Here is a 72,089-nt window from a genome sequence, read left to right as displayed (position 1 = left end):
AAACTTCCTGACAGTTAGAACAATTAACCAGTGGAACAACCTGCCTCCAGAAGCGGTGAATGCTCCAACACTGGAAGTTTTTAAGAAGAGANTTGTTGTTGTTGTTGTTGTTGTTGTTGTTGTTGTTGTTGTTGTTGTTGTTATTTCTTGGAAATGAATCTCTTTTCTCTAACACAATTATAAAATCGCAGTTGTAAACCTGCTTTGCTAGTCCTTGCCCAGGTAAAACACCCCCTCTCAGGAACGTTCAGAAGCACACACAGAATGCTTCAGCCTCTAACAAAAGCACAGCAAGTCTGCCAGAAAGAAATGTCATTAGGCTGGAAAGAAAACCTGTCAAAGGAGAAGGAACTGTTGGGTTATTCAGTTTGCTTGATTGCCAAAAGGTAAAAATTAACTTTAGTAACTCATTTGTGAATGCACATGATGGATCCTATTAATTTCAGAAATAAATGGAGTTCAAAATAACTGTATATTAGGACAGGTAGGTCCTAAAGGTATGATTATCAGTCCTTTGATGATGCTCTCTAGATCTCCCTTGCTGCTTCTTGGATGGGCATCAGTGCTTGGAAATGCTTGAGTTCATTTAATCTACTCACAGTATCATATCTCATTTTAATTATCAGAGATGGTGGCAGCCAAAGAGTAGGCTTTTATTCCTAACAGATGTAATTATATAAGATATTGTGGATTTTCCTTATATTAAAGACAGCATTTCCCACTTGTTTTTATTTATTTATATTTGTAAGAGTTTGTTCTTTTTTCCATCTTAAGTTATGTCCTTTTTGTTTGATTTCCGTGTTAACCTTCAAACTCTCCTGTTTCTGCTTTCAGTTGTATACTCATACCTGCTCATGCTATGAAAACTAGCAATTTACTCAAGGTCAAGACATAACAGCAGATAAGGAATATAAACCAAATCAGAGTCTCTGAAGGAAGCTTGCTTGAGTAGCTTGAACTGGAGCACCCAGAATAATAGTCCACATCCAGTCCAGAGTTCCAAGATCCAGTTCAGGGTTGTCAGCCAGTCCAGATGTCAAAATTTCAAAGACAGAATCAATATGAACATCACACATCAGCCAGAGACCATACGGTCGATTCCAGTGAGGGTGTCATGGTTCAGGGCTGCTTCTTAAATCAGGCTGCAGCTAACTGCTATTAATCAAGGGATTTACTCCCTTATTTGGCAAGTAGTCTCACAGAATGTCTTTGCTCTGCTTTTCACTCTATTCAGCAGGTGTGTGTGTGTGTGTGTGGGTGGGGGGTTGGTAGATCTGACTTCATCATCATCTGACCACACCAACTGTTCAGATAGTGCCTCTGTTTGATCAGCCTCAGGTGATTCATGATTTTGTGTCCTCAGTCTGATATTTCTCAGGTTTTGTTGGAGCCTCTAACGTAGCATCTGAGTTGTCTGAGTCCTAGCCCATGACACAAACTGTCTCTGTACTTAACAAAACCTTTCTTTGCATCACTTGAAACCTCCTAATCTCACTTCTCCTGGATTATCTAACTCCTTGGTAATCCCGACTCTTCTATTGTTTTACAACTCAGCCGTTAGACCTTTTCAGTTCTACAATCTCTCTTCTTTATCTTTCCTTTCCTTAGGACAGGGCTTTTCAACCTTTTCACCCATTGTACCACTTTTAGGATATGGCAACATCCGAGTACCACCAGTCGCCTAGCAAGGTGTCAAAAACTTGATGACTAAAAAAAAAAAAAAGGAAAAAAGTGATAAAGTACAGGTAGTCCTCGACTTACAACAGTTCGCTTAGTGACTGTTCGAAGTTACAATGGCACTGAAAAAAGTGCCCCCCAAGCCACAGCCGAGCAAGACACCTGCCTGCCCGCCCGGTAGCGCTCTTCCTCCTGTCCGAGGTTTTCATTGTTGTGAGCATTTCCGTTGAGGATTGGCAGCGGGGGTGGGGTGGGGGTGTGTTTGGTTTTTATTCCCCCCGTCTGCTGAGTGGTTGCAGCAGGTTTTGGTCACTTCACATGACCCTGGGACACTGTGACCATCATAAATATGAATCAATTGACAAGCATCTGAATGTAAATCACAAGACCCTGGAGATGCTGCAACATTCCAGCTGATTGGCGCTTCTTCTGGGCTCAGCAGAAGCGCCAGGATCAGTGCTGCTTTCCAGCTGGAGCCTGGCGCTGATCCTGGCGCTTCCACTGAGCCCTGACAGCCCCGAAGAAGCACCGATCACCTGGAAAGCAGCACTGATCCTGGCGCTTCCACTGAGGCCCTGACAGCCTTGCAGCTCCAGCCGTCTCTCGGTCAGGCTTGTGCAGTGCTGCCACTAGGTCAGTTCATTCCCCTCCCCTGCTACCACTTTTCTAGGATGGTCGTGTACCACTTGCCAGGTGCCAATGTACCACAGATGGTACCCGTACCACTAGTTGAAAAGCCCTGTTCTAGTTTATGCATCTGAACATTTGGCATTAGCATCTACAGGCAATATGGAAAGAAAGAGGTTGAAAACTTCACTCAACCACCAAGTCTTGCTAGATGGACCTCAAGGCAATCACACGTTCTCAGTTTTATCTCTTTCCCTGTTTTTTACGAGAACAAAAATAGGGGCAATGGGAACAATTATATTCCCTCTGGCTTCCTGGAGGTAACTCAAGATGTAAATTAAAATTAGACTCTGCATATTTACAGCACCTATCAACTGCACAGAGGACAATGGGGTTGACTTCTGAGTAATCACCCATGTGGTTTGGCTGAGAGCATCTCGATACCATAAAACAAAATTCCTTCCCAAATCTATAATGTCTCTGTCGCTTGTCTCGCACAAAATTCAATTCCTTTGCTGATCTTACTTGTCATAGATCACAATTTGTGGATGCTCCAGAGCATGCCATGTTAGAATTAAGGATGATTCATGCCACCCTTTTAGTCTGTCAGGATGAGGTAGATTCGATCTGTGCTGCAGCTGTGCCCACGCCAAAGCCCTTGCTAGTCAACAGTTCCCAGCTTTATTTACATTAGTCTTCTGTACTTTCAGCCAGCTGACATGGATTGAACTGTCTAATGTTTGAGCTTACCTGCCAGCTGTGCACGGTATCAACAGTCTTATTTTCCTCTGTAAGATTGATTGTTTAGCAAACAGCCTTTATAATGAATTGTCTGCCTTGGCAGCTTGCCTCTTCTGACTGGGCCAAAGACCCATCTGGCCACCCATTATGGGTGGGGTTTTTTTTTTTTAAAAAAGAAGCATGATAAATAGACCCACACATTATCCAATCAATGATATTTGCATGTCACAGTGCCCACTTCTGAATTGGGGGAACAAACACATTTTGAGCAATATTGCAAACATTTTTTTTTTGTCATCAAAGCACAAAAGAAGCAGAGTGCAGGATCTGATGAAGACTCTTTAGCCTACTGTTTTGTGTTCACAAAGACCAATGAGATGCTTCTGACTTATTCTTTATTCATGTCCTGTGTGTCCTCCAAATGTTTATGGCAGGACCCCTAAGTCTCCCGCTTTAATTTCCACTGACAGTAACAATTCTGTGAAGTAAGTTGGGCTGAAATATAATGAACGATCCAAGTCACTCAGTAAACTTTTATGTCAAAAGCTGGACTTGATTGTGGGTCTTCCAAATTCTAATCCAGAATGCTGTGAGTAACTTTCAGTGAAAAGAAGGGTGGCATGATAGCAGTGTCCCAATATTTGAGGGGCTGCCTCAAGGAAAAGAGGGTTAACCAATTCTCCAAAGCACCTGAAGGCAGGACAAGAAGCAATGGATGGAAGCTAATCAAGGAGAGAAGCAACTAGAACTAAAGAGATAGTGAGAACAATAGAGCAGTGGAATGGCTTGCCTTCAGAAGTTGTGGGTGCTCCATCCCTGGAGATTTTTTAAGAAGAGACAGGACAACCATTTGTCTGAAATGATATAGGGTCTCCTGCTTGAGCAGGGGTTTGGACTAGAAGACCTCCAAGTCCCTTCCAATTCTGTTATTCAGTTACAATTTGTATTGAGGGACATATTCATTGCCTCTGATCCTGGAAGTCAGAGCTCCCTTTGACTAGTGGCCATAGATAGTTTTATCTTGTGTTTGTCTAGTGTCCTGTTAAAGCCATCTTTGTTCATCAGGGTCAACATATTAAATTGTAGAAGAGAGCTCCATAGCTTGTGTGGGCGTGTGAAGTTATACGTCTTATTGCCTCTCTTAAATCTCTTTTCATTCAGCTTCTTTAAATAATCTCATTAGATTCCATTAATATGAAAGAGAAAACCCCCAGCCCCACTTCCACACTACACACAGACAGGCAGGCACACACATATTCACACACCCACAGACTGTTTCATTTTTATTTATTTGTTACATGAATTCACCGGCGATATTCTACAAGGATTTCACTACTCAGAGTATCTGGATCCATCCCAATTCATTTCTTATCTACAAAGACGAGATATTTTTTTTTTTAGTAAAGCCATTAAATCTGGAAGAGTTGATTCAAAGTTAGAGAGAATCAATAGCACACAATAAAATCTTCAGATCCTACTCTCGGTGAAGACTTTGCCCTCAGTAGTTCTGCTTGACCTCATTCAAAGGCAGACTGCTTTTCATTGAAATAAGGAAAGACACCATAGGACAGCCTTGCTTGATGCCCTCAGCTTATCAAATGAGCTCTGAAAATATTATTCATACTCTGCTACTTATGTTCATGGTTGTTCTCAGCCAGACGTGTTCTGACTACCAATCAGGTTGTATTCAAATTCTGCGGCTAGAGTGTGTTGTTGTTGTGTGAAGTATTTGTAGCCTAATTCAAGGCATCTTCATCTGATATTATTGCCTGAGTCAATCCATAATGATAAATCATGCTTTGGTTTCTTGAGCAAAGTTCAGCCTCCTGATTCACGTTGGCTGGTTTTGGCTTATTGGAACCTGATTCTTGTTGCTTGTAAATCAGGTGTGAATTATGAATCCTATCAGTCATGGTTTAATATTGAGGAAACCTTGATTTACTGAATGCACAACTCCACTCACACCATGTTAAGCCACAAACCACGGGGAATGAATAATAGCAATTGGATTCATATTTCCAACTAAGTTACAACTAAAATAGCATGACTTAGTTTCACAAACCAGTCAATAGATGAAGTGGGGCTATTCCCCAATTTAATTTTATGTCCATTGTTTTATAGCTTCTCAGGTTTTTCTTCATTGCTATTGTATATCTGGCCCAGAATGGAGAACAAGCTGTCACTGTCATATCTCCACTTCATATCTCTCGTTCTGTCTCCTACCAATCAAATGAAGAAGACCAGAAAGATTGTATCTCATCTTTTGTTCAAGGTGATGTACCTGTGGCTCCCCCCATTTTTCCCATAACAACAATCCTGCAAGGTAGGTTGGGTTAAGAATGGCTGGCCCTAAATTACCTTTTTTAAAAAAAACAACAAATTTTTATTGATTTTTAAAATAAACAGAAATACAATTATGGCATAGAATAATAATAATAATAATAATAATAATAATAATAATAATAATAATAATAATAATAATAATAATAATAATAATAATAATAATAATAATAATAATAAAAACAAAAACAAACTGAAAAACCTCCTATTACATTATATCTCACTACCATTCTAATATACCAAAATACATAAGAAATCCCTTTCCCCCCATCCCCCCCGGACATCCCAGAACTAAATACAGGAGTAAATACACAACTCCCATCTAACTAAAACAATCCAGTTATAATACATACCAATATTAATTTATTTTAACTCCAAAACTCAAAATATAATTATCCATCTTTCATTACCAGACTAGGCAACGTGATCAGCAGAATTTTTTTGTCCTATTGCTCTATACACAAGAAACCAGACCATTTGAATAACCAATCAACAAGAGAACCAATCAGCTGCTCAAAATTTAAATATAGCTCCACACAAACAACCAAGACATATATAAGCTAAAGAGGAATAGGACAAGAAAATCCTGTGGATGTTACCTAATCTGGTAATGAAACGTTCAGAAACTAAATTGAAACAAGCTTGGACAGCAAACCACTGGCAAAATATGACACCCAAGCTACAAATATTTTCTATCATTATTTCAAAGTAAAAGTGATTGCTCAGACAGGTGCTGTGTCCTTCCTTTCCTAAGCAAACATCCACATGTTTTTCCAACTCTTTCAAATAAAAATCTCAAAGGCAAGTTCCATTTTGCAATTACACCCTGAACGTAACAGATGTGGATTTTGAATTAAGATTAATGTCCTTCACTGAGTTCAGAGGAAATTCAGCTCAGAAATTGCTCCATAGTCAGTAATTCCAGTTTGTGTGTGGAACGTGTACGTTAAAAGTAAATTTTCTCCGGTTAAATTTGTATTACTCTGAGTGCTCAACTGGAGATAATAAAAATGAATGGGCGCTATGTTTAGTAGGATCTGTTTGGGGAGCTGCAGTTACAAAGGTCATGGAAATGTCCCTTATTAGGGTGGTGAAATTCTAAAATGCATTGCAATGTGCAGGAATGCATACTAAACACTTCTTTATGAATAATTCAAGCAGCCATGTCCTTTAGCAGCTCATATAACTTATTTAGGTGTTGCCCTCAGCTGTCTCTGCATGTGGGTATGCGCACCACCTTCACCTCAACGCATATGCATGCGGCAACAAACACGTATAAGCCAAAATCTCCTATGTTTAATATTTAAAGTACAGCACAAAGATTTAAGTAGTGGCTGGTGATGGGGGGTGGGGAGAAATCAAAGTAAAGAGGTCAGTTATTTATTTTCCAAAGCACCTGAGGGCAGGACAAGAAGTAATTGGATGGAAGCTCATTAAAGAAAGATTCAACCTGGAACTAAGGAGAAATTTTCTAACAGTGAGAACAATTAATTAATTGAATAGCTTGTCTCCCAGAGTTGTGGGTGCTCCATCACTGGAGGACTTCAAGAAAAGATTGGATAACTATTTGTCTGGGATGATATAAGGTCTCCTGCCTTGGGCAGAGGCTTGGATCAAAAGATCTCCAAGTTTCCTTCAGGGCCTATAATTCTAGGTGAATACATCACCAAAATTTCTTCAGAATGTTTCCCCCCCCCGCTATGATCTATTTTTCTCTTTGCCTTTTATGTTTTGATTCTGTACTTTTTTTGACCTCTTTAAGCTTATGCAGTTATTTACTTATTCAATTTCTATAGCTACCTATCTCAATGGCTCTCCAAAACTATAAAAAGAATGAAAACAAGCATTTTAAAAAGAGTAAAAATATCCAAAATAAATGTATACAGCAGTTGAGATACTTGGCCATAAAGCCAAGTAAAGTGGCCCTTACCACATTCAGCACTCCAAGCTTGGAAACACAGCCAGGTTTTTAAAAGCTTTACAAAAGGCCAACAAGGGTTGGGGTCATTCCACTCTCCAAGGGAAGGATATTCCACAGAGAAAGGGCTTCTGCAGAAAAGGCCCATCCTTCAATCTCCACTAACTGACTCTCTGGCTGACAGGATCTGCAGCATGTCCAATCTGCTGGACTGAACTGGACGAGTAGAAACTCTTGGAAATGAAAAAAAAAAGTAAAAAAAATGAAGACGGTGGCATTGATCACATGGTTGTAGCTAGTATTTTGACTTTTTGGACCCCTCTATCCAGTGGGGGGATTCAGCCAGTTTGCACCACTTCGGCAGAACCGGTAGCTAATTTTTTGTTGCCCAGGCCCAGAACGGACTTCTGGAAGCGGCATCCACACAGAGAACCGGTTGTTCACATATTTGAATCCTACCACTGCCTCCATCCTTAACTTCTTGATAAATGTTACGAAAGCCATGGTATTCTCGTAGTTACGGAAATAAAATGAAGGTTGTTTCTGTGGTGCTCACATTAAACATGTTAGTTGAGAATAAGCACAGCTTTGTTGTAGAAAAGATATGTTTTAAAAACTGTCGAAACAAATATTAGTAAGCCTACAAAAAACTAACTGGCTGCACCCATTTTTTTTAAATAAGGGATGCTGGGGTTACTGAATCATCCCCATTTGTAGAAGACCCTGAGATGTTCACGATGGCCCAAATATTGTTAGAAGTTCTTCTTGTCAATGTCCGCTGATTTCAAGGTGTTATTTTACAACCTTTCTGAATTACTGAGGTCCAAGCATTTCTAGTTACACTATCAGATATACTGTACAGAATCCTTAGGAGGTGTCACAAGTTGTCTAACGTACATTTAGGTTACTGGGGTCCAACACCTTCCCAAGTCAACACAACCCCACCTGGCCTCTAGCCCAGAGGTCCCCAACGTTTTGGGCACCAGGGATCGGTTCCATGGAGACCGATTTTTCTGTGGACCAGAGGGTGCATGATTTGCACTCTGCGGCCCGGTACTGGTCCACAGACCGGGGGTTGGGGACCCCTGCTCTAGGCAACACACCCACAAGTACTCAAAGGCTATACATACTGTTTACTATACCACTCAATTCTCAATTCTCAGTTCTCAATTTCTTAATTCTACTCCAATGACTACTTTTCCACTACTTCTCTTTGTGAATTCTGGCAAACAAGTAAGACTCCATTTGCCTTGGGTTTCTTTTAGTTTCCCAAACAAACACAACTCAGCTTTTATAGCTATCAGTTGCTGGATTGGCCAGGGAGACAGAGGTAACAGCAACAGAAGTTTTTAAGAAGAAACTGGACAGCCATTTGTCCGAAATGGTATAGGTCTCCTGCATGAGGGAGTTGAACTAGATGACCTCCGAGATCCCTTCCAACTTTATCATTATTATTATAGTTGGAAGGGACCTTGGAAGTCATCTAGTTCAACTCCCTCATGCAGGAGACCTATACTATTTCTGACAAATGGCTGTCCAGTCTCTTCTTAAAAGCTTCCAGTGATGAAGCACCCACAACTTCCGAAGGCAATTTGTTCCACTGATTAATTGTTCTCACTGTCAGGAAAATTCTCCTTAGTTCTAGGTTGATTTTCTCTTTGATTACTTTCCATCCATTGTTTCTTGTCTTGCCTTCTGGTGCTTTGCAGAAGAGATTCACCCCCTCTTCCTTGTGGCAGCAGGTCTTAAGAGGAAAGGGCACCAGCATCTGAGGTGTGGCCATTTTGCAAGCAGGAGGGAAAATGAAGGTGGTGGTTTCTAGATTCTGTTGCTCACTGCTTGTTGGAATACTGAGAAGAAAAAGTTATGGCATATCAGGGATAATTTGTGGGCCTAGTCTGGACACTAGGTCTTGAATGGAAGCTATGGCAACTGAAGAGGTTCATGTGAGCCCTCTGTCAAATTCTCATTCATGATCTGCAGAAGTGTTTGTTGAGGAAAAAAGAAAGAATTTCAGTCAGAATGCAAGAAAGGAATTTGTCTCCTCGGGGTACCTTTGAGTGTGTACTCAATTGTTTCCAAAACAACTGAAATTTTTGTTGGGTTTTTTTATTGTTTAGAAGCCATCCAGAATCACTTGAGAGTGAGTGGGCATCCATCTAAATCCAATAAACCTAGTGAATGCCATGGTCCCCTCTAGCGAGTAAATGCATTTGAACTGAACTAGATCAGTTTGGTCTAGAGAAAATTAAGCGTGCTTAACTCTCTGTGAATTAATAGAACGAGTTTACTCTGATTCGTTTCATTGATTATCAATTAGACCTGAACATGGCTGTGCCAGGAATTTAGTCTTTCAGTGTAATGTAAGAAATTTGAATCTGACAGCTGCAACTGTATACTTCTCAAAAGTCAAGAAATTAAATATCCAATGCTTACAATTTCATTCACTTAATCTATGTGTGACATGCTTATTTATATTCAATGCATCTTTAGGCCAACGGATGGCTATAAAAACCAAATGAAGGCAGGGAAAAATTTACTAAATTTTGAGATACAAGATTTTTTTCTCTCTCTCATTTGTTCCTAAGATAACTAGCAGGTCCACTTTTAATGTTGTCTCTTTCTCTTCCATAACTTTTTTTTGTTGACTGTACTATCACCAATGTTTATATTTCCATAAAGGAATATTTTTGTGTCACTTCTAGAACTGCATGAAATTAGTATTGAACTTGGCAAAAGGAGAGACTTTTATAATTTAAGATCAGCTATTTGTGCTGATCTTTAAAGAATACCTTTGTTTCTCTTAAAATAAAGCCGCTACTCTCACCTCATCACACACTAGTATAATGTAATTGTCATTCAAGCTATGTTGTTAAAAAGAAACTACAGTTTCCTATAATGGGGATAATGAGACATGCTTAAACAAGGATAATGAAAATTTCTGGGGTTAGCTCTGAAAATCAGGTAGGAGGTCCTTGCAGAGGACAAAGAAAAGGAAGTTCATAATGAGAAAAGGAATAACCCATTGTTTTTATAGAGCAGTGATGGCGAACCTTTTAGAGACCGAGTGCCCAAACTGCAACCCAAAACCCATTTATTTATCGCCGGGTGCCAGGTGGGCGTGGCCCACTGGGTGGGCGTGGTTGTGGTGGTCATGGCAGATTGAGTGCGTGTGGCCAAGGTGGGCGTGGTCACCTTGAGGTTGCTCATGGGGAGGGACGCCTATGGGGGCCGGGCAGGGTTGGGGGAGATCCAGGGGGTCTCTGGCAGGTGGGGTGGTGGGCAGGAGGCTCGTCCTTCAGGGTGAGGTGAGGCAAGGCGAGGCAGGGCGGGGGTGCCATTGTCACAGGGCAAGGTGAGGCAGGGGCCGGGGCGCCTGCTGCCTGACATCATCAGTCCCTGCACACAGAGGCCAGCGAGCACATGGGTGCTGGGATGCATCTGGCCATGTGGGACCTCAGTGAGTTAGCAGGCAGCTGGTTGAAGAGGGATGGTTGCCATCTCTGGGGCATGGCGCATGTGCCCACAGAGAGGGCTCTGAGTGCCGCCTCTGGCACGCATGCCATAGGTTCACCCCCACTGTTATAGAGTCTTGAAAGTATTTTTAAATTACTTTATGGAGAATCCAGATCTTCTCATCAAGTAGACACATTTTACAATTTTCATATGCTGCCTTCCCACATTTTTTGACTTGATTTGTTTTTAATTTATTGAATTTATTCGCTGCTCATCTCATAGAGAACTATTCTGGGCATTTATGTTGGGAGTTTTTTTTGGTAAAAAGGCAGTTGCAGGACCACTCACTCTGCTGTGAACAGGCAATGTGTAACACTGACGGTTTTAAAGCATCTTGTTTGGAGGTTTCTTTTCTTTTTCTGCATATTGAAGAGATGCCTCTTATTCCATTACCTCAGGGGTGTCAAACTGCTGGCCCTTGGGCTGGTTGCATCATACAGAGGCCATGCCCACCCCAGCTCCGGCAATGCAAAAAAAGTCACAATACGTTGTGACACATCACGTGACGCGACGAGTTTGACACCCATGCATTAGCTAGTTTTCCAGGATTTTCTATCTTTTTTTTTTCAGAAAGAACACCAAAGATTTAATGTAAAGGCAAGCAAGGAAAGAAAAGACTAAATATCTACTGTAAATCGGAAACCTCTTTGGTTCCTCTTGTTGACAACTTGGGATTCAGTCAGCAGTGGTAAACATTGAAAATGAGGTTATTCCTTCTAATTCAGTATTTCTCAACCTTAGCAATTTTAAGAATAGATTTCAACGCCTGTAGAATTCCCAGCCAGCCATGGATGGCTGTGGAATTCTGGGAGTTGAAGTTCACACTCCGTAGAGTTTGCAAAGTTGAGAAACACTGTTTTACTTAGATGATGGAAAATTCCAGGGCTGACTACGAACAGAGTCTGCTTTATTTTGAACAATCTTTTAGGATAAACAATTTGTTTACAGGTGACAATATTTGGATGAGCTTGTCTGGACTCAGAAACTAAATTAAACATTCCTTCAAGCAATTCTCCATTTAAGTCCATCTCAAATCATTTCATCACTTTGATTTTTAATTCCATTCACATGGCTGGAAGTACTTTAAGCCCTGTTCACCAACTTCCAAATTTCTATCAAAATCAGTGTACCTTTTCTTATGAATGAATGAATGAATGAATGAATGAATGAATGCATAAATAGAGCAAAGAACATTAAGTTGTTTACTACTTTTTGTGCAACTCTCTTCTCTGTATACACATTTTTCAATAACTTTCACAGATGCTCCTTTTTTCCCCAGCAATGCCTTTTGTAGGCATTTTTCTGTTATTTATTATCCCACAATGCATTCTATTTTGTGATGCCATTAACATAATTCTGCATTCTTTTATACTATAACATTATTCTTATCACTCTGTTGCAAGCATCTCTACAACTTTTTTTTTCTTGCATCCATTTTCTGTTTGTTCCGTTGGGAATTGTTGCAATCATTGCACTTTTAAGAAAACTGACAACAGAAAAAGACCTAGTTGTCCATCGAGTCTGCCCTTTGAAGCTTTTTGTTGTTTTCTTTTTAATTTATGTATTTGTTATTTTTTAATTATTATTGTTATTTATGTATTTATTTCAGATGAGAGAGATGTGTTTATCCCAATTAAGTTTAAACTCCGTTATTGACGGTTGACTCACTACCTACGCTGGAAGTTGGTTCCAAGCTCCCAATACTCTTTCTGTGAAGTCATACTTTCTAACATTACCTTTTGAACATCCCTCTTGTCAGTTTAAGGTTAGGAGTTTTGCTTAATATTGAAAATACTACCTTATTTACATACTTAATACATTTAAAGGTCAGAGTCATGTCCCCCTTTCTCTTCCATCCCCCAGGCTGTACATATTCAGTTCCTTGAATATCTCCTGATATGTCCCTCAGACCTTACACCATTTTTGTTGCCTGTCTCTGGACTTGCTCAGTCTTATCCATATCTATAAGTGAGGTCTCCAGAATTGGACACAGTATTCCAAATGGGATCTGGCTAACACCCTATATATAGTGGGCACTATAGTGAGATTAGGACCTTCTTTTCCTGCTGGTGATCCTTATAGTGATGCATCCCTTTTATTCTTGCTTCTTTTGCTTCTTTCATGGTCCTACATGTCTATTCTCCTCCAATATTCACTTTTGACATTACCCCAAACCAGTCATCTTGTTTATTCAGTTTTTGGCTCTCTGAATAGCGCCATCATTGTTTGTACTCTTCTACCTCTTCATGCTAAGTACAAGAATACTTTGATATCATTAAGAAAATTATCAAATAATCAGACCTGATTTTATGACCATTAAAATCATGATCAAAATCATTAAAATCAGTCATTAAGTAAATTCGGCTTCCCCAGCTGATAGCTGGGAAAGTTGCAAATTGCTGTCCCTTAACCACAAGACACTACACCCATCATAAAGTGGAATCAGTGGCCAAGTGCTCAAATTGTGATCACATGATTGTGGGGTTCATAACTTTGAGAAAGGGTCATGCCACTTTTTCCAAAGTCATCATAATGTCCAACTGTTGTTAAAGTTGACCGGTCTTTGTTATGTTATATTCGTCATTCTCTGCTAATAATAAGGATAATACCAATTTGGTCCAGATTCCACATGCACAATCAAAGCCCAGTTTACCCCATGCATGCTTGAACACTTATGTACACACTTGGATCTTTAATCTAGACTAGAGACTATCTTGCAAGCCAACATACTGTTGGCTGCATGCCATCAACTAGTGTAATATTCTAATGCCTACTCAGGATGCTCAATCACTCATCTGAATTAAGCATCAAGAATTTCTACTAGGAAGTTTAGTAACACAAGAAGTTTCAATCCAGTTCTAGAAAGCTTGAACCTTTGACCTAAACGGTGCCTATCCATTGATTAAATTCCCAAGACACAATAACCCATACCCTAGCCAAACTCATCTCATCTATTTTGTGAACCCACGTTTTACATTTTTATTTTACACTAGCTGTACCCGGCCACGCGTTGCTGTGGCTCAGACAGGTTAAATGTTTTTACCTGTCACAGGTGTGACATCTATATAATAGTAGGTATATAAAAACACGTGCGTATTCAAATGCAACATTGTGTCAAAATTTCAAAGCAACATCGGTGAAGAACTTTCAGAGATTTAAGATTTTGAACAAACGAACATTTACATTTTTATTTATATAGATAGATTTCACTGTATTACAAGCGCTCACACAACTGGCTGAATTCAGTAAACCAGGGTACGGGTTCATATTGTATGGAAGGAAACATTGTTCTCTCGGGGTTTGCCTCTAGATGGCTGGGACTAAACTTCTCCACCCTGAAATAGTTAATTTGAATGGAAGCTGGGATATTTATTTTAAGAAAAGCATAAAAAGCTGTCAGAGAGTAATTGCAGCCTTTGATATAACAGAGGAAGGATGTTTGATTTTTTCCCCCCCAAGATCACATGATGTCCCAGCTACAGCTGTGCTTTTAATTTCGCTGCTGTTTGCTTTACATAATGTGTGTGTGTGCCTTGGTTATCTTAGAAGGCAAGGCTGCCTCCCCCCTAAAAATTCAATAGAGTGTGGGGTGGACGAAAAGATACTTTCCGTCACCACTGAAAAAAACATTTGCTCAGAGACCATGCAGTCACCTTGACTGTGGCTAGAATTTGAGAATGACATTTCTGTTATTACACTGGTAAGCTGAGGGAATCAGGGAGTAAGTAAATGAATGTCCCTTTTATTCCCCCCCTCTCTCCCCCCCCTTTTTTAAAAAAAATCTCCCCCTCCTCCTTTGGCAAGGCAACTGACAGGCGAAGATTCAGGAAATAAAAACCACAATTTTGCAGTTTGGCCTTATTCTGCTTTCTCTCTCAAACCTCTTTCTGAAGGACATCCAAGGCTGGAGAGTTTTTGTAAAGGAAATGAAGAATCAACTGTAGGTGACAAAGATATCGATAGTGATACTACTATTACTATTATTACTACTACTACTACTAGTAGTAATAATATGCTATGCCAAACCCAGTCTAAATTTCTTCGCTGACTGTGCAAAGAACTATAATAATAATAATAATAATAATAATAATAATAATAATAATAATAATAATAATAATAATACAAAAGGCCAAATCCAGTTTGAACATCTGGCTGAATGTGCGATGATCAATAATAATAATAATAATAATAATAATAATAATAATAATAATAATAATAATAATAATAATAATAATAATAATAATAATAATAAAGTTGGAAGGGATCTTGGAGGTCATCTAGTCCAACCCCCTGCTCAGGCAGGAAACCCTATACCATTTCAGAGAAATGGCTGTCCAGTCTCTTCTTAAAAACTTCCAGTGTTGGAGCATTCACCTCTTCTGGAGGCAGGTTGTTCCACTGGTTAATTGTTCTAACTGTCAGGAAGTTTCTCCTTAGTTCTAGGTTGCTTCTCTCCTTGATTAGTTTCCATCCGTTGCTTCTTGTCCTGTCTTCAGGTGCTTTGGAGAATAGCTTGACACCCTCTTCTTTGTGGCAGCCCCTGAGATATTGGAAGGCTGCTATCATGTCCCCCCTCGTCCTTCTCTTCATTAAACTAGACATACCCAATTCTAGCAGCCGTTCCTTATATGTTTTAGCCTCCAGTCCCCTGATCTTTGTTGCTCTTCTCTGTACTCTTTCTAGAGTCTCAACATTTTAATGAGAAGGAGGAGAAGGAACAATACATTGCACTGGTGAGGTGTCCAGTCCATGTGGTAAACACAACAAAACGGACAATGAAAACAGAGCACCCAATAGATGGCAGGAGGAAACACTCCTTCAGTGGATCAATTGGAGCTCTTTAGGTCACTAACCTCAGAACACTTCTCCATGTGATCTACAAGGTTGCGAAGGAGGCCTTCTGTCCAGATGGCTGGAAAATACTACATTGAAGCAAGAACACTTTGAGCACTCAACTGCCGATGAGGTGAATAATAGAATAACAGAGTTGGAAGACAGTGTGACCAATTAACCAGTGGAACTGGACACCCAGTGTGACCAATTAACCAGTGGAACTGGACACCCTGGTCTCCAAGGTCTCAGAATAACAGAGTTGGAAGGGTCTTCTAGTCAACCCCTGCTCAAGCAGGACAAGAAGCAATGACAGATACTAATCAAGGAGAGAACCAACCTAGAACTAAGGAGAAATTTCCTGACAGTTAGAACAATTAACCAGTAGAACAACTTGCCTCCAGAAGTTGTGAATGCTCCAACCTGGAAGTTTTTGAAGAATAGACTGGATAACCATTTGTCTGAAATGGTATAGGGCTTCCTGCCTGACCAGGAGGTTGGACTAGAAGACCTCCACAATCCCTTCCAACTCTGTTGTTTTGTTATTCTGTTATCTTGCCTCTTTGTTCTGGATAACTCAGGGCTGTAGGGTGAACAGCACTTCCACACTCCAATAAAAAGTTCTCAAGTCAAGGGGGATTTTGCCTTCTATCATTTTTCCACATTTTTTAAAATGGGGAGTTGAAAACTCATGATAGCCCACATTGCCATGAACTTCAGGAGAGCCTGTCTTTGTAACTCCCCTTGCTTTGTAATGAATGAAACATTTAAGCACATTTGGAGAACTTGCCCGAGGAGCACTGATTTCATTTTCTCCATGAAGGACTTTGTGCTGGTGTGCAGTGACGCAGCTAATCTATTGCTGGTTGCATACTGCAGCAAAAGATGAGGCTACAGGAAGAGAGAAAGATGTTTCTTATACACACACATACACACACACACACACACACACACACACACTATAGCCAGGCCCTTTCCCCAGAAGCAGCCAGCACTTTCTTTTATTCACCATACCCAGATGAGCCATTGAGAATATTGTCAGAACAGAGGAATTTCTAATCGTATTTTAGCATCAGGCTAAATAAGCTCATATGCTGCTCTGGAATGATTTGTTATTATCATTCTGATTTACCTTCTCAGGTGGCACTGCCTAGAAGAAATGAGGTGGTGATGTAGGATACTTCCCCTTAGGAGGGTGCGCAGAAAAAGGTGAGAAGGTCTCCAATTCCTTCTATGGTTCAGAACACAGAACAATGATTTTAAGCTAAAGGAAGATAAATCTAAATGGAACATTATAAAGACTTCCTAAAAGTTGCAGTATTCTGCATGTGGAACCCATAGAATTAAAAGCTAATTGATGTGAACTATAGTATATAATATTTGGCAGTATTTTGCCCATTTAATTTGACAAATATTGGCAAATGTTATGTATTGTCTATTGTCTATTATCTGAAAATCTTTTAACAGATTAATCATGTGGCCAGGGTTTTTGGATAGGTATGCTGTATGACAGGGAAGCATGGCGGCTCAGGGGTTAAGACGCTGGGTTTGTCAGCTGGAAAGTTCGCAGCCCAGGTTTGAGACCTGAGCACCACGCGATGGGGTGAGCTCCCGTCCTCACCCCAACTCCTGCCAACCCAGCAGTTCGAAAGCATGCAATGTGAGTAGATAAATAGGTACCACTTCAGTGGGAAGGTAACAGCTCTCCGTGATGTCAGGCTGCCCACCTGACTGCAGAAATATCTTTGGACAGTGCTGGCTCAATGGCCTTGAAATGGAGATGAGCACCGTAAAGTAAAAAAAAAAAAGGAGTAATAACGGAGTAAAATCCACAGAGAGTCCTTTTTATATGTTGTATGACATGTATGTTTTCTTGTGATTTATAATATTTGAGAAGTATGTGAACCAGCAAGTTTAACACGTCTCACTCTTCATTTATTTATTTATTAGATTTTTATCCCATCTTTATTACTTTATAAATAATTCAAGATGGTGAACATACATAATATTCCTTCTTCCTCCTACTTTTTCCACAATGTCATGGGTTGGACTGAGACAGAGTGACTGGCTCAAAGGCATCTAGCCAGCTTTGATGCCTAAGGCGGGACCAGAACTCACAGTTTCCTAGTGATTGGCCAAAAGTTCTCCAGCCAGCTTTCATGCTAAAGCAAGACTAGAACTCATAGTCTCCTAGTTTCTATGCCAGTGCTTTAACCACCACACCATACTGGCTTAATTTGTAACAGTTACAATAACAGTATTAACAGTAACAGTTATTCTATAAGCCTCCCCCCCCCAATATTGAATCACTCTTAATCAAGTTTTCAAGATTCCATTTTGGGTACATTTGTAGTGGTAAGGATTACTCTGATCCATCATAATCTAGTTTTGGAAAGGATTGATGATCAGAAGTTATGTTAACCATCTTGATGGATATTCTGTGTCAGAAATGGGACAGGCAGAATGTGACTGTATTAATTTTGCTGGACATCTGAACAGCTTTTGACGCTATGAGCCAAGCTAAACTTCGGGACCTCTTGTCTGGAATGGCATGACGTTCCGGAGGTTTTGACTCTTTTTGGAGAGATTGACATTTAGCAATTTAGGTTTTGAATGTCCATCCCCAACATTAATTTAAAACTACATGGAATTCACTGGAGAGATTATTTGAGGATTTATTGGAAAGGCCATAAGCACAGGGATAGTGTTTGGAGTTGAATAACAATGATCAAAAAGGCGTTGAGGAATCTAGAAAAAAACATGAGGCTGAGACATTTCAACAAAATTGAAGATAAAAAATTAGAATAATAAGCTCAGTAGTATTTTATGTAGTGATCTACTGACATAAGGAATGGTCTCTATACAAAAGTGACTGCAAAAATATTGACTTCTCTGAGCTATGGTGTAGGAGAAGGCTGTTCCACATTTCTTGGCTCAATATTGCAGGAAATCAAATCAGAATGGTCACTAGAAGCAAGGATCATGATATTAACAACAACAACAACAACAACAATAACAACAACAAGCTGGAAGGGACCTTGGAGATCATCTAGTCCAGGGATGTCAAACTTCCGGCCCATGGGCCGGACGCGTCACAAGGAAACCACGTCCACCCCATTGCCGGCAATGGGAGAAAACCTCCGATACGTTGTGCAACGTCACATGACGTTGCGAGTTTGACATGTCTGATCTAATCCAACCCCCTGCTCAGGCAACTTGCTCAGGCAAGTTGTCCCATGGTAAGTTGGTTATGGTGAGTTGTTCCATGGTGAGTTGGCCATGCCAGTTGGCCAGGAAGAGTTGTCATAGACCCTGTAAGAATGCTGTAATGTTATGATAGAATAGCTTGGAGAACTTTGATCCATGGATCACAAGGAGTTGGCTATGACTCGACAGAGCACATAGTAACATAATGCAGTGATCACTGCATAGGAGGCATTGAAAGACTGGAATCCTTGCATAGTATGGGGGAATATTGAAGCCCTTCAGATAATTGCAGGATGACTCAGATACTTAATGGCACAACAAGAGTTGCAATCTCAGCTTATTCAGATATCTAGAAACACTCAGAATTCCCCAAAGAAAAATTCCTTTGTTCCTGGAAAAGAAACATTTGCTATAAGTACTTGCAGGATCAGTTAAATCAATTCCTCTCCAGAATTCTCTTGCGGCATGGATTGATCAAGAGGGAAGCATTTGTTCCAGGTCCCCATCACTTTAAATGATCATGGTTACAATGGTGGGGGATTGGAAATGTGTCTTTGTGAGCAGGGCAGCCCCCATGTTATAGAATTTCATGTCATGTCCTTCCTTTACCCTGGAATTAGATCCTGTATTTCACTTTTGATTTGTTTTTTTTTGATCTGGTCAAAAGATTAATCAATTACTAAACTACCTATTTTTATCCCCTCAGGTAAATACGAGTCCTCACCTTGCTTGCATTTGTAAAGCTATAGAAACCATTTTGTTCCAATCGGCTTTTAGATTGGAAAAAATTGTGTTAATGATGTTTCATTTTTATAACATAAACTGCCTGGAGTCCTAAGAAGGAGGAAGTTGTGAAAATATAATGGATGGATGGATACAGAAATAGATGAGTTGGTGATAGGTACAACGGGGCATTAAGATAGCATGCAGATTTTCCAAATTGAAAATAGTTTTTGGATTTTGAGTGGCAGGTCAGGAGACACACTCCAGAAAATAATGGTGGAACCAGAAGGAGAGAAAAAATGATTTCAGTTCTTTAATATTGAATTATAATTCAATATAGCTAATATACTTATTCTCTGGTTACATATTTAATTTTCTCTCCTTTTGAGGGAATATTTAATGTAATATCTACATTAAAAAGTAGATATTTTTGTATCAGGGGTGCTTTTAGGAAAGCATGAGGTCCTGGAGCTTTGGGATGTCTACTTCGATTTATTTATGTATTCAATTTGGGTGCCACCCAACTTCAGACCACCTCTGGGCAGCTCACAGTACAAGAACAAGATAAAAATGTACAATCTAAATAGAAAACATTAAACAATCTAGGGAACTTGGCCAAGAACACAAATATTATTCCACAAAGCCATCCGAGTCTAGAGCTTGGGAGAGAAGCCATGTATTTAAGGCCCTCTGAACACCATCAGGGTAGGAGACATCTGAACTTCAGGAGGAGCCTAATTCTAGAGGGCAGGTGACACAACAGAGAAGGTGTATTTTTAGGGTCCAGATAGAACACATTCTTTGAAGGCACCTGGAGCATGCTAACTTTGTTAGTTCATATCAGCCAGGTAGATGCAATAGTCCCTCAATGTGATGATAAAGTTTCTCAATGATCCAAATAGAGTTGACTGGAAGTTGAGTCATGGCAACTGGACTTCTTTTGGGTTTAAAATGTTTTGCTGCATATCCAAGTAGCTTGTCCCAAAGATGCTTTTTCAAAAGGCAACTGAACTTTGTTTTTCCTTGAAGACATTTTGCTTCTCATCCAAGAAGCTTCTTCAGTTCTTGGATGAGAAGTGAAATGTCTTCAAGGAAAAACAACATACAGTTGCCTTTTGAAAAAGCACCTTTAGGACAACCATGACCTGGAGGACTGAGAATCTCCATAGACATCCAAGTAGCTTCTTCAATCTGAGAGTGTTGGTCAGGGAGACCACATGGATGTCCTTCAGGGTGATTTCATTTCTCACCTAATCTGAATAGGCTCATTAGGTGAGTAGGTGGAAAGTTTGTTAAGAGTTGTTGCTCCTAAATCCTTCTTTTAGGTCAGGGGTCTTCAAACTTGGCCCTTTTATGACTTGTGGACTTCAACTCCCAGGATTCCTCAGCCAGCTGAGGAATTCTGGGAGTTGAAGTCCACAAGTCATAAAAGGGCCAAGTTTGAAGACTCCTGTTTTAGGTGGATCATTAAGTTAGTGAATCTGTGAAGTGGTTTTTATCTTCCTGGGGACCAATGCAACAGCAGCATAAAAAATGGGGACAGGTTGTGTCTGAGGCATCCACCTCTATTGAGGAAAGGATTTCCCATTTTAGCATAAAGGGATTCCTTCCCTCCTTTCTCAAATCATCTGCCAACTTGCTCAGATTGAAGAAGCTGCTTGGATAAACAGTGAAACATTTCAAACCAAAAAGAAAAGAAGTCCAATTACCTTGACTCAACTTCCAGACAACAGTCCCTCAAGTACTATAAGCAGGATCTCTGCCATGAAGGCTGTCTATTTCTTCAGAATCGCCAGTTCAAACTCATCCTAGACATATCACAAGACCCGGCCCAGGTAGCTCAGCTGGACCTGCCCAGTTGAAGTTCAATTTGGAATGGATCTGAGTGACTTTATCTACTGGCTAACCAGAATATTCCTCATAGTGGTACCACAGATGAACCTGGGGGCACTTCCTGTTTAGCGGGGATACTGTCACCTGACGTGGGGCTGCTGGACAGCAACATATTTTTTTAATATAGTTTTTAAATAATGGCTTTTGATTAAGATTTTGTACATTTTTTGTTTTTATTTGTATTTTGTTCACTGTGATTTAAACTGTGGCCCTATGCATTGTGTTTTAACTGTTGCGACCCTCCCAGAATCACATATGTGAGATGGGAGACTGTACACCCTGAACAAACAAGTAAACAGCTAAGTAAATAAAAATAAAACCAACGGATGCAGTAAGGGAAGAGAAAAAATAATGTTTCTGCCTCCTTATTGCCACAATTTAATCCTTACTATGGGCTCTCCCCCATATTTGACTAGACTCACTGAATCTTCTAATAGTAGTCAAGGTATTTATGGTGGAACATATGCTTTATTTATTAATTTAAACAATGCTTCATTAGAAGTGCATAAGGTTATTTTATGATCTCTTCAAGATGGCTATTTTATGAACCCTCCGCTGTATTCTTCTCATTAATATATATGGCAGCATCTATGGGGGTGTGGAGGTATCAGAATATGAGCCAGATGGTGAATGTGGTATTGCAGTGCCAACTGTAACTCTTTTATAACGTGCCTAAGTAAAGTTTATGATCAGCAAAACATCAGGCTGAGATGAAGCCTAGTCATAGAAAGCAAGTTAGAAGCAAATTAGCAATGGCTAATTTGGGAAATTAACGTGGTCTTCTCTCTCTTTCCTGGAGAACTTGATGATCTGTAATTTCATAATGTGTGGCACATCATTAGTTAACAGTGGCTAGACCATAAAGAAGTTATGTAGGTGTAACATAGGAAGAGGTATGGACTGGTTGAATGTATAATTGGTGCTCTCTGAGCTTGGTAGTTCTCTTGCAGATGTTTCATTACCAAACTAGGTAACACCATTACTCATAGAATGGAGTGGTCTTTGCTCTTATTTTTATGTACCAGTGGCTTGCCCTGTCAGCTTTGGTGGGAATGTTCTTGGTGGTTCCTTGATTAGGCTGTTGTGTACTGTTAGCTTGTTTGCCTGCGTTGGTAGTTCCTTGACTGGGTTATTGTTTATTTTTTGATTGTAGGTCTAGTGCTAATCTTGATGCTACTCTCTGCTCATAGGGATGTTGCTTCCTGGAGAGGAGGTGTTTTGGTCTTTTTGTTTCCTTTTGAGCTTTTTGATTGTCTCCTCTAGTGGTATGTAGACATTCTTTATCTCTATGTGACTGTTGAATGTCTACTTATTGATTGACTGCAGGTGTTATTTCCTATTATATCTTATCCACTGCAGAACCTATAGGGCAGTGTTTCTCAATTTCGGCAACTTTAAGATGCATGAACCTTAACTCCCAGAATTCTCAAAGCCAGTCAGCCAAATTCCCAGCTAGTCCCACCTAGCCAACATCAACTTGGTTCCTTTTCATGATAACATGGGATTCAATCAGCAATAGTAAATATTAAAGATGATGTGACACCTTCTAGTTCAGCGTTTCCCAGCCATGACAACTCTAATATATCTGGACATGGCTGTCTGAGGAATTCTAGAAGTTGAAGTCCACACATCTTAAAGTTGTCAAGGTTGAGAAACACTGCAATAGGGCAATGCAGAGACAGATGCCTCAATGACAGCAGTTTCAACAATGGTTCAGGGATTGCATTTTATCATGTTTACAAGGACCAGATAGGTATTTTTCGTGGAAATGTTGTATACTCTTCTCCAAGAACACTGATTTCAGTAACGTTTTGTAGTTTCACAAAAGTAAGGCACCATTGCAGATTACATCCACATTCCACAAAGCAGGGCTGCCAATGAAGGTTTCCAGCAACTACACATCATAAACAAGGTTACAAAAAAAACCCCATCTGCTGCATTAGTAAATCCTAGAATGAATGCAATCCTTTTCTCTCCACAGTGTAACCAGCTGGATTTGGACAGCGTGTAGCAGAGGCGTTTGGACGTAGTATAACAGTGTATTAGAGCATCAAATTCACTTTTGCAGATTTCCCAATGGAATTCTTTAGCATTCGTCTGGAATTCTTATCAGATTTCTACAATCCATTAAGAAAGAAAAGCAAGCAGGGAACCGTACTAATCAGATTCAACCCTCCAGGAACTGATTGACAAAATTGCTGCCCAATTGCTCAAGGATTTATGGGGCTGACAAAAATGCAGCTTTTAAAGCCCCGTAAATGACATTTTAGTGGCTGCATATTTTTCCATTCTTTGCTGGCTAGTGACAGGAGAGCTGATTATGTTTGACATTTACACATCAAATGTTGTTTTCAATATGTTGGCCCATAAACATTTTGAGCAGTGTGCTTTTGTGGGTGAAGCATCTAGATGCAGTTACAAAATGTGATCATTTCCCCCATTAATGGAAAGAATGGAGGGACATCAAAATAACTTGGATTAATTCAAGCTGGAGCAATTTAAATTGATTTTCCAAGTTGACGGGAAACGTTAACTCTTCCATTTCATTCACTCCATCAATCCTGACTAGAATTTCAGCTTCTGCTGAGATGGAAGGAAGTCTTGTGACCTTGTGGAAAACTCATTACTTCTGGTAAGAAAAACAGGTGAGTTATTTTTCATTATAAACATTGTTTTCTCCTTCCCTCCAAATATATCACTTTTTGCACTTTTAGGCAAACAAGTACTTGGGCAAACCTCCAAGAATTCAAGAAAAACAACTATAGGCGATAGGTTTTCTTGCTTTATAATAATAATAATGATAAAGTTGGAAGGTACCTTAGAGGTCATCTAGTCCAACCCCCTGCTCAGGCAGGAAACCCTATACCATTTTGGACAAATGGCTGTCCAGTCGCTTCTTAAAAACTTCCAGTGTTGGAGCATTCACTGCTTCTGGAGGCAGGTTGTTCCACTGGTTAATTGATCTAACCATCAGGAAGTTTCTCCTTAGTTCTAGGTTGCTTCTCTCTTTGGTTAGTTTCCACCCGTTGCTCCTTGTCCTGCCTTCAGGCGCTTTGGAAAATAGCTTGACTCCCTCTTCTTTGTGGCAGCCCCTGAGATATTGGAACACTGCTATCATGTCCCCCCTCGTCCTTCTCTTCGTTAAACTAGACATACCCAATTCCAGCAACCGTTCCTTATGTGTTTTAGCCTCCAGTCCCCTAATCATCTTTTTTGCTCTTCTCTGTACTCTTTCTAGAGTCTCAACATCTTTTTTACATCTTGGTGACCGAAACTGGATGCAGTATTCCAAGTGTGGCCTTACCAAGGCATTGTAAATTGGTATTAATATTAATATTAATATTTATTTCCAGTAAAGTTGAAATGGGATTGAACCATTGTCTTCACTTTTCTGTTACCAAATCATTTATAACAGAGATGTAACTACATTTAATTATTGTCTATAAGCAAGGATGGCAACAAAGAGTTAAAAAAAAATGATAAAGTCTTGATAAACAGCAGCCAAACATATGCAAGACTTATTTCCTAGAATGTTTTGTGCTTCCTCACGTGAGGAGACCTAAGAATGCAATTGATTAGATAGACTTCTCTCTTACGGTTCTCGTCCTCTCTCTTGAAGATCTGGGAGATGAAACAATTTTTTTTAAGAATTAAAATTATAATAACAGAGTTGGAATGGACCTTGTAGGTCATCTAGTCCACCACCACCCTGCCCAAGCAGGAGACCCTACACCATTTCTGACAGACGGCAATCCAGTCTCAACACTCCCGAGAACTGCAACACTTTACCAGAAAATTAAGGTTTTCCAGATTGCAGAGAAAGTGTGTGTTGTTGTTGCTTAAAGCAAGCAAGCAAGCAACTAACCCTGAGGTATGAATTAATTAAGTTTAAATGCCTTCCCTTTCAACAGGCCTTCGGTCCCTAATGAACAGTTCTGGGCAACCATCTAGCTATTGTTCCTTTTCACTGAGGAACAATAGAATCTTTACCAAATGAGGTGGTATATAATTACTGCTCCCCTAAATCAATAAATATTGTTATTGTACAGTAAAATCAATAAATATTGTTATATACACTCATGCTCACATACATTTAACAAACATTATTAGCTTCCTCCCCTTCAACCCAAAGAAATAGCTTCAACAGCAGAGATGAGATTAGGTTTTTAATGCTTTCTCTATCCATTGTTGTTCCAACTCATAAAACAATTGTGCCAACTCTCTTCTCTCTCCTGCACCTTCTTCCCTCTTCAGCTATTTGCTCAGTTCTCTACTTGGAACCAAGCCTGAGCAGTAAGTGTTTATTATTATTTCCATTCTGCTCCCTTTCTCTGTCACTTTTTTTTTAAATTTGAAACTGCTGACCCTGAAAATGTTTGCAGGAGGAAATTAAGGTGTTCAGATGTTTGCAGAAGGAGATTAAGAATTCCCTTTGGAAAAGAAAAGAGGAAAAATGATGATATATAGATCCCTATCCTGGCCTTAATGAAAGGGAGGACACAATAAGAATTTTTAGAATAAGTCTTCTGTTTTGCTAAAAAAATGTTCGTTTGAAGTTCCTTATGCTGGAAGTGTAAATTTAATGGCTTTGACTTTTCAACAACCTCATAACCTACAAACCGCAAGGAGCAATGGGCTTTAGGGAAAGAATTATGGATTCTTTTCTCTATCATCTCTTTTTTTAAAGAGACTACTAATCTGAAACCACTTCCTTCTGCTTTTCTTCCAGAGCATGAATATAATCTCATTTCCCTGTGACAGAGCCGAATGAAGTTCTAAAAGTTCAGAAATGTGGTCAGGAGAGTGATAGCAATCTTCTACTTGGTTTGTATAGTACTTTGGTTACCACTAGATAGCACACAAGAGACACAGCTTTAGCTAATTCCTGCATCTAGTGGTTGTCTGGATATTTGTAGCCTAGATATAATAATCCACATTTCTAATAGCTGTTTCAAGTCTTAGCAACCATCATCAAGAGTAAGAGCCTTTGATAACCCACAGTCCTCCATGAAATTGCTGTCTAGGGCTATCTCCAAGGACAACAAATTCCATAATTGTATGGAACTGTTGAATAAGGACTGGAGGAAGCAATTTCCTTATTTTGTCTCCTTCTCTGTGTAGGTATCCACAAAAGTTTATTCATCTGAGTCCTGTTAGCGAAAGTGTTTAATAGGTAAGTGTGCTGAATCTTCTGGTCATCTCTTGCTGAAGTCTCTTTAATGAAGCCATCTGTTGTTACAAGCACCCATTTACTGAATATGACTGCCTGGGGCTGGAGAAGCAATATCTTTATGTGTATGGCTTCCACACAACACTGCATCTTTCTGTTTGGAGAGACGTACACTGTGATTCTACACCAGCCAACAACCTTTGAACCGTCATGTATTGAACTTTCCATACAAGAAACAGGAAGGGACTATAGTTGCTGCATCCAGGTGTGAGAATGGAGAAGATATGGCCTTGGGACCAACTTGGGTTATGAGTGAAAATGGGAAGAGGGTTGTATGTACCTCCAAAATTCTATAGAATTCATTGGCATGCTATGTTCAATAATCAATAGTTTAAAAGACTCAATTTTTGTTTTTCAAGGGTGAGTTTCTCACCTTTATTATATATTGACAACAAGCATGAGAATACTATGCCCAGAGCCATCATATTTCTCTTTAAAAGATCATGCTGTTAGGGTTGATAGTGAAGGACCATTTCATGTCCAGGTTTAGATCTTTGGGGCGGCTTTTGGAGACAAAATGCTTATCAATACTCAACCTGATATTTGGAGGAAATAAAAGAAGGGAGATACGTAATGCCCCTAGGAGCCCTGATGGATCAATGGTTCGAATGCAGTATTGCAGGCTAATTCTGCTGACTGCCAGGAGTTCAGTCCCAACCGGTTCAAGGTTGACTCAGCTTTCTGTCTTTCTGAGGTTGGTAAAATGGGGACCCAGATTGTTTGGGGCCATATGCTGACTCTGTAAACCTGCTTAGAGAGGACTGTAAACCACTGTGAAGCAGTGTATAAGTCTAAGTGCTATTGCTATGTCACACATGCCACACTGCTGTTGTGTAAATGATGTGAACTATGAAATTTAATCATATATTTACATAATTTGCATGAGGATATCACAATGCTTATGTGCCTTGCAGATATTGCCTCACTCTTCCCCAAGAGAATCATGCCATCTAGAACAGGGATTTTCATAACCAGTCATATGGTCATGAAAAGAGTGGAAAGTAATTGTGTTTTGCTGCTGTTGTTATCCCAAGGCAATCCTTTTCCTGCAGTTGCACTCCAGGTGTTTCTTCTGCTGTTTCACCACCTAGCTCCACTGAAAATCAAGGGGCTTCCTGGACACCTTAGGTGTAGAGATCCTACACAAGTGCAATCTCATTTGCTGGTACTCTCTTATTCCAAGGGGCAACCAAAACCTCACTCAAAATGTGCAATATAACCAAAGGAACAATCCCACACTCCTTCTGAAATCCAATTGGTTCATCAGATGCTGGATGCTCTAATTAAAATGGGTCCACCCTCCATGTAGTAATCAAAGAGTGATATATCACAACAAGAGACTGCTGTTAACTTTCTTGAGCTTCAGATCACATCACTACCACCCAAGACAAAATATTTAACATGTGACCTCCTCTTTGTGTCAGGTCCTTGATGGTCTGACTTAGTGTGATGTAATGTACACCTGCAGAAATGAAGGGGGAGGGATATTTTTGACAATTCCAGACCCTTCTCAGAAAGAGGGCCAAATTATGAGAATGCACAGTCTCAAGCTGGATGAAACAGGGGGAAGGGACTCAGGGTAGCCACACTCTAGAATCCCTCAGGGTACATCTAATGAGCCGTGGTGCTGCAGTGGTTAGAATACAGTATGGCAGGCAAATTCTGCTGACTGCCGTCTGCCTGCAGTTTGGCAATTCAGTTCTCACCTGCTCAAGGTCGACTCAGCCTTCCATCTTTCTGAAGTCAGTAAAATGAGCCAGATTGTTGGGGGCGATAAGTTGACTCGGTAAACCACTTAGAGAGGGCTGTAAAGCACTGTGAAGCAGTATATAAGTCTAAGTGCTATTGCTATTGCTAATACCTTAGCAAGTTATAGTTTTAGTTGGGCAAGATTCTATCCATTAGGTGGAATCAAATAAAGGATTGAACTCAATTGGAGCTCACTGTCTCTGGGCTTGGGCCTGACAGTCAGATACCACAAACTGCTGAGCTGGAGCAAGTAATAGGAGTTCACCCTGTCACGCTTGGGTCTTGAACACAGACTATCAGTTTTTCAGCTGACAAACTCAGTGTCTTTAACAGCTGAGTCATTTCACCTCTCTTAGTACATCCACCTTAGTGGAAGAAAAATTGGAAATGTAGTTGCTGGCTCTCTATTGAGGATCTGAAATCATCTGTCCCTTGTTTAAAAGTCTTTCACCCCAGAGTTTCTAGATATGAATGAGACAGTATTGAAGAATTAGCAGATGCATTTGCACAGAGAGTCTCAGCTACTTTGGGGCCAGGGTTCACTATATTGTGTGGACAGATTCCATTTGGCTCATGTTCAATGATTTATGTGAAACTAGAATAATGAGCAAATTCAGCAACCAGGTTAATATGCTGTGATGGAAGATCAATTTGTGTGTGTATTTTTTTTTAAAAAAAGAAATTGAAAACAAATCTGATCAAATAGGATATTTTGGGGGAGAAGAAACCATTATTGAAAGCCAAGAGGATTGAAATTGCAAAGATTTAATTGAGTAACTGTTGTACCAAATCACACTGTTTTGAAGTCCTGATTACACACCCAGGAATTTATTTGCCTGAGGAAAAAAATGTTGCATTATGGGTTTACAACAGGGGTCCTCAATCTTGGCAACTTTAAGAGTTGTGGACTTTAATTCCTAGAATTCTGGGAGTTGAAGTCCACAAGTCTTAAATTTGCTAAGGCTGAGGATCCCTGGTTTACAAGATCAAAGATTAGTTTCACTGCTGCAGACTTCTAAAGCTCAGACAACACGTTCACAGCTCATGGAATCTTGTAACACCATAAAAGTTGTTGACATTACATAATGGGAAATAAAGAATTACTCAGGTAATGGATGAGCTCGGCAAATCCAAGGTGCTTTCTCCTTTTGAAAAAAAAAAAGAAAATAATTATGCTTTCAAAATGTTTTTAAATCATTGTTTTGTTTGTTAAAAATCTGTAGAATTCTAGAGAGTGATCAACAAATACCTTATACTTCACCCTTGGGGCTGAATTCAATATCAGAAACTGCTAAGACCGTCCTTATAGATATAATTTAAGTAAACTGTGATTCTTGGTAATCAGGCAGAGGAGAGATGGATAGAAAAATATAGTTGTGCTTTTTATAGCCTCACCCTTTTTATCCACATGAGGGACCTACTGGATCCAAAATAAACATTTTCTCACCTTATCATTTTCAAATTACAGTGGTACCTTGGTATTCGTCCTTAATTGGTTCCGGGAGGCATGATGAATACTAAAAAGGATGAGTACCAAACAAACCATGTGACTTATCATGGTCTTTCAGCTGGGAAGGACCTCCTAGCTGTCCCTTTTCCTATGTCAATGACCTTCCCAGCATGGCTTACTTCCTGTCCGCCCTCTGCAACTGTCCCCCACTTCCTTTTGCATCACATGAAATACCAAACAAACGCTGAGTATCAGGACAACATTTTCATGTCAAAATGCATTGGGTACCAAATTTGATGAGTTTTGAAGCAGTTGAGTACCAAGGTACCACTATATACAGAATAACTTCTACTCCCCTAATAATGTATCTTCATTCCATTGTACGCTTTTGCTCAATCAAGTATTAATGCAATGGTTCTTACTGATATATTACTCACATTTTACTCAGGTCAGGTTTATTCTCTTTCCTCCTACACTTGTTTTAATATTCTCTGTGTTCCTACAAGGTGTCCAGTGTTATTTGACCTCCTTGCTATTCTTAAATAGCAATCAACTATGGGGCTCAATACATCTTGAGGTCTTGCCAAAGCAGAAAAGTGGGACACGAATCAATCAAACAGACTAACAAAATACGGACCTTGAAAAGAAAAGAAAATATGACCACTTGCAATCTCTCATCTTAACAAGACAGCCTTACAAGTGTTACCTTCTGGAGCTTGTCCACAATAAAAGGCTGGCCTCTGCATGCTTCTAATCTGGTTCCACTTCCAGGTGTATAGAGGTTTATTTAAAGTATTTTTTTCAAACTTCTATTGGGGAAAATTGTTTTGATATGACTAAGAAGAAATAATCTTCACTAGGAGTAGCATTACCTTACTATACATACCTTTTTCATGGCTTCTCAAGAATAGAGGATATTTTTCCCAAGCTAAATACCATCTAAGCTTATTCAAATCACAATGCCAACTCTAACTGCATCTAAGCCATTTCTTCAAATCATTTCTTTGTGATGGTTATATCTAGATTTGGACACTGTGAAATACAAGAAGAGTACTGCCCACTTTCCAGTTAATAAAGGAAATAATAAAATATAACATAGCCATACTACAATACACTGCTAGATAGAATATATTTTTATCTTGTTGTCTAGTATTTTTTTGAAATGTCCCATTAAAAAAAAAATCTAAAACAGTTGGAAGTAAAAAAATGAAAAAAATGGTGTGATTTTCTTTCTTTTAAATTTTTCTTTACAGTGATATGGTAATAAATGCAAAAAATATGCATAATAAACTTGAACGCAAGAGGTTTTCTGGTCCCATCTCTGCCAACAGGGCTCAGGCTGGAATAGAAAATGAAAAAAGTTGACAAATTTTACACATCTTGGATTCCCCCCCCCTCCTTTTGGCGATAGCTTTGGTAGATAATGATCCATGAGTAAAAGTTACTGCAAATTAATAAACCTTTCAGTAGATATGTAAAATGCTGGAAAGGAAAGCTTAACCCTGAGTATGAAATCAACATAAATGCTATTGCCTTAATCCAAAATGTTGAATCCTTCCACAGTTAAGTTGTGCTCATGTCCTAATAAAATAATTCATTACAAAAATGTCTTATCGATTTCAGTGGAATTTAAATGAGACTATTTATGCTCCACTAGATTTGGACCTGGGTGTTCAGCAATGTGTGTCTTTGGATTTCCCCTGTATTTGTAAGACTCTATACCTGCAAAAGACTTCTGGGTCAAATCATCTATCTTAGTTTCAGTTCTCGTAAACACATTGAGTTCTTACCTTTCACCATCCCCCCCCCACTCCAATCTTTTCCTCCCCTTCCCAATGCCTAAGTGGAACTTAAATGGTCCACATGAAGACATGTGACCAGGCAGGAGAACCTTTCAAAACAGATCTGTGCTGAGATGATGATTCATTCATTAACAAGGCTTGGCAAAGGATCACACTGAGCCCTGTTTTGGCTGTAGAAAAAAAAGGGGAAAGAGGAAGAGGAAGAAGAGAAGAAGAAAAATAACCAAGTTGCAGCATAAATCAAGATTATATAGATGGCCAACGCAAACCATAATACCCTCTCTCATTGTCTGCATAAGAGTATCATCACAGTTGCATATAGAACAGCCTTTTTCGTTATTGCTCTACGTCATAAAAATATAAGGAACTTAGAACAGAAACATTACAAACTTAAGGTTCTTTGGTGAAGAATGGAAAAAACAACAACAGTATTTCAGCGGTAAGTCAAGTCCTAGAAGCGAGTGGTTGCTCCTATCTGTTGATCCGTTGGATCCTTTCACAAAGAAGAGACAGGTATTGGGTCAACTTGACCATGGCAACAATGACAAGTCCACCTATCATCATACATGTTGGCCAAAAGAGTGAGTGGAACAGCACATTGGAACTGTAAAGTTTGGTTAGCAACACATTCTTTTGAATGCCTTCTGGGTCACAGAAACAGGTAAAGTGCTGATACTTCTTGAAGTTTTCCATGACGACATTGACAAGGGACAAAGACTCTTCAAAGTTCTTCCCACATTTGGGTATATAAGAACACTGTAGGGATGGAAAAAGACAAATGAACAAAGGGAAGGATAGTGCATTCTGAGATGAACAAAAGCGTTGAACATTTCATTTCAAGCATGATGTTAACTGACATCTATCATTTTAACTCCCTTTTTACGACCCTGTAATACCTTAATTTGGGGTAGATTTGTGGCGACTGGGTGGAGTTGAGCATTTACTGACCCGATGCCCTTCCTGAACAGCACGTGGAGTTCACAGCACATATTTTTTCTTTACACACTGAGAGAGAAATATCTGCCGCTACTTAGGATTGAACCCTCAACCTTCTAAATGGGAGCTGAGCGTCTTCACCATTAGGCCACCATGCCACTCACATCTATCATTTTAACTATAGTTAAAACTATATATAGTTTTTTTAAATATGTTTCTGAGAATGATACTGTTATGAAGAATTTCTAATAAATCCTTCCCTAACAATTATCCTCACAATGTGTTGGACTATACCAGGGTAGGCAACCTCGGCTCTTTTATGACTCATGGACTTCAACTCCCAGAATTCCTGAGTCAGCTATGCTGACTCAGGAATTCTGGGAGTTGAAGTCCATGAGTCATAAAAGAGCCGAAGTTGCCTACCCCTGGACTATACCTTCTATAGTCATTAGACATCATGACTACCCAATGTGGGAACCACACATACAACATGTTACATGGAACATATACACATTTCATTTCAGGGAGTGATTTTGGTGGTAGACATACTGTACCTTTTATCTGTGCTTTTGAAGTCATCAAGGCAATAGTGCAAAAGGTTGGCAGTTCTAATGATACATTATACATAGAAACTGAAAGCACATTACTTACGTAACACAATTCTTAATTTACTAAAATTGACCAAAAAGGGTACTAAGAGTTTTGCTGCTCATACATCTTCTTTCTCCAAAGTACCACTGTAAATATAGTATGTTCTTAAATGGAGTTTTGCTATCTTTTCTCATCAACAGAGGAATATCATCAAAATCATGAGAATACTGGTTTATAACACACTAATGAGGCCACACTTGGAATACTATGCACAGTTCTGGTCATTACAACACAAAAAAGATGTGGAGACTCTAGAAAATTGCAGAGAAGAGCAAACAAAGATGATGAAGAGTCTGGAGGTTAAAGTGTGTGATAAAAGATTGAGGGAGCTAGGTATGTCTAGTCTATCAAAGAGAAGGATTAGGGATGGAGGGACATGATGACTGTCTTTCAGTACTTGAGGTACAGCCACAGAGAAGAGGGGATTGAGTTATTTTCCAAAGCATCAGAGGACAGGCCAAGGAGTTATAGCTAGAACATTGGTAAAGAGAGATCCAACCTAGAAGTAAGGATAAATTTTCTGATAGTGAGAACAATTTATCAGTGGAATAGCTTGCCTACTGGGGTTGTGAGTGCTCCATCACTGGAGGTTTTTAAGAATAGACTGGACAACCATTTGACTGGCATGATGTAAGCTCACCTGCCTTGAGCAGGGGGGTTAGACTGGAAGACCTCATATACCTTTCTGCCTTATGATTCTATTTTCTATGTTCTAAAAATAATCCCCTGTGCAAATCAGATGAGGCAAGAATCACGATAATACAAGGGATATGTCTGAGGGACAGACACATCCTACCCCAGTCTTGAGAGTTCACTAGATTAATGCTTTTTCAGAGTTACAGAAAGCATATGAAAACAGGAAGTGTTATTAATTCATATTCATTCTCATACTTCCTGTTTCAGGAAGTAACTGGATTTAGAGACTGTAAGTAAACCAAATGCAATTTTGTCTCCTCGAATCTTAATCAATCAGGAGCAGTCTCCAGCTAATGAGACACTTAGGACAGTTAAGCAAAAAATACGAATTCAGAGAATAATCTGGAGAAGGATATAAAACAACGGAAGAACCAGTCATAATAGTCTTCTTTCCAAAAGCAATAGCAAAGCAGAGATTTATTCCTCTCTGATGTCAAGCATAAACCAACAGAAGTCTGTAAGGGAAACATTTAGGTATGAATGAATGATTTTCTTGCAAAAACTGACACTGCGGCCAAAGGAAGAAGAGTCCCAATAGATTAGCAGGTCTTAAAGCTCACTGCTTCATTAATGAAGGTCAAAATGCATTTTCCTTCAAGTGTGACTGCAAGAGGCAAAAATCAGCCGTTGTGTTCAGCATCTAGGCGCCTGAAGATGGTGTGATCAATGAGCAGAAAACATGTTGACTTTTGTGGATTGCCGGTACTAATATTTCGGGATGTATCACTATTTTTCCAACTATGACAATGACATCACTGGCTCTGAGACGGCTTCTTTAAAACTGGGAATAAAGCAACAATCGGGGCATATGAGTGTCTTTTTTCCTTGCTTGAATGTGGAAAGGAGAGCATTTGGTTTAATGGAATAGATGTTCCTTCTAGCTACTCTTACATTTACCAAGAGAGCCTCATGATAGCAATGTTCCAATATCTCAGGGGCTGCCACAAAGAAGAGGGAGTGAAGCTATTCTCCAAAGCACCTGAAGGCAGGACAAGAAGCAATGGATGGAAACTGATCAAGGAGAGAAGCAACCTAGAACTAAGGAGAAACTTCCTGACAGTTAGAACAATTAACCAATGGAACAACCTGCCTCCAGAAGCGGTGAATGCTCCAAACACTGGAAGTTTTTAAGAAGAGACTGGACAGCCATTTGTCCGAAATGGTGTAGAGTTTCCTGCCTGAGCAGGAGGTTGGACTAGATGACCTCCAAGGTCCCTTCCAACTTTATTATTATTATTATTATTATTATTATTATTATTATTATTATTATTATTATTATTATTATTATTATTATTATTATTATTATTATTATTATAAAACCTCTGAGTTTAGAGGTTTTGTGTGCATTTGTGTTTTAAAAGTCACATTAATTCCCATTTTTTTTCAATTTCGGTAAACGTATCAGACCCATCCCATGGTCTGGAGAAATTTTCTGGTATTAGGAGAACCAGAGATCTTTGATATTTGCTAACAGCACAGGAAAGAGCAGTAGGCCCACTCCATAACAGAGCAGTACAAACAAAAGTATTTGGGGAAAGGGCCCAATTTCGTTTCACTTTTGAACATATTTGGAGATCTGTACATAGTTTTGCTTTCTTTACGATGGCCCTCTGCCAGTTTGGTCTAGGGGTTAAGGCAGCAGGCTAGAAACCAGGAGACTGTGAACAGGAATTAACACACTGGTCCTTGCACCTTAGGCACAGTACATTAACTATAGGAGCAATACAGATTCTGGTGCTCAGCAGTGTTGCAGGAACATGTAGGAGATGACTAGGCTGAGCCCAAGAGAAAGGTCAAACACACCATCAGTCACGAGTCCCTTCCCACCCACAGGAACTTTAAGTCCCACCCACCTTGAATTCCATTGATGCTGATCTACTGCCAATTTGCTTTGACTGTTAGTAATTCAGATTCTTGTAGAGTGTTAGCATGCAACTACCTTGACTCCCGAGTTCCTGAACTTGACAGAACAGAATCTATCTTAATGATATACAGTACATAGTCCACCTTCCCTTAAGCTCTCAGAGAGAGAGAGAGAGAGAGAGAGAGAGAGAGAGAGAGAGAGAGAGAGAGAACAGGGAGGCATGACATAATATAACATCTGTACCCTACTTTGTAAGGGAAGGTAGAATGTGTATTAGACCCTAGCTAATAGAGAACCAGTCCATGCATCTTTCAACTCTGAAAATTGGTTAGCAGCATCTGAAGGACTTTAACCTAGGAACATCATTAGTCCACCAGATTGCTGCTAACTATTTCCTCCTCCTCCTCCTCCTCCTCCTCCTCCTCCTCCTCCTCCTCCTCCTGGGGTTGTCTCCTGCTGTATAGAGCAATTCCATCTTGGAGCTGATTTGTGTCAGTAATCTGAAAGTAACGAATATTTTAATTCCATTCCAAGACTGAAAGGCAAGTATTACCATCAAGGGACACTGCATTAGTAACACCGATTTGCAATTCGGTTTGTACAACAATATATCAAAGAAAGAAAGGAAAAAAGGAAGAAAGGAAATCTTAGCAAGGCAAGCATAATCTGTAAAACCTCCTTATGGAGAAGGCAAATTAACTGTGCCTACGCTTGATTCAAAGGAAGTGACTACTAGGAGGATTAAATTGTAAATACAAATAGCCAAAACTGATTTGAGATTTGCACAGCTAATGTAACTGAATAGCTAAGGGCCTGGTGAGATAGTATGGGCAACCAGGTGTAGTTTTTCTCTTAAATAGCCCTGATTAGGAAGCTGTCTATAAAACTGGCAGTATGATGGAGTTTTCCAGCTAACAGGTTTTTTTTTCAGTTGAAATTGCTAACACAGTAAATAGTTTTCCACTTATGACTGACCATGATATAGATATGTTTAGAAAAAACATCTGGAAGCCATACATTTTCTTCCTTTGGATCAGACCATTCATCCAGCAATAACATTTGCTTTTCTTGAACCAGAATGTTCACGCTTGTCCATAACAAAGAAATGATGCTTCTCAACAGTGGCCAACAAGTTGCCCATAACCTACCCTCTTCCGGCTATGCCTTCCTGGCACGTTATATGTTTAGCAAGAGGCTGTCACCCACTGTGCTACTAAAGGTCAGTCTAGCTTTCTCCACACTATCTGCCATTTCTAGAATTAACCTCATTCTTTCTTTTAGTTCTCATGGAGAATTTGGATCTGTCTTACAACTAGACAGGGGTATTGGGCTGGGTGGAGGGTCAGCAGCAGAAGCTGGGGGCCATGGAGAGGACAGCAGAAATCTTCCCAAATTCTCTTAGTGCCTCCTAAGTGTGCTGGACCAGCATGCTGGCTAGGGGAATTCTGGGACTTGAAGTCCTCATATCTTAAAGTTGCTGAGGTTGAGAACTATCATGCTAGGCTATAACCTCTGTGATTCACCAGTCTAGGCTGGTCAAGAATGGTAGAGGCTGTAACACAACTCATCTGAAGAGCACAATGCGGAGAAGACAACCATGACCACATGGCTGGAGGCACTGAGAATATAGCATCAGCCAGATGACTCTGGTGTGCTTGGACTGTAAGCCCATTACATACAAAAGCCGTCAGCATTTCCCAGCTCACAGAGTGATTGCTGAAATAGAACCGGTCTCTTTTTGTGTATGCCAAAACAATGTTTCACAAAGAAACAAGACAGCATCAGACCGATGCACAAATCTGTTATGCTTGGCAGCAGCAATTATACATCTGCTGACAATCACAGGGACTGGGCTTCTGATTTTGCCCTATCTCAGGCAATTAACTGTCTATGTAGCAAGGACTTTTGTATTATTGTGTGACTGAAAGCAGATAATGAACAGATAGTTTGCCTGAATGCCATCCATGCAAAATCAAAGGACCTCCGGTGCCCCTTTACTCACACACAAAAAGACAAACAGCCATCTGGAGGAAAAATTGCAAATAACAGACTGGAAGTGTGACGTGCGGAATAATATTACATAGCTATCCACGCAGTCCATAGAAAGTGTGAATTCCTGTATTTATAACTTCCATTATATTTTCAGCATAAAAGGAAGTGGGGCTGTAGCTCATGTTTTCCAGACTACATTTTGAGTAAAAACATCTTTAAATGGACATCAGCCCTGCTTGATTTGACTTTGTGTAAAGCACTTACCGAATTTATTTGAGTCAACTTAGCCTCCCTTTCATGCATCACACTAATGGTTTGCTTAATCATGCTTTGTAGAATAAACCACAGTGGCTCTGCCCATACATCAATCTAGGCTACTTATGGTTTATAAACTATAATGACTTGCGTCACAAAATACATGAAGCTGAAATCTAACGAAGTATTTATAATTTAGGGTGATGCATGAGCCCCATCTGGGTTAGCAAAGGGGGACTTTGCTGCAAGTTTAGATAATTGATGATAGAAGACAGTTTTTAATTTTTTGGATTTTTTAAAAATGGATAAGCCTATGTTATTAGGATATGTTATATTAGGGCTGGCGTGTGATCTGGGTTTAAAGAGGAAAAGATGCATTCTCTGAATACTTCATTGAATCAAAAGTTATGAGCCCAGAATAAGATGGGTTAAGGAGTTCACATGTGGAATATATGCATCCATGCTCTCTGTGGAACACCTTTTCCTATTTTTTTCTTGTATATTGCTGGAAGATGTAGATATAGATATAGATAGATAGCACTTAAACTTATGTACTGCTTCATAGTGCTTTACAGCCATCTCTAAGCGGTTTACAGAGTCAGCATATTTGCCCCCAACAATCTCATTTTACCGACCTCGGAAGGATGAAAGGCTGAGTCAACCTTGAGCTGCTCAGAATCAAACTCCTGGAGTGAGCAGTGAGTTAGCCTGCAGTACTGCATTCTAATCCACTGTGCCACCACGGCTCTTGGACATCTCTCTATATATGTTTTATATGTATATACTGTCTATTTTTTGTAGGGCTGCTACAAAGAGGGGGTCAACCTATTCTCCAAAGTACCTGAAGGCAGGACAAGAAGCAATGGATGGAAACTAATCAAGGAGAGAAGCAACCTAGAACTAAGGAGAAACTTCCTGACAGTTAGAACAATTAATCAGTGGAACCATCTGCCTCCAGAAGTTGTGAATGCTCCAACACTGGATGTTTTTAGGAAGAGATTGGACAGCCATTTGTCCGAAATGGTATAGGGCAGGGGTAGGCAACCTTGGCTCTTTTATGACTCGTGGACTTCAACTCCCAGAATTCCTGAGCCAGCCATGGACTAGAAGATCTCCAAGCTTCCTTCCAACTCATTCTGTTATCCAGAACGTGTGTTTCTCAATCATGGCAAATTTAAGCTGTAAAGACTTCAACCGCCAGAATTCCCCAGCCAGCATGCTGGCTAGGGAATTGTGAGAGCTGAAGTCCACAAAATGTAAAATTGGTAAAGTTGAGAAACATTGCAATAGTTGACTTATAGAGTTGGATTGGGGGACTAAGGAGATCTGGGCCAAGTTTTCCTTTAGCCACAACGCTAACCTACCTCACAGGCTTGTTCTTAGGGTGAAGGAAGGGGTATCCCAATGTGCACTGTATGAAATATTAAAAACTGGCCCTTTGTTTTTCCCAAGTCCCTCTCCTTTGCCAAGATCACATGCTTTTTTTGTAGCCAAGGAGGAAAGGGCACAGGGAAAAGGGACACAGGTACAACTTTTCCTAGACTGACTTTGAATTTGGAAGCTTAAAAAAAAAGTGGGGGAGTCAGAATTTTGGAATTGTGCAAGTTCACAGTTGTTCTGCTTATTCAAAGACTCTTTCTAGTGCAGTCTATTTATATAATTTTAAAGAAAGCGAAATTGCAAAAACACCAACTTCCAGCATTCAGTTAGCACAAGGAAGCCCTTCCTAAAAAAGTAGCCTCACTTCAGCTTTTCATCATCTAGATCAGGGGTGTCAAACTCAATTTCATTGAGGGCCGCATCAGCATTGCGGTTGCCCTCAAGGGGCCGGGTGGGTGTGGCCAGGGTGGGTGTAGCCTACTGGGTGGGCATGGATGGAGTGGGTGTGGCCTACTGGGTGGGTGTGGCAAGCTCTATATCATTTGCGTCAAGGGTGCCTATGGGGGCCTGGGCAGGAGTGGGACAGATCTGAGGGTCTCTGGCAGAAGGGGATGGGACCAGGGCAAGTGCCAAGGCATGGTCCACTGGAGGAGCCTCAGTGTTCCTCTCAGGCCATGTGGAGGGGGGGGCATATGGAGCTAAGACTGAATGCGTTTCAGCATAGAGGGCCACCACAAAATTGTACATTTGCTCCCGGCCGGCCTGGGCCAAGGCAGAAGGGGCCGTTCCCTCACTGTTTCCAGGATGGCTTCGCGGGCCACATGAAACCACTTCGCGGGCCGCATCTGGCCCCCGGGCCTTGTGTTTGACATGTCTGATATAGATTATTCTTAGATTTGGGAAGACTAAAGGAGTGAAAAGCAATATATGGATTGTGCTCAGAGAAAACTCATCGAGCTATGAAAAAGCTTCATATAGCAAAGGGAAAAAGGCTTACTTTATACTCAACCTGATACATTCAGTCTGTTAGGACTCTCAGGAGGACAAATGTTATAGCAGAGAGAGTAATTGGCTGAATACACAGTGTATGTGTAATTAATTGCTGAACTAATCTATTTTTTAGATTCACATAGTAAAGTAAACCATCATCTGACTTAATGAGGTTCACACAACACACTAAGACACCATCCTCCCAAACGAACCAAGTTGAAAACTAATCAAGCGTAGTGTGCTGGGCAAATACAGTCGCTCATTCCCTAATGGGCCTAGTCAAACATATATGAACCTAACCAGTCCCAACAATTAAATAAATGCAGAATATAGATGTACCAATAGAAGAAAATTTTTGTAGCTCAGGGTTGAATTGTACAGTCCTTGGTGCTCTCTGAGCTTGGTTATTTTCTTGTGGACATTTCATTACCTGATTAGGTAACATCATGATGAAATGTCCGCAAGAAAACAACCAAGCTCAGAGAGCACCAAGGACTCCACAAATATAGATATTTAATGCTACCCTTTGGGGAACCACCAAATCACAGCAAAGAAATATGGAAAGCTCTAACTCTGATGCCATTCAGTGGTTGGTTGGATTTTTCCGGTCCAGATATTGTATGCCTATGTACTCAAGGCCACTATAGACCTCTTTCAGATGTTTTGTCTATCTTTCATGCTGTATACAGCCATGAGGACTAGAAACTTCAATTGGAAATTAAAAAAACACAGCTAGGGATTAAATTTCATATAGGACAATCTGATTCCATGTATCTGGACAGCAATGACTCAAAAAGTGGAGCACCCCAAATCTCATCCCTCCCGTCCCCGAAACAGTGCATTTCTTTTGACAAATGATGATGTTCTTACCTCAGAATTAATCTTGATGGTCTCTTCTGTGTGGTAAAGTAAGTACTTTTGCCCTGAAGAGGAAACATTGACATAGACCTGTAAGCAGGGGTACTGAGAGTTTTTCGAGCACTCCGGACCACAGCTGAATGAGCAGTTAAAGGTTTCCGTGATGGAGATATTGAGGAGTGTGCACTGGGTCTCTTCTGTCCAAACACTGGCAAAGAAAGAGGGATGAGCAACAGTGATACAGCTGGGTCATTTTTGACCCTGGATGCACAGTGATAGTTTGAAAGCCTTGCGTTTTTTAGATGTCCAGGCATATTCCTTGGACCTCAAAATGTTCTTCTGCAATCATTTTAGGTGTCACAAATATGGAAACTTGACAAGTTACAGGGAGAAAACAAATGGTTGGCCAGATCAGATAAAAGGACACATATGCCCAGAGGGTGCAGTTTTCAACTGTGAAGACATCTGAATTTTATCACCAACACCACGACAAGAATAGCATGGAATTTTCTGCAGCTGACCTGATGCGAAGCACATTTAATTGGGAATAAACTTTATTTGCTCATTGGAAAACAGAACAGGCCTCGAAAATAATAAGTTACCAAGCCTTTAATAAGGTGAGAAAAACTACACATATCTTGACTTGGCTATACTTTGACTAGAAAAAATAGAGTTTGTTTTAACAGTAAAACAGAATGTTTGTAGTGGCAACAAGCATAAAACTAGGTATGGGCATTGTAATATTTATGACAAGAGCCAGGTACTAGGTCAAATGTTTCCCACATGGAGTATTCAGACATGATCTCCCAGTGATGGAATAATCCTAAAGTTCAGCTAAAAACATTAAAATTGATAAAATGGCAATTTCATGAGAGGCTACCTCTTCAGAATGGCCTGTTCTCAGCAAGAAGCCCACCTGATAAATTTATGGCAAATTGGACCACCCCAAACAATGTCATTTATCACAGCCTTTGAACACCCTGCACAAAAATGACTGCTAAATACAATGATATTTGTATTAACTATAAATACCACTGTATCTAGCATTACTTTTGTGTGTGAATGTGGAAAAGAACCACCCGTCTCCTATATGGTACGGTGCATACAACGTCCTTCAACATGTATGAAGACCACATGTTGGTGAGAGACAATGATGTTGACGTGGCCCGATACTGGGCGAAACGTCATTTAGTTTTAATCCTACTTATTTTGTATACTTTTAAACATGCTATGCTTTTATGACCTATTTTATACCTATTTTACTTCCTCAGTGTTGACTGTTATGTGTCTAGAGTTTGTGATGCTTCTGACATGAATAAAAAAAAGATTTGTATTAAGATCTGTATATTTGTATTACACATTCTGGTGAGAGAGAAGTTCCCTGAGGATGGGATCCATTATGAGTCCGAAAGCTCGGAAGACAAAACTTCTGTTCCTGGAGACCGATCCAGATTGGATCCTGCAATGTTATCCTGGGACATGTATATTTACCTTCATTCGATTTGCATTAACTTGGACATTACTTCTCGGTCCTTCATTATTAATAGAATGAGATAACTTCCAGCATTTTATCACAGTGGAGTATTGCCTAGTGTAATATTAGGTTATTACAGTGTTTTGATGCAGAGCATAGAATGTAGACTATTACTGTATTTGGTTGCAACATGAGTGGAGACTCAGGAAGAGTCAACTGATCATAACTTTAATTGGCAGGGATGAATAATTAAAGATGCCTGAGAATAGGGTGATTTTGAAATGTAAATGCAGGGGGTTAAATGGCTTTTGAATTGGATTTTATCTGCAAATGATGAGCAATATGAGGTAAAGGCTCACAGTGATCACTGCAGAGGTTATTGAGGATGTGTTATTGAGGATGTGTTTCTCAAATCAGGGGGCAGGAGGGTGAAGGATAGAAGCTCATGCCTGCATTTTTAGATGTGGAATGGTGAATTGCAACACAGGGCTGTTATTCCCTGTGTTTCCAGCTAATATGTTCTCTCAGGATTTTGTCTGGGTATTGTGGGTGTTTAAAAATCAGAGCAGGTCACCAAATGATGCCGAGGGGACTGTGACTCTGGCAGAAGAAATAGTCAAATCATGGAAGGGAAGCTGCAGCCCACACTCATGTAATGAAGCTATAATGAAGCTTGTTTGTATGAGCAGGCCTCCAACCTGGTCAGGAAAAAGTAACAGTTATTAAACATTTCTGGAGATTCTCAGTCATACAAGTCATGGTTGTCCCAAAAGTGCTTTTTCAAAAGGCAACTGGACTGGATGTGAAGCAAAATGTCCTCAAGGAAAAACAAAATCCAGTTGCCTTTTTGAAAAACACTTTTGGGGTGACAATTATTAACAGAATAACAGAATTGGAAGGTTTTCTAGTCCAACCCCCTGCCCAAGTAGAAGATCATATATCAGTCTGAACAAATTGCTGTCCAATCTCTCCAGTGATGGAGCACCCACAACTTCTGAAGGTAAGGCTGACTAATTGTTCTCACTGTCAGGAAATTTCTCCTTGGTTCTAGGTTGCTTCTGTCTTTGATAAGTTTCCATCTGCTGCTTCTTGTCTTGCCTTCTGGTGCTTTGGAGAATAAGTCGACCCCCTCTTCTTTGGAAGATGTTATCATGTAACCCCTATCTTTCTCTTTGTTAGACTAGACATATCCAGTACTGTATCCATTCCGCATAGCCTCCAGCTACCTAATCATCTTTATTTCTTTTCTCTGCACCCTTTCTAAAATCTCAACATCTTTTTGTATTATGGTGATCAGAACTGTATGCAATATTCTAAATGTGGTTTCACCAGTGCAGTATATACTGTAGAGGTACTAATACTTCATGTGATCTTGGTACTATTTCTCTCTTAATGCAGCCTAGATCTGCACTGGCTTTTTTTTGGCAGCAGCAGCACATTGATTGCTCATATTAAAGAAGTTGTTCTCTAGGATGCCTCCATCCCTCTCACAGTTACTCATGTTGAGCCAGTATTTTATGCCTGTGTGTTTGGTATTTCTTGCTTAAGTGTAAAATCTCACTTAATGGATGCGGTTCCATTGAGGACTACACGTTGAGTACAATTGGTCAGCCAGTTATGAATCCATCTGGTGGTGATGCTATCTATCCCACATTTTTCTATCTTACCAAGAAGTAGGTTGTGGTTTACTTTGTCAATTGGCTCACCAAAGTCCAAATATGTCTACAGCATTTCACTGGTCCGCTAATTTAGTTACTTTGTCAAAGAATGCAATAAAATTTGTTTGGCATGATCTGTTTTTGACTAACCTATGTTTGCTTCTACTAATAGCTTTGCTTGCTTCTAGGTATTCATAGACCCATTGCTTGATTATATTTTCCCAGGTATTCATATCAACCTGACTGGTCTGTAGTTTCTTGGATCATTTCCCTCCCTTTTTGTTGTTTTCCAGTCCTCTGGTAGTTCCCTGATGCTCCAGGATCTTTGAAAGATATGGTTCAGTGATTCCAAGATCACATCTGTCAGCTCCTTCAGAACTCTGGGAGGTAAGTGGGATGTAGTGGGATATGAATATTATATATCTGGTGTAGGAGAAGGACAGGCAAAGTCCTGGGATGGACTCAAGAAAATAATCAGCCTGGAGCTGTTACGTTCCCACAAGTGGCCTAAGTCAAAATCCTCTTGAATTCCATTGACTCTTATCCAGCTCCAACTTAGTGCTGACCATTAATTAGCTAGATTCTTGTATATAGGAATGAACTGAATCAGCTTAACTGAAATTTAACGTGTGGTCCTAATTCTTCACACATAACGTTAGGTGACTCAATAAATGTCAAATGTAGCTTTACTCCTCAAGCTTAGATGGATTGGATTTATCTATCATGCCAGATTTGTTTGAAATGAGGTAGGCTATTTTATACTACAATGTATTATTGAGACATAAATCTCACTCCTTTTAATAGGACCTTTTCCCAGATAATAAGAGCATAGACAACTTATCAGGAATCAAAGCCTTTGAACTGAATGGGATTTACAGTACATCTGAGTTACATTGCTTAGAATTCATTAACTATAGAGAGTTGGACCATAAAGAAGGCTGAGCACCAACGAATTGATGCTTTCAAACTATGATGTTGGACAAGACTGTTAAGAGTCTCTTGGCAATCAAATCAGTCAATCCTAAAGGAAATCAACCCTGGCTGTTCTTTGGAAGGACAGATACTGAAGCTCAAATACTTTGGCCACCAAATGAGAAGAAATGACTCATTGGAAAAGACTCTGATGTTGGGACAGATGGAAGGAAAAAGGAGAAGGGGACAGCAGAGGATGAGATGGTTAGATAATATCATAGATACAATGAACATGAATTTGGGCAAACTCTGGGAGACGGTGGAGGACATGGGGGCCTGGCATGCTGTATTCCCGGGATTGCAGAGAATTGAACATGACTTAGTGACTGAACAACAACAACAATAATACAAGACTTTTGGGGAGCATCTTCCCGGTCCCCATATTGTGATCCCCTCCCATTCAAAGTATGATGCAGTATTTGAAATGACAAGATTAATTCTGTTTATTCATGGTAGCGAAGTTATCCAGTTAAAACCATAGGACCAAGGATCCCATGATTACCTAACTGACTTTGCCAGAAGAAGATCACTAGAAAATCCCAGGGCTGTGGAGCAGAGTGAGAAGTTAGAGAAACACCTTGGAAAAAGGCGATGCAAATCTACTTTTATATTCTTGCCACCAAAGCTATATGGATGTCTCTGTGCCATAACCAGCATTCAAACTCAATGGGCAGAAACTTTACTATGGGTTTTCCTATGCACTTCATTTACTGAGCCATTAGTCCTGTTGTTTGATTTGCAAATGTAATCAACACATGGCCCATTAAGTCACTGCCTTGTTTCAGTTTGCCTAGTTGGAGAATGTGACAGTTGAATCAATGTTCCTTCTCTTTCCCAAGAATGTTTTCATACTGACTCAGCTAAAGCTCTGGATAGGCAGAGTGAACTACTTCTCTCCTCTCCAAATAACACGAATGTACAATTTGAAAACCACTGGCCAAAGGGGAATCCCCTTTGCCCCTTGCTGTAGAGTTCAGGTAGTCCTCGACTTATCACCATTCGTTCAGTGACCATTTGAAGTTACAACGGAAAAAAGTGACTTATGACTAGTTCTTGCAGCATCCCCATGGCCACATGATCAAAGTTCGTATGCTTGGCAACTAGTTCATATTTATGACGGTTGTAGTGTCCCGGGATCACGCGATCCCCTTTTGCGACCTTCTGGCAAGCAAAGCCAGTGAGAAAGCCAGATTCATTTAACAACCATGTTACTAACTTAACAATTGCAGTGATTCATTGAACAACTGTGGCAAGACAAATCATAAGATGGGGCAAAACTCATTTAACAATTGTCTTGCTTCGCAACAGAAATTTTTGGCTCAATTGTGCTCGTAAGGTGAGGACAACTGTAGACCTTCCATTAAGGACACCACAGAAACACAATTTGTGGATCCTGGCAGGACCACTTTGGGTAGACATTGCACTTTGGAAGGGATATAGATTACTCCCACAGCTGGTAATTTTTTTCTCCATGTCAAACTAAATGAAATTAATTATTCCAGTAATTTAGCAACAAAAATAATAACTGGTTGTTTCATCTCACACCATGTCACACATTTGTTGTCATCCGTATAATAACTAGGCTACGGAATCGGAGTGATGACAACTCTGTAATTATCTCTGTTTCCAATTTCTTCTGACATGCTCACTTTGAGATGAAATGACTCTTAGTTCAGGAAAGCTCTTGCTGGAGCAAATATTTTTATTTTTAAGGTGCCCAAAATTTTCTACTGTTTTTCTTGCTCTTTGGAAGACCATATTTGGCATCTGATTGGTCAACACACTCCACTTTTGTTGAATTGGGCAATAAGAGAACAGCAACCAAGCTTTTCAAGAAGAACAAATATTAATACTGGTTCCAGTTAGTCTTTTTGGACTTCGTAGCTCTACTACTTGTCTTGCAGTTGTAGCCGATGAATTGAGTTTTATTTTTAAAAAGTCTTATGCTGTAGTAAACTTTATCATCAGCCACTATAATAAGACAATTAAAAACCTTCAGGTTTTCAGATTGAGCTTGACTCCTGATCTTATAAGGATACATCCATGCAATTTTCTTGAAAGTGATATTCATTCATTCATTCATTCATTCATTCATTCATTCATTCATTCGGTATGTCTAGTTTAACGAAGAGAAGGACGAGGGGGGACATGATAGCAGTGATCCAATATCTCAGGGGCTGCCACAAAGAAGAGGGAATCAAGCTATTTTCCAAGGCGCCTGAAGGCAGGACAAGAAGCAACGGGTGGAAACTAAGCAAGGAGAGAAGCAACCTAGAACTAAGGAGAAACTTCCTGACAGTTAGAACAATTAACCAGTGGAACAACCTGCCTCCAGAAGCGGTGAATGCTCCAACACTGGAAGTTTTAAAGAAGAGACTGGACAGCCATTTGTCTGAAATGGTATAGGGCAGTGGTGGCGAACCTATGGCACGGGTGCCAGAGGCGGCACTCAGAGCCCTCTCAGTGGGCACGCGTGCCGTTGCCCCAGTCCTAGGCCTTCAGCTGGGTTTTATAAAACTTTTTTGCTTTAGGCCTCTGCCGCCGTGTACAAAAAAAAAAAGGTTCAATCAATCAGTCAATTTCAACTTCTCACAGGAAAAAAAAATCTTGCAAAGTTGGAATTGATTGATTGAACTTTTTAGTCCCACCCAGTCTGCCGTTACCACCGCATCCATGCCCACTCAATGGGCCACACACACCCAATGGGCCACATACACCCGGCACCCGACGATGCATAAGTGGGTTTTGGGTTGCAGTTTGGGCACTCGGTCTCTAAAAGGTTCACCATCACTGGTATAGGGTTTCCTGCCTGAGCAGGGGGTTGGACTAGATGAGCCCCAAGGTCCCTTCCAACTTTTTTATTATTATTTTTTATATTATTATTATTATTATTATTATTATTATTATTATTATTATTATTATTATTATTATTATTATTATTATTATTATTATTATTATTATTATTATTATTATTATTATTTCATCAGAGGCCCACCCAGCAATGTTATATTCATACATACATACATACATACATACATACATACATACATACATACATACATTCCATTTCTATAGCTGTTACTTAAGAACTGTAGCAAGAAAGGTTGTAAAATGGGGCAAAACTCACTCAAGAAACATCTCACTTAGCCGCATAAATGTTGGGCTCAATTGTGGTCATAAGTTGAGGACTACCTGTACAAAGTGCCCATTAACATTTTATATACAGATGAAACATTTCCTGCTTTGCCTGTGAACTCTGCCACTCATCCACACCACGTTCTTTGGCGAAAGAAGGATTTTCAGATGGGGAGCGGTACAAAGAAAGAGAAATCAAAGAGCATGAAAATAGTATCCAATATCAAAAATTATGATCTGCTTTTATTTTTTTAAATAATAATCAGAGAATATCGTTAAAGAGAATCAGACTTTGGGATGGCTTTCACAGGCATTTCTCTTGGATCAATAGATTTTTACTATGTAATTCATTTTATGAGCAGTTCTCAAAGCAATCAGGAAAATAAAAGGAACAAAAGAACGGGCTGACATTTCCTCAGAGATTTGCAATAAGATGATTGAGCTCATACAGAACGAAGCTTGTATGAGAATCATTTCGGAGATTAAGGAAGCTCAGTATTTTTCCATTACTGTTGATTTTTACATCTGATTTTTCTCACGTAAGATTTATGGCACATCCTGTTTTAATTGGGCCTCAGTAACAAAATGGAAGAGCAGGCAGAGTGGGTGTGCTCCAGGTTCTGTCAGTTTAATGTCATCTTGTGGGACCAAGGGATCAGTTCTCACACCGATCTAATTTGGTTTCTGTGGAGCCCCTGTTGAGTCATTCTTGTGTTTTTGAAGCATGTTTTGCATCATTTTATATTTTATTGTATCGTATTTATTTTATTGTATTTATTTTTAAATTAAATTTTAAATTTTGTTTTAGTCTGGTCAGTGACCCAGTTTTAGTTGCATTTTTAACTTTATCTAGCTCATTCATTATTCAATTTCTATGCCGCCCATATCACTGATACAGCGACCCTGGGTGCTTACAATGTAATCCAAACTAAAAAAAAAAAAAGTACTAGAAAAGAATTAAATTCAGAAAAATAAAATAGAAAACTAAAAATCAAGAAGATGAGCAGACAGGGTGTGTGTGTGTGTGTGTGTGTGTGTGTGTAGGAATCTTCTCTACCAGATCTGCCAATGGATCACACATAAGTTATGATTAGTGCAAGTTTGGAGAGTGATATTTCATTGAGTGTGACTTGCAAATTGTAAACTGATACCAGGTCACCTTAAATGCAACCAAAATCCCATTCATGTGAGATGAATGCATGTGCCATAACTGATTGACTTGCCCCATCTGCAATGGAAAAAGAGACATGCTGTGGAATCCATAGGTCCAGGAATTCTGGCTGGCATGGTCCAGGAGAAGAGCCCTTTCTGCCATGGCTTCTGCCCTCTGGAACATCATACCTCCCAAGGTGAGATCCACACACACCCTTCTGTTCTGCCTTAAGGGCCTGAAGGCCTGTCTCTGCCAACGGACCTGGGGGCATGTGATGCCAAAGGTGATTAATGTTCCAGCACTGGAAGTTTTTAAGAAGAGATTGGACAACCATTTGTCTGAAATGGTATAGAGTTTCCTGCCTGAACAGGGGGTTGGACTAGATGGCCTCCAAGGTCCCTTCCAACTCTGTTATTCTGTTAATGGACTGAGATAAGACCCCATCTCCTCCCTGTGTTCATCTTGCTCCCTTCCTCCCCATCTTTTTTTAATCAATTTTAGTGGTATGGTTTATTGCTTTAATGTTGTATATTGTTGCTTTTATTGATTGTAAGCTGCCTAGAGTCATTGCAAGGTGAGATGGACACCCCATAAGTTGAACAAATACATAAGCACATTGAGGCTACAGCATACACAATTGTGATTGGGGTTTTTGATGCTGCTAATCTTCATGTAAGGAACACAATACAAGTTTTAAAAATAAGAGGTCTGTTATTGTTGTGTTACAACACAACTTTGATGTAACTGTACAACATGAATGTGGTCAGAGCCACAGTAAAACAGGATGGAAACTGGAACACTTGACTCTATGATAGAATATTTTTGTTTTTATTTTTCTTTCTCTAACAGCTCTGTCTCTTTGTTAACCATACATTTAAATTATAAGTATATTCTTTTTTTAATTATTATTTACTGTTAATACTTCATTAATGTACTTATAAAAATTAGGTTTAAAAATTTTCATCACTGAGCTGGAACCAAATACATGTTTTCCATAGAAACATCGCTTTGAATAGTGCAAATTTGAATAATGTGACCATTTTAGTGTGATTAATTAAATTTAATTAATTTCTGGGGCTTTCTTTAGTGAGGAAAACTGGTGTGAAATTGCAATCAGCATTCTTCCAAAGAAAAATGGCAAGGAATTTCACTGGCTAGTATTAGGCACTCTTTGTGCTTTTTTAAACAGAACGATTGCCTTTTTGAAATAAAGTTGTTTGAGGTGCACCTATTCAGCACTTATTGTAGGAGACGAGCAGGCAGAACTGGGGGTGGGGAGTTAAGCATGTCATCAGTTTAGAATTGTTATGTTGCCACAAGCGGTCCAAGTCTAATGTGAATTCTCTTGACCCGTATCTGGTGGCAATTTAGTGTAGAACTTTAGTTGACTGGATTAATGTTAGGCGCAAAGAATCAGGACCATCTGTTAGATTGCAGCATAGAAGATTTATTCAAGCCTGTACACAAGAATCTAGTTAACTAAAGTTCAACAAATAAATTGGCACCAGATAAGGGTCAATGGAATTCAGGAGGGGTTTGACTGGGCACGCTTATGGCAACGTAATTATTCTAAGCTGCTGATGCGCTTAACTCAGCCCTTCAGCTTTGCCTGCTCTTCTCCTACATCTATCCACGAATGGAACTTTGAAAGGATGTTGAAGAGTGGTCCAAAACAGCCATTAAAAAAACCCACTACAGGTAGCGCTTGACTTACAACCATTCATTTAGTGACCTTTCAAAGTTACAACAGCACTGAAAAAAAAAGCGACTTATGATGACCGTTTTTCACACTTCTGACCATTGCAGCATCCCCATGTGATCAAAATTTGGTGAAAATGACTAAAAAACAAATAGACTTTAAACCAGAATTATTTTTGTTAGGAATAATAGGAGCTAATTATGAGAAAGATTGCAGATGTTTAATACTACACGTACTAACGGCAGCAAGAATTGTATTTGCCCAACATTGGAAAAATGAAAACTTACCAGCTGAAGTAGTACTAATTAAGAACATTCTAGAGTGTGCAGAAATGGATAGACTGACTTTAAAGATAAAAGAGAAAGAAGACTCGGTGTATTTTAGAACATGGGATAATTTCTATCAATAGCTAGAAAGACGAGTTAGAGAGAAAGGAACGTGATATGTAATTTTGAATATATATTAGCAAGAAGAAGGCTATTGAGTGATTAATTACCATATTGTTTATGATAACTAACTATTATCTGTTATTGTTTGTTAAATACATGAACCCAGACATTATGCTGTTTGCTAAATATTGAGAATGTTACTGTATTTGGAAAACCCCCAACCCCAACCCTAACCTTAATCCTAACCCTAACCTAAATCCCAACCCCAACCCCGACCCCACCTTATTCTTAACCTCATAAAAACTAATAAAATCTATACCAAAAAAAAGGATGCTTGGCAACTGGCTCATATTTATAATGGTTGCAGTATCCCAAGATCATGTGACTTTCTGACAAGCAAATTCAATGGGGGGAGGAGCCAGATTCACTTAACAACTGTGTTATTAACTTAACAATTGTAGTGATTCACTTAACAACTGTGGCAAGGTAAAACTCACTTAACAAATGTCTTGCTTAGCAATGGAAAGTTGTGGTTGTAAGTCAAGGACTACTTGTATCAATTTTTCCCTAAAAAGAAAACAATGCTATCAAAACCAATACGGCCCTGTTGTGTTTATATTTTGATATGCATTATGAGTCATTTCAAAGAAAAAGAGATGGTGAAGTCACAGGCAAACTCTGGTAAAAAAAAATCTGAAGACATTTGAAACGGTTCTTGTGGCAAGATTCGGGTCTATATATTCACAAATTAGATCCTGTTAATAAAATTCTGCAGAAAACCAAGCCTTGTTTTGTGAGGCAAGGAATCACCTCCTTCCATTATCACTTTCGCTTGTGAGATGCGTAACTGCTTCAAAAAAATGATTGAGAAAGAAGCACACACACAAAAAAAGTCCTCACATGAAACAAAATCACACAGTCACCCAAGAGATCAACGCCACCAAGGCATAAATCAATTTTCTCAGATGGAAATAAAAATGAGCACAGGCTAAAATGAAAGAGACACGTTCAGGGTGGAAGCATGTGATATTATATCAAGGTGATTTCAAATTGAATTGGAGAAGTGTTCTTCTGCTTATATAAAATTGTAAATTTATTTGGTTTCTTGTCAGGACTTGACTGGGGCTTTGAGTCAGGGAACTTTTATAAGGATGCTTTTGTGTGGAAATGGCTTTTTCCTTAGAATGTAAATATTTCATGAACTTCATAGACAACCCAGGTGAATGAGATGGCGCTAAGATAATACATAGCATTTGAGGGCAATTTACAACATTTTGAAGACAATAAAGAATCGACTGAGGGTTTTTTTTCCCAGAGGTTGCTCTATTTTTCTATCTGTGTAACTCTGCCCATTTCTAACTGTGAAGGAGAAAGAGTGATCTATTTTTGATTACAAATACATCCACCACCCTGCACTGCCCATCAGTAATAGCTTCTCTTCATAGAACAGTGGGTAATTTCTTCCAAGAAAATTATCCTTTGATAGTCTCATATTGAATTTGTTGCTAAGACAAGCAGATAAAAGACAAATCGTGTGAAATAACCAGAATGAAGCAAAATTGGGACAATACCGGGACCTACATTAAAAAATAAATCAATCACAGGACAATACGCAAACTTCCCAGTTCTGTACAATTGAGCCCAAATTTTATGTTGCTAAGTGAAACATTTGTAAAGTGAGTTTTCTCCCATTTTACGACCTTTCTTGCCACAGTTGTTAAGTGAATCACTGCAGTTGTTAAGTTAGTAACATGGCTGTTAAGTGAATCTGACTTCCCCATTGACTTTGCTTGTCAGAAAGTCACAAGAGGGGATCATATGACTCCGGGACATTGCAGCCGTCATAAATATAATGTCTGAATGTTAATCATGTGACCTTGGGGATTGTAAGTGTGAAAAACAGTCATAAGTCACTTTTTTCCATGCCGTTGTAACTTTGAACGGTCACTAAATGAACTATTGTAAGTCGAGGACTACTAGTAATTCTTAAGCAATACAGAAAAAAAGAGAGGTGGAAGATGCCAGAATTTAGCCCCATGGAGAACTTCTATTTTTATCTAATATGTTGATTAGCCAGCAAAGAATGCACCGTCATTATGTCTAAGCTTTCTTTAAATCAATTTATGAAACATGAAAAAAGTGGCTATTTTTAGAACTCCTACACCTTCCAGTTTTAAGGTTAGCAGTTTCAACATTGTGCTCAGTTCCTTCTAATGAAAATATGGATAGTTTTTAAGATGAGCATATACTGTATATCCTTAGCATTAGTTTTTCAAACAGGAAAGAAATATACAGTGCATGAAGAGGCAATGAGAAAAATGAAGTAGGGAGCAGACATACATATTGCCTCCAGGATCTCTCAGAGTTTTAAAAAGGTCTTGAGTCAATAGGACATGTAGACAGTGCAGATAAGCTCTCTTGTTGTGACCCTGTTGTGTTATGTGATTAGTAAGTTATGAAAAACACAGCTACAGTTGGCTGTGAGACTTTGATTAAGTTTGGTAAAGGTTGAGGGAAGCACAGGAAGGGGAAGATGATGGAAAAGGTGACAGATCATTAATGTCCTTGGAAATATTAGAGGTTATCATTGAAGAGAAGCCAAGCACACGTCTTTAGAGTTATCAGAAGTTGAATGTGACCTAAGAAACTTAGAAGACCACATTTAGACATAAAGTTTGCCCTGATGCATTCTGAACCATGACTGGAGCTTATAGATCAGTGGTGGCGAACCTATGGCACGCGTGCCAGAGGCGGCACTCAGAGCTCTCTCTGTGGGCACGCGCGCCATGCCCCGGAGATGGCAACTCTCCCTCTTCCACCAGCCACCCGCTAACTCGCCGGGCTGGATGCATCCCAGCACCCATGCACTCACTGACCTCTGTGTCCAGGAGCCGATGGTGTCAGGCAGCAGCCGCCCCGGCCCCTGCCTCACCATGCCGTGACAATGGCACCCCGCCCTGCCTAGCCTCGCCTCGCCTCACCCCGCAGGACGAGCCTCCTGCCCACCGCCCCACCTGCCAGAGACCCCCTGGATCTCCCCCAACCCTGCCCAGCCCACACAGGCGTCCCTCCCCATGAGCAATATTGAGGTGATCACGCCCACCTTGGCCACACCCACCCAATCTGCCATGACCACCACAGCCACGCCCATTCAGTGGGCCATGCCCACCTGGCACCCGGCAATAAATAAGTGGGTTTTGGGTTGCAGTTTGGGCACTCGGTCTCTAAAAGGTTCGCCATCACTGTTATAGATGCTTTTGACAAGTATGTCACTATGCCAATATAAAAGTTAGAATTAGTGGTACAGCAAGTGTTTGATAAGTCCCAGTTAGTTCTGATTAATTTTTGCTTTGTTAGAGCTATGCAAAAAATACTTGAGACGGTGAGATCTTATCTGCATTGCCTATTTGTCCCATCATCTGAATGGACCAGAAACCATTTTTGGAAGAGAAGGGTGGAGAACGTCACTCTTTATTCACCTCCTCTCATTGCAGTTGAGATCTCTGGATACATTTTTCTCCTGTGTTTTTATGTACTCTTTCCTTTCTAATTGATGTGCTGTACTTTGTGAAAGTCTAGTCACACAGTTGTAGCTACTTCATAAAAGAAAGAATACTCCCTCAGCCATGTCAGTGGTTACCCTGGAGAAGAAGCAATGAATGGAAACTAATCAAGGAAAGAAGCAACCTAGAACTAAGGAGAAATTTCCTGACAGCTAGTTCCAATTAATCAGTGGAACAAATTGCCTCCAGAAGTTGTGAATGTTCAAACACTGGAAGTTTTTAAGAACAGATTGGACAACCACTTGTCTGAAATGGTAAGCTTTCCTGCCTGGACAGGGGGTTGGACTAGAAGACCTCCAAGGTCTCTTCCAACTCTGTTATTGTGTTATTTTACTAGCAATGCTACAATAGCATGATGGTTATAACATTTGCTTTGTAAATATGTAGAAGGTTACTGGTTTGAAGCTTAGGAGAAACTTAAAAAAAAGATTTTTTTCACTGTTCTATATACTTTTCTTTGGGCTTTAAGGACATTCTTTTAAGGCTATTCTGAAAACAGACAAATAAAAAATGGAGAACCATGTAGCATCTATAGCATTTTCAGGAAATAAAATGATGACTGCCTGAAGATGGCTGTAAAAATCAATTCCAATTCCTGACCTTTCATACACATTGAAAAAAATATATGAAAGCAACTTGTGAATGAGTGGGCAGCCCCAGAGAAGAAATGAACAAACAAGTAAGCAAATGAAGAAAGAAATATATCTAATGTGAATCATGTAAATACACAGATATTAATACTGGAAGGTATTAGGATTTGAATCATGAAAGCAAATTGAATAATGAAATGAACAGATATTTCTTGCGTCTTTTCTTCCTATTTGTTAGTCCACCCTTTCCCAATTTCTGGAGCTCTCCAGAAATATTGGCAATACAGTTCCTAGAAATTTATATCAGCATGGTCACATTGGTGGAGAATAATAGGGTCCATCATCCTAACACATTGCACAGGCATCAGGCTATGGAAGGCTGATGTAGTCTAAGGCCAAACTTCACATTTGCCTCTTGTATGTCTGGAAAGACTTTGGAAAGAGTGCAGAGAAGAGCAACAAAAATGATTAGGGGACTGGAGGGTAAAACATACAAAGAACGATAGCAGGAATTGGGTATGTCTAATCTAATGAAAAGAAGGACTAGGGGGTGACATGATAGCACTATTCCAATATTTGAGGGGCTCCTACAAAGACGAGGGGATCAAACTATTTTCCAGAGCACCAGAAGGCAAGACAAAAGACAATGGTTGGAAACCAAACAAGGAGAGAAGCAACCTAGAACTAAGGAGAAATTTCCTAATGGTGAGAGCAATCAACCAATGGAACAGTTTGCCTTCAGAAGTTATGGGTGCTCCATCACTGGAGGCTTTCAAAAAGAGAGTGGACAACCATTTGTCTGAACAATCTCCTGCTTGAGCAGGGGGTTGGACTAGAAGACCTCCAAGCTCATTATTCTACAGTATGTTTTATGTTCTATGTTTTTAGATCTGAGAATGCTATTAGAAGAAACACGAATAATTTACCTTTGCATGTATGATCTCAGCAGGGTGATGCCCAGGAGGAAGTACATCATAATGGAGCACACCATCATGGCCAGTCCGAGGAATATGGCCCGGTCCTCTCCTGCTTTGAGAGCGGTGACTGTTTTCCTTTTGTCCAGCAGATCATGATCCCTGATTTTTTGGTAAATATTTCTGAGGTTGAAAACAATACATTCTTATGTGGAGTTCACACTTTAATCAATAAACCCTCTAAAAGGAATGTTTGCTCCGTTTCCAGGGCCTGCCTCAGGGGACATCACAGCTTTATGATTACCGCATTCGATGTTTTCTAAAGATTTTCGCTAGGACCTGGTAAGGGGAAAAAAAAAATCATCCAAAACACACAAAAGGCTTTCATCGGTGGAATGATTTCAAAGCTCCTCTTTCCCTTTCTTGCCTCTGTTTTTCAAGTTCCAGGAAGGAGCTTTTTGCAACAGATGAAATGAATCTTTGACAACGAATCTTAAATCGTTCACACCAGAGGAATGTTTTGGAATCCCCAGAAAAATGTGTGATGTGACCGAAGAAAGAATAGTCAAAGATGTGTTATTCCCTGCTTTACTTCCTGGTGGCATTTCAACAATTTAGAGTTCTTAGGGCTTGCCCTTCAAGATACTCGGGACCAGGGCTTTTTTTGTCATAGAACGCCCAGAACGGAATTCCGGCACCTTTTTTGGATGGAACCTTATAGGGTAGGCAAGGCGGGTTATATGATGTGTGTGAGTTCTGGCACCTTTTTTTTTTATACAAAAAAAGCACTGCTCTGGACACTTAATTGACCCAGAGAGGAGGACAATAGGCTGATTTAGGCATAGAGGTTAATCTTTCCTGTGAAAAATATGATCTGATATCATGCTACCAATTTCTAAAATTCTATATTTGAGTTCTAAAATGATTACCGTTTTACAGGTAGCCCTTGACTTATGACCTGCTGACATGCTTGGTGGGGGATGAGGAGGAGGGTGTGGGGACCCAAGGGGTAGGAAGCAGGCCCAAGGGCTTGTGGGACCCTGAGGCATGGGAAGTGGAGCATGGGGTAGGGAAGACCTTGGGAGGCTCGAGGCAGACAGACCTGGGCCTGTGCTAGGCCTCCCAGGGCATCCTCCAACCCTGAGGTATCCCATCCTCTGCTTAATGTGATTTTTAACAACTGCATCAGAGACAATGGGGGTGGAGGTCATTAAGCGAGGTAATCATGTGGTCTCCTCGCTTAATGACTGTCATGATGTGCGACTGAAATGGGCAGAGTCCATTACAACCATGTATCAAGGGCGATATGAATAGACGTTATATTTTATAGTATTATGGCATTTTATTATAGCATTTTTAACAGTATATAGTATTTTGTAATTTTTCCATCTGCATTAAGGTCTTTAATTTAGTACAAACATCTTTTTTTGTTCTCCTTTTCAGAGATATTTCCTCACATTGGTGGCCATCCATAATGTGATCACTTGATCAACATCTTTGGTGCCAACTTATTTCTAGCTTATTTCATGATGTTCTGGGTTTGTGTTAACCTAAAAATAATTATCTATCTATCTATCTATCTATCTATCTATCTATCTATCTATCTATCTATCTATCTATCTATCTATCTATCTATCTATCTATCTGTCTGTCTGTCTGTCTGTCTGTCTGTCTGTCTGTCTGTCTGTCTGTCTGTCTGTCTGTCTGTCTGTCTGTCTGTCTGTCTGTCTATCTATCTATCTATGGAGTTCTTGGTGCTTTCTGATCTTTGTTGTTTACTTGCAGACATTTCATTACCCAACTAGGTAATATCATCAATGCAGGCGAGTATGGGGTTTGCTGCCTGTTTATATATAGTAGCTGTTCTGCCAGCTTAAGTTAGAGAGTGGTTTTTTCCCCTTGGTAATATCTTGATTAGAGAGTTCTAATGTGTTTAGATAAATCAGCCATCAATAGACACATTTACACACCTTTCAAAAGAGACATATAAATATAAATCTAGGAAGGAAACAAAAAATTAGAAGACATCTTCCCCAACAGCAGCCAACATTCAGATAAATAAAGATCACATTAGACAACGAGGCACAAAAACAACACGTTACCCAAGGAACCTCCAAGGAGAAAACCACAACTTCCCCAAAACTGGCAAGGCAAGCAACTATATATATATATAGGAAGCAAACTCACACTCATTTGTATGCACGATGGTATCTAATTGGATAATAAAACATCTGTAAGCAAACAACCAGGCTCAGAGAGCACCAAGGACCCCACAGTTCAACCCTGAGCTATAGATATTCTCTTCTATTAGTGTCTATCATCTCTCTCTCTCAAATGAGTTACAGTATGAGTTACACTATGTCTGAGAAATCCCACATTCAAATGAAATATTTTTATGGTATTTAAAGGTAGGACACGAGCAGACACATATTTTCTGCTCCATATACTCTAGTGAGTTTTATATTTTCCCATCAGCACATATTGCAGAGATTAGCAATTTTGGAGGAGTTAGGGACACATTTGGAATTTTGATAAGGTGGGACAGTTGCTTATTTACAAAATGGTTCCCAGGATTGATGTTCCCAGGGAACATCAACGTGCCAGAAGGGGAAAATGGCTGTTCCAAGGATGTGCTGCAAATAACAAGAATGCCAAGTGATTGTGCTTTGCTTTGTGGCAGGACAGCTTCCTAGTTTTCTTTTTTAAATGATATGTTTGCATATATAGAAAAGGAACAAGGTGGGAAGGGTGTTAAGGCACGACACTGCCTAGACAGTTGGATTGTTTATTAAGCTGAAGTGTTAGGTTGAATCTGAGCTCTACCACTCCATTCTGGTTTTGTGCTAAGACACAAGTTTAGAATTAAGGGGAACAAATAAGGGGTTTGTAATGTATGTCCATGGAGATTCTCAGTCACCTGGGTCATCGTTGTCCCAAAGGTGCTTTTTCAGGAGGCAACTGGACTTCCTTGTTTTTTCTTTGAAGACGTTTTGCTTCTCATCCATGAAGCTTCTTCAGCTCTGACTGGATGGTGGGGAACGGAAGGATTTACACCCCTTGCAGACAGCTGGTCATTTGCATTCTTTTAGCCTCAACGACTCTCCAGAAGAATGCAAATGACCAGCTGTCTGCAAGAAGTATAAATCCTTCCGTTCCCCACCATCCGGTCAGAGCTGAAGAAGCTTCTTGGATGAGAAGCGAAATGTGTTCAAAGAAAAAACAAGGAAGTCCAGTTGCCTCCTGAAAAAGCATCGTTGGGTTTATAATGTATGTGGCAATGACCTTGAGAGGCAGGAGGGAGAGCCACAGGCTGGACATCTGCAAGTAAAAGATGTCTTGGCCCACTGAAGGAAAGGAGGGCATGGGAAACAGTTCAAAGGAGGCCTTCCTTTTTACTCTCCGAAAAAAATACTTTCAGTCTTGCAAGATTCTGTTACTACAGGTAGTCCTCGACTCACCACAGATTGTTTAGTGACTGTCCAAAGTTGCAACATCACTGAAAAAAGGACCATTCTTCACATTTGCATCCATTACAGCAGGGGTAGTCAACCTTGGCTCTTTTATGACTCGTGGACTTCAACTCCCAGAATTCCTGAGCCAGCCATGCTGGCTCAGGAATTCTGGGAGTTGAAGTCCACGAGTCATAAAAGAGCCAAGGTTGACTACCCCTGTATTACAGCATCCCCAGGGTCATGTGATCAAAATTCAGACGCTTGGAAACCGACTCACCTTTTCCAACCTTCTGACAAGCAAAGTTCACTGACAAGCCAGGTTCATTTAACAGCCATGTTTCTAATTTAACAAGTGCACTGATTCACTTAGCAATGGTGGCAGGAAAAGTTGTAAAATGGGACAAAACTCCCTTAACAAATGTCTCACTTCTCAACATAAATTTTGGGCTCAGTTGCAGTTGTAAGTCAAGGACTACCTGTATAACCACACAATAAAGACAGAACTAGTATTCCTGGCTATGCTTCTTTCCTGGAGGTCCTTGCGGGGCTGGCTGAGTTGAGGACAACATCTCGGCTTCTCTTTTCTTCTTCTCCATAATTTGGAACTCAGTGGGTGTGTGGAATGAGCGCTGATTTCTTTTCCCCTCACTAATGGTAGCCAGCCACATGCAGTGGAGTAGATAATAGGAGGAAGGGGTAAATGCATGATATTATGGATAGACATGATGTGCTGACTAATATATCAGGGAGAGAATGGGAGGATGATACACAGATGGAGTTTTGGACAGGATCTCCATGTTATTGTGAAGGTGTAACTCTGTCATAATGCAAAGATGCTTCTTCTGAAGAACTGCTTCATGCTCAAAATACTCTGGCCATATTTCAAAGCAATCTCTACACTGGTGTTTCTTAACCTTAGCACTTTGAAGATGTGTAGACTTCAAATTCCAGAATTTCTGGGATTTGAAGTCTATACATTTTCAACTTGCCAGAGTTGAGAAACAGTGCATTATGTATACATTTCCCATGTGTACCTGTGTGTGTTGTTTAAAAACAGGAAAGCAAATGTTTTCCTCCTGTCTCTGTGTGGCTATAAAGCCTGATCCAATGTATTCAGAAAAACAAGTCTGCATATATTTAGACACGCATCGGACTGCTGTCATACCAGCCTCCAGTTTGAGCATCATCACTTGAAAATAAATAGATTGGCTTAATTCATTTTCAAGTAAGTACTGGTGGCTTTTATCTAGCTTGATGTGTATTATTGTTATTTTATTCCTGTGTTCATAATTTTTCACTACACTGCTTCTTCCATTATTTGCAGAAAATCCACATGCATTATTCCAGTTCACTGCTAAGGATTTACTGGAATGCAGGCAATAAATGAACCGACTCTTGAAAAACTCGCTAACCTTTCCCCATCTTGAAATGAAATTCATAATCAATCTATCTCATCCCTTTATTTCCCTCTCCCCAAAATATAGGACAACAACAACAACATAACCTCCCCCCCTGTTTATAGGAGTATCTATGACACCATCTTCATTCCCTTAGGAGAAGAAATGTGAACAAAATAAATAAGTGCCCCATGGCTCTGTGACTATTTATCAAATTGTATTTAACTGTAATGGCTTGCTATCGGTAGATGCGTTGTTACCAAATGAAAGCAGGCAGGAACGGCAACAATTGTCATGCTGTTCTGGAACATTAGCCCATCACGCAACATAACTTGCGTCGCTCTGCAGACATAAAATGGGCATGGCACGATCAGTCAATAATCCCACCAGAACACAAATGTGACTCACATGGACGATTGAGAAATAAGATGGCTAATTGAAAAGGACGGCCATGTCATTTCCACAGGAGGCTATGAGGCATGAAATGGACAGAGGAAAGGTAACAAATAAAAGATTAAATCAAACAAATAAATTGTAGGAGCCCCAGGCAGTAAGGCGACTGAGGACCTGCGCTACATGTTAAGAGGCTAACTGGAGTCTGTAGATCTTTAATTTGGTTCTAGAAAGCCAAACTTAGTAGAAAGTTTATACTTAATAGAAAGTCTCTACTTATCTGTTGGTAGGTTATCTCAGAAAGACCATTAGTTTTCATGATCCAGGGACAGACTGTCTCTGAGTATTTGTTCTCTTGTCCTTTTCTAAAGCATCCAGCTATGTAGCTATTGATACATCAGAGAGCAGTGAATTCCTCTATCTCAGGTAGTTATGTATATACTCACAGAAGGGCATTATTGTATATTTGTCTTCCTAAGACCCCTCTACAGGCTGAACCACCAGAGTCCACTATGAAGGATCACATAAGTTCTCAGTACCTTATTGAAACAATTCCAGCAGGAATAGAAAGCTACTTAAACTCGGGTAAACTCCCAGAGTGAAAAATGTACTTTTCTGAGAACCCAACCACACTAAGTATAATTAGGTATTTTACTCGGTTGTTATGTAAACAGTACAACCTCTCCTGTTGTTCTTCTGCTATGCAACTGCAAAATGCAGTAAAGAAAAATGACTGGATAAAATTAACAAGATTATCATCTCTGAGGCTGTTAAGGCTAACCCACCCTGCAGTCTTTCCAAATGGAAAGCACAATTGATTTTTGGAGGTTTAAAAGCTTGGAATTTTTCTGGTTATTGCAGCATTCCAGTTGTCTTCCATTTTGCCTTTTATGTTGTGTGTGAGAAATCAATTGATGACAGGATAAGAAAGAAGGAACTGCTATTGTTTTATGTTCGGAAAAGAGCATAGATATGTGGCAAGAAGAATGCCAAGTGTGAGTCCCATATGATACAACAACCTCCAACCTTATATATCCAGATCAGATTATGGATTTGGGGAGAAAAGAAAAGAAAAAGAAAATCCAAAGCACTTGTGGTCTTGGGTGGAAATATCATCATGTGCATAAAAATTATCTGATGGTGTTCTGTGCCTATTGAACAATAACAAAAGAACAGGGCGTGTCCAAGAGTGGCTTCCTAGCATTTAGAAGGTGAATTACATAACCTGACGGCTTCAAACAGCTTTTGGTGTACCAGGTCACAGAGTTGATGTTTGCCTTTTAGAAGACATGGTGTCAATGTTGCTAACATTGGATGTTCTTGCTTTGACAAAATATGAAGAGGCAGCCACTCTCTGTATAAGCTTTGTGGTACTTTTAGAGTTAAATTAGATGATACTGGGAGGGGAGGAGAAAGAATGTGTGTGGGGTTTAGTTAAGATAAAGGCTACAGAATGGAAGGAAAACTTTGCCCTTCAAACTGATTGGAGAACGTGATTTATGACTGCTAATTGGAGGAGGGAATTGTGCTTGAATATTATGTGCTCAGGGGAGGGGAATTCAGATCTTGGCGTCCCCCATGTTCGTGCTGAAGGGTGCTGTACTAATAAAGAGACTTTAAGGTAAACAATGCCTCGAGGTTCTTTGAAGTATCCCCTTAATCGGAACCATGACACATGGATTGGGAAAACTAAATAGCAATGGCCTGCTTCTTCTGACCAGATATGCCAAGCACAACATGTGCACCACAAACATGATGTTCAGACTTGCAAACAAAATTACTTGAACGCATCCCAGGTCCAAACATATGTCAAGAATGTTAGTGTTGATAAAAAAAAAGGATGTCGAGAAAGTAATGTTTACAGCGTCAAATTGTTGAAAAATTAAAAGGCTGCAGGTATAGATGATGCAATTGGAGAAAGGTTAAAATGGGGCTGTGGTTTGTTCATGGCTGTGTGCCTTGTTTAACATGCTTAGGGACATGGCATCCATGCCACCTTGGATTGAGAAAATGTCATGATTCTTCCCTGAACGAAAGGAAAGGTAATTAGACTGGGGTGGGGTGGGGGGGTTTAGTTTGTTAAATGGGAAAATATTTGATAGAATTTTGATTGAGAGGGTGTAAATGGTGAGCAAATTTTGGGAAGGGCACTGCCCCTTCGTGCCATGGTATTGTGCAGACCAGATTCTTCATGTCACTGAGATACGTATAAATACGAGAAAGAAATTTATTGTATGTTTGTTGAAACTTATGATAAAGAGAATAGGTGTCAATTCTGGAATGTTTTCCATGACTATGGAATTGAACGATGGTTGCTGAAGCTAGAACGGTAATTTATAGTGGAAATAAAGCATTTGCTTCATTTATCGTTTATTTATCGCTGACATTTCTATGTTTTTCCACTCTAAATATGCATTGAGCAAGCATGAGAAAAAAAAACACCTCACTATGGATTTCAACACTGAAGAGGAGCATCACATAAATAGGTGAGGCATCCTAGTTTGTTTCATATATTTACAGATAGATGAATGCAGTGACATTAGAGATATGCTGTTTGGGGACATTAATTGTCGGCGGAGAACATAAATGATTTGCAGCAAATGGGTGATTGTATCAAGGAATACTTCTTATTTAAAATGCATCTTTGTTGGCCCTCACTGCAAATATGCTATTGAAATTCAGCCGTGCACTCTGGGGGCTAAATCACAGCTAACAACAACAACAAAAGCCCAGTGTGTTTCTATGCAGGAAGAATCAACATCACAGAAACGATATTTATTTTTAATGGCCCAGGATACCTGGAACAAGGAGCATTGTACCTTAGATCCAGTGGGTTGGCTTTTGTACATTTCCTGATTTTTCCCGCCTAGTATGTATTTTCCTAGTTAAAATGCAGCACGACAAAAGCATATTCCCACTTTACCTCCACATTCCACAGGGAAGTTTGAATTACAGCAGTCCTTGGAATTAAGAATGTCTAACTTACAGACAACTTGTACTTACAAATGGGTTGCCTACTATTAAAAATTCCTCGAACCGAAAGACCACTGAAACATGCCTTGCTTTCATGAACCTCTGAAGCTGCATGTTGTTAATACAGGTAGCCCTTGATTTACAATTACAATTGAGGCCAAAAGTTCTATCCTAAGTGAGACATCTGTTAAGTGAGTTTTGCCCCGTTTTACGATTTATTTTTTTGCCACACACTTGAGTTTGGCTAGTCTAAAGAAAAGAAGAAATTGGGAGAGACATGATAGCACTGTTTCAGTATCTGAGGGGCTGCCACAAGGCAGAGGGGGTCAGGTTGTTCACCAGAGCACCAGAGGGAAGGACAAGAAACAATGGATGGAAACTGATCAAGGAGAGAAGCAACCTGGCTTTAAGGAGAAACTTCCTGACAGTTAGAACAATTAACCAGTGGAACAGCTTGCCCCCAGAAATCGTGGGTGCCCCATCACTGGAGATCTTTAAGAAAAGACTAGCAATCACCTGTCTGAGATGGTGTAGGTTCTCCTGCTTAAGCGGGGGGCTGGACTAGAAGATCTCCAAGGTCCCTTCCAGCTCTATTCTATTATTATTATTATTATTATTATTATTATTATTATTATTATTATTATTATTATTATTATTATTATTATTATTATTATTATTATTGCAGTTCTTAAGTTAGTAACATGGTTATTAAGTGAATCTGGCTTCCCTATTGACTTTGCTTGTCAGAGGGTCACAAAAGGCGATCACATGACCCCAGGACGCTGCAACCGTCATAACTATGAGTCACTTGCCCAGCTTCTGAATTTTGGTTACATGACCGTGGGGATGCTGCAACGGTTGTTAGTGTGAAAAAGGGTCACGAGTCACTTTTTTTCAGTGCCGTTGTAACTTTGAACAGTCGTTAAATGAACGGTTGCAAATCAAGGACTATCTGAATATAGCTTGTTTTCAGTGGTTCATGAAAACATTGCTTTGCCTTAATATCTTGTCTGCTGAAAGAAGGTGAATGCCATCTGCCGTTTTTAGTAATAGGCAGTCCCCGTTCACAAGTTCCGACTTACATAAAATTCAACTAATCAAGGAGAGAAGCAACCTAGAAAAAAGGAGAAACTTCCTGACAGTTAGAAAAATTAACCAGTGGAACAACCTGCCTCCAGAAGCGGTGAATGCTCCAACACTGGAAGTTTTTAAGAAGAGACTGGACAGCCATTTGTCTGAAATGGTATAGGGTTTCCTGTCTGAGCAGGGGGTTGGACTAGATGACCTCCAAGGTACCTTCCAACTAATAATAATAATAATAATAATAATAATAATAATAATAATAATAATAATAATAATAATAATAATAATCTTCTTAAAGGTATATTTAGGGACAGATCTTGTTTTTAACCTGGGGACTGTCTGTAATCGATGGAGGAGCTGGAAGTGAGCAGAGAAAAATTAGAATAAATTTCTCCCAACCTGATGATCTGTAGACACTGTGAATTATAACTGCCAGAAATTCCAGCAATCCTGGGAGACGAATGGAGTTGGGATCTCCTAATTTCATATGACATTAAATAAAATGATAATAGAGAAGTCCATTATACCATGTAATATTTTAAGGCAATGTGGAACTTTTTGATAAGGAAGCACGGTTTGGGTGTGTAATTGGCTTTCCATGCCTTTCAGAATCATTCTTCATTCCCCCCCCCAATACTGGTAGACCTTTACTTGCAACTGTTCATTTAATGACCATTTGAAATTACAATGGCACTGAAAAAGGGGACTTATGACCATATTTCACACTTACAACCATTGCAGCATCCCTATGGTCACGTGATCAAAATTCGGACGCTTGGCAACTGGTTCATATTTATGACGATTCTAGTGTCCTGGGTTCATCTTCTGACGAGCAAAGTCAGTGGGGAAGCTTAATAGCCCTGTGACCAGCTTAACGACTACAGGGTTTCACTTAACAACGCTGGCAAGAAAGGTCGTAAAATGGGGCAAAACTCACTCAACAAATGTCTCACTTAGCAACAGAAAATATGGGCTCAACTGCACTCCTAAATAGAGGACTATCTCTAATTACTATAGAAATATTATCTGTTCATGATGGTACCTGGAGAGATTGGAGAAAGGAAAAGCAATAGGATAGAATTCCCTCTCCTATCATTCCTGGTTACCAATAATGCCATTGTTATAAATTATCAGTCATGTTGTGATGGCTCTTTCACAATTTTAGCTCAAAGAAGAGTCAGCATGTCAAACTTGCTGCACAAGGAGCCCAGCACACGCCTAACGCAGTGTGGACGCCACGTACCTTCTCTCATCGTGCCTGTATGACGTGGAGGTCCGGCCACTGGTCCAAATGAACATCTTAGAGGATTGGTCTCCACTGCCTCTCCTTACCGTTGAGGTCCTGGAGGAAAGATGGCAGGGCCTAGGAGAAAATGGAGAAACTTCATTACTGTACGCTGAAAACCTGCTGGGCCACATCACATCTAACAGATCCAAGTGCCAAATTTGATTGCTTTGCAGGCTCTGCTCCACAGAGAGTGTCTTTTAGATGATTCCAGGTGATATGCAAAACAAGACAATGACCTTTCTCTTCCCTTCCAGGAGGTTTGGTTGACATTAAATTATTTCCTGCTCGTTTTTCTTAATTTCTTTTTCCTCTTGTTTCCCTCTCCCTTTCTGTCGGAGCTAAAAAAATCTCACTGTGCTGCCTTCTAAAATGTGTGGGTTCTTTCTTCAAAGCAAGTCTGCTCATAATTAACTAGGTTTCCTATCCATCTCTAGTCATCTTCTCTCCCTGAGGGCTCTTGATATGAACCTTTCTTTGGCCATTTGTTTTATGCATCCATGAGATATCCAACAATGATGATGGGTTGAAGCTGTATGAACTCATCTCTAACCAAACTGGCAGTTAAATTAAAATAGAGGTGAAAGTCCACCTTCCAGGTAGATTTCCGATTGGTGTTTCTGCAGCTGTTTCTCTCTCTCTCTCTGTGTGTGCGTATGTGATTGAGTGTGACATGGATCCCATAGCAACTTGATCTGTGACACCATGACTACCAAAGAGATTTGTTGACATTAGGTAAATACTTTTTTCCCCTTTTCAGTTATTCCCCAACTTAGCCTTCCTCAATTTAATAATAATAATAATAATAATAATAATAATAATAATAATAATAGTAGTAGTAGTAGTAGTAGTAGTAGTAGTAGTAGTAGTAGTAGTAGTAGTAAAGTTGGAAGGGACCTTGGAGGTCATCTAGTCCAACCCCCTGCTCAGGCAGGAAACCCTATACCATTTTAGACAAATGGCTGTCCAGTCTCTTCTTAAAAACTTCCAGTGTTGGAGCATTCACCGCTTCTGGAGGCAGGTTGTTCCACTGGTTAATTGTTCTAACTGTCAGGAAGTTTCCCCTTAGTTCTAGGTTGCTTCTCTCCTTGATTAGTTTCCATCCATTGCTTCTTGTCCTGCCTTCAGGCGCTTTGGAGAATAGCTTGACTCCCTCTTCTTTGTGGCAGCCTCTGAGATACTGGAACACTGCTATCATGTCCTCCCTCGTCCTTCTCTTCATTAAACTAGACATACCCAATTCCAGCAGCCTTTCCTTATATGCTTTAGCCTCCAGTCCCCTAATCATCTTTGTTGCTTTGTTGCTCTACTGTGAACTCTGTGGGGTGCCAGGAAGAGCATTCAGCCAGTAAATGCTCAGCTCCATCCAGTCACCCTGACTCTACCCCAAATTAAGGCATTACAGGATCATAAAAAAGGGAGGCCCCTTTTCACTCCATTCCTTAGTTGACATTGTCTTCCTTGCCTTGCCTCCCTGCGAACTCTCACAAAAAAGGCCATCCTTTAAAGTTCAGTGCAGTTTTTGGTACCCTTTCATCTGCTTAATTTTAAGCTAAAAATATCTGAGAGTTATAGGAGGGTCAGCTCTGCCATGCAGCTGGATGAAGCAATTTGTATTAAGCATTTGCCTGAGAGGGTGAGAGATGAATGCAAGAATTTATGCCTGAGATGTAAACCTTCTTAAATGAGTGGAGCGGAGAGGACAAGCCAGAGGAGCAGATGCCTTCAGCTTCACTGCGTCTGGCCTTGGGCCGAATTTCAAAAGTCTGCTGCCATAGATAAAGTTCAAAAAGAAACGCCTTTTCTTTTAGCAGAATACTGAGAATGGGTGTCAGCTGCCGTGTTACACTTGCTTGTGCTTTGCTACTATGCGGTGACAGTCTGAAATGAATTCTGGGGAGGGGGGATGCTTGGGGGAAAACAAAAATAACTTCTGTATCTCCCTCAGATGCTGCCTCAAGGTCATTCGGCTGGGAGAAGAAGGCAGCATACAAATCTACTCTTGAATTGACCTTTCTGAAAATGAACCTGATTGGTCATTGGGGGTGGGGTCAGTGATGGGAGGCAGTTAAGGGAGGGAAAAGTTGAACTTAAGAGATTTTGGTGTGCAATTCTCAGTTCTGACTATGCATGACCGCAATACACTTGACTTCTAATAAAAATATACCTTTCTCAACAAATGGAGCCAAGGATTGTTTCTAATTAGAGGTTTAAGCTGTGGCAGGCCTACAATTGGTATGTAATAGGTACATATAAAGGATAAGGGGTATTTCTGCCACTATTCTTTTTGACCCAGCCCCAGTAGCTCACAACAGATGAACATCAGTATAAGTAAGCAGTATGTTGTAGCTGCCCAAAACCCAATGCAGTTCTAGGCTGCATCAACAGAGGGATACTATCAAGATCACAGGAAGTGATAGTACCATTGTATACTGCACTAGTGAGGTCAACCTTGGAATATTGCATCCAGTTCTGGCCACCACAATATAAGATGTTGAGATCCTAGAAAGAGTGCAGAGAAAAACAACAAAGATGATAAGGGGTCCGGAGGCTAAATCTATGAATAGCTATGGGAACTCGGTATATTTAGCCTAATGAGGATTAGGTGTAGGGGAGACTAGAAAGCCATCTTCCAATACTTAAAGGGATATCACAAGGAAGAGGGAGTCAATTTATTCTCCAGAGCACTCAAGGGCAGAACAAGAAGTAGTGGGCAAAACTTTGTCAGAGGACATCCAACGTGGAACTAAGGAGGAATTTTCTGACAGCGAGAATGATTAATTAATGGAATAGTTTGCCTCCTGGAGTTGTGGGTGCTCCACCGGTGGAGGTTTTCAAGAAAAGATTGGACAACCATTTCTCCAGGATAGTATAAGGACTCCTGCCTTGGTCAGGGGGTTGGACTAGAAGACCTCCAAGGTCCCTTTCAGCCCAATGATTCTATGAACTCAGAAGCAGCTTGGGATAGCAGCTCCTCAACTCCTCAACTTTGGCCACATCCAAAGGATGTCTTTCAAGGAGCTGCCATTCAAGCGAATCAATGGACAACAATAGAATAACAGAGTTGGAAGGGAACTTATAGGTCATCGTCCAACCCCCTGCTCAAGCAGGAGACCCTATACCATTTCTGACATGTCAGTCTCTTCTTGGAAGCTTCCAGTGATGAAGCACTCATAACTTCTGAAGGCAAGCTGTTCCATTGGTTGATTGTTCTGTCAGGAAATTCCTCCTTAGTTCTAGGTTGCATCTCTCCTTGACTAGTTTCCATCCATTGCTTCTTTTTCTGCCTTCAGGTGCTTTGGAAAATAAGTTGACCCCCTCCTTCTTTGTGGCAGCCCCTCAGGTATTGGAACACTGCTATATTCGGGCCTCTTTTATTTCTGGTTGAAATTCCTTGAAGCATCATCAGAACATATGAGTATATGGAATGTATGGAACATTACTAAATATAGGATAGAGCTTGTCAACTCTGTTTTGAGCTCCAAGGATTGTATCAGACCTTTCAATGGCATCCAGCCCTCTCCCCCAAATAAATTGATGAAATATTGTGAGAGTTTAATATGCTCTTCACAAGCACATTGTCTGAAAGAATATTGAAATTCTGTGTGCTACTATGCAAAAACAGTATTAATGAGTTCTTTGATGATATCGATGACCAAGTCAATATTTTGGTATCAGAACAGGTTTCCAAGTTCTGATGTATAAAGGACCAAAGATCTACATGCAGTGGTGGGATTCAGCTGGTTCACACCACTTCGGCAGAACCGGTAGCTAATTTTTTGTTGCCCAGGCCCAGAATGGACTTCTGGAAGCGGCATCCACACGGAGAACCTTTTGTTCACATATTTGAATCCCACCACTGTCTACATCTAATCAAAGACATTATGTAGGCATTAAATCAATATATGGTACAAATTTAGCTGTAAAATTCTTTGCCAGTTTGTGAATTTATATTTTCTGAAAAAATATTCTCAATATTTATATAAGAATGCATTTAAACCTAGCATGTTGATCTTCTCTTCTGCTTCTTCAGAATCAAATTAAGGTTGGGTAACCTGACATATTTATTTGTATAAATAATATAATGTAGATAAGTTTTTTTTTAAAGCTCTGTATTCCTGGGTCCGAAGCTTCTATCTAAGTATCTCTCTGCATCAACGGGATCTTTTTAATTTAATTGAAAGAAAGTGATAGCAGAGGCTAAAAGGGAAGGAATATTTTAAAAAATGCTTTCCTGCCTCTTCCAAATGGCTATTATTTGAAGAAAACAAATGCACATACTTGATCAATATGCCTATTGAATGTCTTTAGCCTTCAAATTGTGAAATTTGTAGCCTATTAGATTTCCTCCCCCTTTGAGTGCTTGGAAACTAGAGTTAAGAACATTTACAGATTTGTTGATAGTGTAGGTTTTGTAATATCTAATTTGGTTTTTTTCCCTTTTCCAAATAAGCAGGCTGGAACAGAAAGAATAGATAGCAAAATAGCACTCCTTTGAAATCTTGTTTCTGCATGCCCAGCAATTTAATTTAATGTAATGATTTATATGGCCATTCATTTCATAACAGTGACTTTTTATTTCGTTTAGGCACCATCCAATTGTAGATGGACTCTGGACAGAAAAAACAGAAAAA

The 72,089-nt window shown here is 39.9% G+C and overlaps 1 protein-coding gene across 2 annotated transcripts; it reads right to left on the bottom strand.

The window, feature by feature from the left end:
- Window positions 1-32,174: 32,174 nt before the first annotated feature.
- Window positions 32,175-67,520, bottom strand: KCNMB2 (potassium calcium-activated channel subfamily M regulatory beta subunit 2). Of its 2 annotated transcripts, XM_029283730.1 has the most exons (6): window positions 67,414-67,505; window positions 60,410-60,422; window positions 57,975-57,985; window positions 56,885-57,055; window positions 41,338-41,533; window positions 32,175-32,459 (listed from the first exon to the last, which is right to left on the bottom strand). In XM_029283730.1, the coding sequence occupies exons 1-6, from the start codon at window positions 67,467-67,469 to the stop codon at window positions 32,175-32,177; spliced, it is 732 nt and encodes a 243-aa protein (XP_029139563.1). In that variant the 5' UTR covers window positions 67,470-67,505. The 2 variants fall into 2 exon arrangements, with proteins under 2 accessions (XP_029139563.1, XP_015669413.2); XM_015813927.2 differs by lacking the exons at window positions 57,975-57,985; window positions 60,410-60,422 and having other exon boundaries at window positions 67,414-67,520.
- Between the last annotated feature and the right edge of the window lie 4,569 nt (window positions 67,521-72,089).

This window comes from Protobothrops mucrosquamatus, unplaced genomic scaffold (genome assembly GCF_001527695.2).
Source record: "Protobothrops mucrosquamatus isolate PMUCROS unplaced genomic scaffold, P.Mucros_1.0 scaffold203, whole genome shotgun sequence".
In the NCBI taxonomy this organism is placed as follows: Eukaryota; Metazoa; Chordata; class Lepidosauria; order Squamata; family Viperidae; genus Protobothrops; species Protobothrops mucrosquamatus.
This window is presented reverse-complemented; position numbering and strand designations above follow the sequence as displayed.

What these genes read in the sequence shown, in the direction of transcription:
- KCNMB2 (XM_029283730.1), bottom strand. Translation starts at nt 67,469, where the DNA reads ATGTTCATTTGGACCAGTGGCCGGACCTCCACGTCATACAGGCACGAT. An exon ending in CTGAGATCATACATGCAAAG is followed by an intron (nt 41,534 to 56,884) that starts GTAAATTATTCG and finishes TTTCTTTGCCAG; the next exon opens with TGTTTGGACAGAAGAGACCC. An exon ending in CCATCAAGATTAATTCTGAG is followed by an intron (nt 32,460 to 41,337) that starts GTAAGAACATCA and finishes CCATCCCTACAG; the next exon opens with TGTTCTTATATACCCAAATG.